At 38.6% G+C, this 72,089-nt stretch overlaps 3 protein-coding genes across 6 annotated transcripts in view; all 3 read left to right on the top strand.

The window, feature by feature from the left end:
• Nucleotides 1-35, top strand: part of LOC148847906 (polygalacturonate 4-alpha-galacturonosyltransferase-like) — an 8,438-nt gene extending 8,403 nt beyond the window's left edge. For all 3 annotated transcript variants that reach the window (XM_088949897.1, XM_088949899.1, XM_088949898.1), the window contains exon 11: nt 1-35. This exon is cut by the window's left edge and continues 834 nt beyond it. The gene's annotated coding sequence lies outside the window, so the exon portion shown is untranslated.
• Nucleotides 36-6,152: 6,117 nt separating this feature from the next.
• Nucleotides 6,153-8,558, top strand: LOC148847905 (leucoanthocyanidin dioxygenase-like). 2 transcript variants are annotated; one of them, XM_088951957.1, is made up of 3 exons: nt 6,153-6,236; nt 7,331-7,767; nt 8,006-8,558. In XM_088951957.1, the coding sequence occupies exons 1-3, from the start codon at nt 6,153-6,155 to the stop codon at nt 8,556-8,558; spliced, it is 1,074 nt and encodes a 357-aa protein (XP_088808083.1). The 2 variants fall into 2 exon arrangements, with proteins under 2 accessions (XP_088808083.1, XP_088808082.1); XM_088951956.1 differs by having other exon boundaries at nt 7,331-7,770; nt 8,009-8,558.
• A 7,655-nt stretch (nt 8,559-16,213) lies between these two features.
• Nucleotides 16,214-70,733, top strand: PGM (phosphoglucomutase). The gene is made up of 22 exons (XM_088948340.1): nt 16,214-16,676; nt 16,800-16,865; nt 16,961-17,005; nt 17,140-17,232; nt 17,334-17,386; nt 39,725-39,776; nt 39,868-39,936; nt 40,091-40,159; nt 47,278-47,400; nt 47,494-47,546; nt 49,849-49,927; nt 50,019-50,083; nt 50,163-50,230; nt 58,324-58,442; nt 58,542-58,616; nt 58,732-58,847; nt 69,274-69,415; nt 69,584-69,665; nt 69,751-69,797; nt 69,913-69,990; nt 70,080-70,185; nt 70,253-70,733. The coding sequence occupies exons 1-22, from the start codon at nt 16,434-16,436 to the stop codon at nt 70,318-70,320; spliced, it is 1,911 nt and encodes a 636-aa protein (XP_088804466.1). The 5' UTR covers nt 16,214-16,433; the 3' UTR covers nt 70,321-70,733.
• The last annotated feature ends 1,356 nt before the right edge of the window (nt 70,734-72,089 follow it).

The raw sequence follows: 72,089 nt of genomic DNA, 5'->3' as shown, positions 1-72,089 counted from the left end.
CTGATTATCTTGAGGCATTGTTGTTCGATCTGCTATATTTTTCTGCTTCAGAAGTAGTGAATGAAACGTTTATAGATATTGAAAAGTACTGCTGGTAATGTGTGTTAAGGGCTCGGATCTGCTACCCACATCTCTACCATGGTACATTACAGCTGTGTATTGGGAATATCTCTCTTATCATCGATGGAGAGATGTTCCCAATACATGGCGGTGGTGCTCTGTGGATAGAGATGTGGGAACACTTCGTGGGTAGCAGATCCGGAGTGGTCAAGTAATGATCGACCAGTTTCCTCACTCTTCCTTCCACTGGTCCAGCGCCCGCCCTGCTTCAAGAAAAGGGTTAAAACTTAAAGTAAAGAGAAGAGATGGCCATGAATTTGACAGTGGAGTAATTTATCATGATTTGGTTCGGTAACACAACTAGCTAGAATTGTGATTTCAGCTTCAACTTACGTGCGAGAGGGGCGTGTTGACTATGGAGCCCATGTGCCATGGGTACTGCCCACATGTTTCCATGATCAACAAGAGATCAGAACTTAGAAGTCATAAAATGGACAAGCAAGAACTATTTCAGTAGCAACCAACAGCAAGGTGGTTACTGGTGTATACACTGTGTGAAGGTGTAAGATGGATGGAAAAGTGCAGGCTCGGATTCGGTGACGAGCTCTGGCAATGGCTTGAGAATGATTTTCTCTCTGGGTGGTTACAGTTGCACAAATGACCACCCATGAGATCCTAGTAACCTTGTCCTTGTTCACCAGTCGATAATTCTTTGTATCTCAATGGTGTGATGGCGTCTCCCATGGGGATGTCAATGGACTACCTTCATTACTTTTTTGGGCGCCAAGGCACTTAGACTTTAGTCCAGACATAACAGGGTTAAATTTGGTGTCCTCACTTGATTTCATCTCTTTGAAATGAAGAGCGCCCTCAAACTGAGTTCATCCTTGGTCTGACGTGCTTCAACATTTGCCTCCACTGTGACTGAGAATGAGCTACGCCACTGTTTTCCATTGTCCTCCGAGCTCAGGACACGTGGTGGTTTCCAGCCCTGACAACTGTTGGTCCTCGTCATCAATCCACATGGCAGTTTGACCAGGGCCCAAGATACGACCCCATCAAATACCCTGAAATATTTCTCTTTCCAGGTTGGAGCTTTTCCGGTCAAAAAGGTTTATCAATTTATGAGATTCCCTACTAGTGAACATTAATTATTAGGCTAGCTAGGCTGTCGTAAATCGTATTCTTCAAGTACTCGATCAATTTTGGGTTATGAATCTTCATTAATTTGAAGCACCCCGAACAATGGTTGATGAAGTGGGTGAAGAAGTAATGGGGGTCGTTGGTGAAGGGTCACCAAAGAGAGATTGAAGAAATTGTTTCTATGGGCTTTGACCTATGAACATTTAGGCTCTGTTTGGCATGTTTTTTATGTGGTTTGTGGGTTATTTACTAGTCTGGTAGATTGTGATTCGGTCTTTTTTCATTTGGTTTGCAGCAGATTTAGTTGTCAAAAATTAATGCACCGAAATGACAAAAAATCCAAATTGGGTGATTTTTGGGAAGCTCCAAATGGAGCTTTTGCGTTTTTTCTTTTTCTCTATTCGTCTTCGTGTAGAAAGGCATATGGAAATACATGCTTTAACCAAACGGGCTTCAGACTGCTCATATCTTAATGCAAAAAGCTCAATATGTCTTTTGACTATTAGAGTTATCAGAAGATCTTCCCAAAAAGACTTGTCAAACGGCCCCATTTTTAAGGTGCAAAAAGACATTAAGGCTCAATTTGGAAGGAGTACAAATGCAAATATGTACAGTACATATATATATATATATATATATATATATATATATAAATACATGGTTTTGCACTCTACATATTTGTATTTGTACTCTTTCCAAATGGAGCCTATAGAACTTAAGCTTCATTTGAACCTTCCAGATTTTTAGCCATTTTGAGCTTCCATGAGATTTTTAGGGTATAGTTTTTTTTGCCTTTCTATCTTTTATTACCAAACATAAAAAGACCACATTTTGGTCTTCCAAGCTTTGAAAAGCTGGAAAGACCACATATAACACCTCTTGTGTTTGGTTGCAATGCAAGTAAATTTGCATTGATGCAAAACTATGGCAGTGCAAATGATTCAAGTGTAAATTCTGACCTATTTTTGTTTTAAATTTTAGCTTATTTTGTTTGATTCCAGTGTAAATAAAGTAAATTAAGACATAAAGTAGAATAAAATAAAATCCAAAACAAAATTAAACGAGAATTTACATTTTTTTCATTTGTACTCTCATGCATTTGTACTAGTGCAAATAAAATTGCACTGCAACCCTTCAACCAAATACAGCCCAAGTCTCTCTTTCTCTCACTCAAGCAAAAGCTTCTACTCTGGTAGTCCTTAAAATTCAAATCTGGGTTTAAGTTTGAAGTTTGAAAAAAATGCATGCTTCATATATATTCTTTGAAGAATGCAGATATGCATGCTTTTCAACCATTTACAAGAGAAACTAAAAGCTTAACTAAGGTGCTGCTTGGCAAGTACTTTTTGAAAGATCTTCTAGAAGATTTGACAACAAAAGTTGTAGTGGGCTTTTATATAAAGATTTTGGCAGCCCACTTGTTTAGTTGGAGGCCTATCTTTTTGCATGAAGACGAAATGAAAAAAGGAAAGAAGTTTCATTTTTATCTTCCCAAAATAAGCTCGAATCGAGCTTCTTGCATATTTTCAAGGTGGAGTCTTTCGGCGACTAGATCTTCCCTTAATCAAACAGGAAAAGACAAAAACACAGGCTGCCAGGCTTCTAAACAGCTGACAACCTGCGTAAAAGGACATGCCAAACAAAGCCTAAATAGAGAGAAAAAAGAATTAGTCACTGAGATTATATAGAAAAATGACAGCAAATTCACCAAACTCCTTTGACAATCCGTTTTCACTAGAAAAAAATCTTCCCCTTTAATTTCATAGACATCTGAGCAGCATGCATGACCATATCTCACACTCGGCCTCTCCATCTTCTCCTTATTCAAGTCTCTGTCGATGATCCCTGCAAGAGGAAGTAGATTGTGCCAATCATGCCTATCGTGCTTATATGATGCTTCCCCTTTCTTGATGCTTATATGCCGACTTTGTCATCATGACACCGTCAAACAATTCCATACATACATTAAATTGAAACCCAGTTATGTTGCATTTGGAATCGGTGTAAATCAAGAACGATGTAAACATTTATATCGGTTTGGTTTTGTCTGTATTTGGAAATAGTGTGTAATAATGATCGATGTAAAATTTCACTTCGGTTCAATTTTTTATGAATTTGAATGGAGTGGAGTTTTATATCATGAATCAAAGTAAAATCTCATCATATGTAAAGTTTTGCATCGATTATCAATGTAAATACTACATTGATAAAATCAATGCAAAACTTTATATTGATTGTATCACGTTTTTCAAAAATATAACGGTCACTTAATAACGATTCAGTGTAAAAATCATTGATGCAAAAGTACACCAATAACATTTTACATTGATTACAAATGCAGGCTTAAGATATTTCCATTTTCATGTTAATTGTCTTCCTCACCATCACCAACGTCCCACACTCCATTAGAAGCTTCAGTCCCTAATTAAACACAAAATCCAATATTTGCCGAATAAGTCACATTAATTTCCAACCTGATCCAACACTAATACAGTGGAATAAGCATCGTCAATATAATGCAATTCCTCATGTGAGACGAAATTAAATAATCCCAGAGAAATAAAAAGAATAAACAACAAGCTATTGCAATTCATCAAGCAACTGTAAACTCAACAACGAAATTCATTGCGGGGAGAAAAAAAATGCCAAACATTTATATGCCCGGCCCAGTCAACCAAATTCAGCTCAATGAGAAACATACAGAGAGAGTGAGTGAGAATTACCTTGTCAAGTCTTGATCTTGCACTGTCTTTTCGGAAGAATCCAAGTGCTAACATGAATACAAGATTTGGGCTAAACTGGGCAACGCTTTGATACCAAATTTGTTAGAACAGTTGAAGTGATACGCTGGAACACAACGGATCAAACTTGGAGATGCATGCAAAATCACAAAAACAAGAAAAATTTGAGAGAAAAACTTGACTCTCTTAGCTAGAGTCTTGAACTCTTTATTCTCTTTGAGTTGATTGCTTGAGTTGTGAGATTATACAAATGAGATGTCTTTGTAGTCAAGGTTTAATTAAAAAATTGCTACCTAAGAAAAACATTAACTCACTATATTTATTAACTCTCATTAGGACTCTAAGAGTCACATTCATACATCTCTTAATTTTTTACTCTCTAACTCCCCCACTTTATTGATTCATCATTAAATCTCATAAATTACAAATTGTATTGTTCTAACTATTCAGACCCTAACTCAGCCGGTCAAAGCTGCCATGTGGATGTCTTTGTGGACAAAGTCTTTGGCCCCACATCATCAAATAAGGATTAATTAATGTCACGTCAGTGGATAAGGGCAAGCGTCGTCTCCTATGGATAGACACCCCTCTAGGGGAAAGTAGAGCCTTTCAAAAACTGCGACAGGCGGCCTCATCCTTATAACCTCACAAGGAGTGTGTCCATGTCCAAGTGATGCAGGACGAAAATCATGATTGAGCTTGATATCGTGCATGCTGTACGTTGATAAGAAAAGACCTAGAATCCATTAGGTTGAAACTCTAGTAGTGCACCAGAAAATAAAAGAAACTCTCTGAAGAAATTGAATTTGAAATTTATTGCTTGTAAACAAAGGTTTGGGGTCCCTTTTATATGCATTGAATTACAAACTTATTCAAACTAGGAAACTAATTCTTAAGGAAATAAATAAGAAAGTTGAGTGTTTCTGTAGGACTGTGCATTTTCATCATTTCATTATTTTTTGACAGTTGCTTCCTATCTAATTGCTCTATGTATTTATTTGCAAGGTGCTCCACATCATTGAGTACATCATTGACATTCGGCTATTTAAAGACATCTCCCCCTAAGGTTTACTATCTTTTACCTCTCATTCTCTTGCTCTCTTAACTTTCATACCTCATCCTTGGTTCGGACTAATTCGTCTTCAACAATTCAGCTTGACCAACTTTATTACCTTATTATTGACTTGAACATCAGAATGCCTTCCTAAGAGATCTTATCCTCGAATCTCTGACTTTCTTCTCCTTACAGATTCACTTGGTACAAGACTTTGTCCTTTTATCTCTTAACAGAATTATCTTTGGCTGTCTATTTGGTTCACCTAGAACAACACCACTAACAATCTGGACTCCTCAAGAGATGGGGTGGGATTATATTTATTGATTTATATGGCTTACTAGTGGTGAATCTACATCAGCAATCATATGTTTGTATTATAATTAACGAGAGCAAATTAATTTAAAATGATAATAAGGCTCAGTTTGGAAGGAGTGCAAATACAAATTTGTAAAGTATAAAACTTTATATTTTATATTATTTTATATATATTTATATTGTACAAATTTATATTGTACTCCTTTCAAACTGAGCCTAAATTACAGGTAATAAGTAATTAAATTCATATATATATATATATATATATATATATATATATAAAATGGTAATGGTATGGGTCTATGGTCTCTTTCAAACAACTTTTGTCCTTATTCTAATTGTTTATATATATATAGCTTAAAGACATAGGCGGACAACACATGAGATCAATACGTCTATTTCACAGACAGGAAGACACCAGGATGCCAAACACCATCCCAAGTGCGGCATTGCAGAGAGAAGCGTGTGGGAAACGAGAGCCGAGGATGGGTTAGCTGCAACGTGCATCAGACACTGCTTTGACACTTGGAAATTAATTAGCTTGATCAACTGAAACCGTCGATCGGTTACTGCATCCCCATTGATTTCTCAATAGGAAAAGCAAGCTCCAAGGGTGCAAGCTCGTGCTAATTTGCTACTATCCCTCAGTCAGACCCGACAGTCCATCTCTCTCTCTCTCTCCGCTCTCTGGTAGCTGGCTAGTACAACGTTTACCTTCTATAAAAGGCAACAAGTACGTACCAAGGGAGGTGGCAGTAGCAGGGGAACTCTTCTGTTTGATTAGGAGAGTATATAAGCTGAGAGAAGAATAGAAAAGAAATTTTTGTTTAATTGTAATGGCTTCTGCAGTTGTTGCTTCTATGCGGAGAGTTGAGAGCTTGGCCAACAGCGGAATCCAAACTATCCCAAAGAGTACATACGTCCTCATGAAGAGCTCAGCAGTATTGGGGATGTGTTTAAAGAGGAGAATAAGAGCGATGGGGATCCTCAGGTTCCGGTTATTGATTTAAAGGGAATTGAATCAGAGGACCCAGTGGTTAGAGGAGAGTGTAGGGAGGAGTTGAAGAAAGCTGCCATGGAGTGGGGGGTGGTGCACCTTGTGAACCATGGCATCCCTCACGATCTCATCACTACGGTCAAGGCCGCTGGTAAGGCCTTCTTCGATCACCCCATCGACCAAAAGGAGATGTATGTACGTCCTCATGAAGAGCTCAGCAGTATTGGGGATGTGTTTAAAGAGGAGAATAAGAACGATGGGGATCCTCAGGTTCCGGTTATTGATTTAAAGGGAATTGAATCAGAGGACCCAGTGGTTAGAGGAGAGTGTAGGGAGGAGTTGAAGAAAGCTGCCATGGAGTGGGGTGTGGTGCACCTTGTGAACCATGGCATCCCTCACGATCTCATCACTACGGTCAAGGCCGCTGGTAAGGCCTTCTTCGATCACCCCATCGACCAAAAGGAGATGTATGTACGTCCTCATGAAGAGCTCAGCAGTATTGGGGATGTGTTTAAAGAGGAGAATAAGAGCGATGGGGATCCTCAGGTTCCGGTTATTGATTTAAAGGGAATTGAATCAGAGGACCCAGTGGTTAGAGGAGAGTGTAGGGAGGAGTTGAAGAAAGCTGCCATGGAGTGGGGTGTGGTGCACCTTGTGAACCATGGCATCCCTCACGATCTCATCACTACGGTCAAGGCCGCTGGTAAGGCCTTCTTCGATCACCCCATCGACCAAAAGGAGATGTATGTACGTCCTCATGAAGAGCTCAGCAGTATTGGGGATGTGTTTAAAGAGGAGAATAAGAACGATGGGGATCCTCAGGTTCCGGTTATTGATTTAAAGGGAATTGAATCAGAGGACCCAGTGGTTAGAGGAGAGTGTAGGGAGGAGTTGAAGAAAGCTGCCATGGAGTGGGGTGTGGTGCACCTTGTGAACCATGGCATCCCTCACGATCTCATCACTACGGTCAAGGCCGCTGGTAAGGCCTTCTTCGATCACCCCATCGACCAAAAGGAGATGTATGTACGTCCTCATGAAGAGCTCAGCAGTATTGGGGATGTGTTTAAAGAGGAGAATAAGAGCGATGGGGATCCTCAGGTTCCGGTTATTGATTTAAAGGGAATTGAATCAGAGGACCCAGTGGTTAGAGGAGAGTGTAGGGAGGAGTTGAAGAAAGCTGCCATGGAGTGGGGTGTGGTGCACCTTGTGAACCATGGCATCCCTCACGATCTCATCACTACGGTCAAGGCCGCTGGTAAGGCCTTCTTCGATCACCCCATCGACCAAAAGGAGATGTATGCTAACGATCAAGCCTTTGGTAAGATTTCCGGGTATGGCAGCAAGCTGGCCAACAATGCTAGTGGCCAGCTCCAGTGGGAGGATTACTTCTTCCACCTCATATATCCTGAAGACAACCGCGATTTGTCCATCTGGCCCAAGACCCTTGCCGATTACATGTAAGTTTCCTCCTTCGAATTTGATATTCAATATAATCAAGTCTAATTTAAATAATTCAAATATCATAATCAGTTGAATTTAGATACATACCCCAATCATACAATTGAATTGAATTCGAATATGATCGGATTTGATTTGATTTGATAAATATCTGAATTCAAATTAAATTGAATATTCGAATTTGAACTCAAACATTGATATATTCAATATCTATGGTTTGGATATTGTCTAATTCAATTCAATGACGAGCGAGTATGCCAGACAACTTAGAACCCTAGCGACCAAGGTGTTCGCAGCACTGTCGCTCTGGTTGGGACTGGAAGAAGAAGTTGGTGGGTTGGAAGAGCTATTGCTGCAAATGAAGATCAACTACTACCCCAAGTGTCCCCAGCCAGAACTGGCGCTGGGTGTTGAATCTCACACAGACGTTAGTACTCTCACATTCATTACCCACAACATGGTGCCTGGGCTTCAAGTCTTCCATGGAGGTAAGTGGGTGACGGTCAAGTGCATCGACAACTCCATCATCATGCACGTAGGAGACACCATTGAGATACCGAGCAATGGTAAATACAAGAGTGTGCTTCATCGGGGACTGGTGAATAAGGATAAGGTTAGGATCTCGTGGGCGGTCTTTTGCGAACCACCCAAAGAGAAAATCATCCTCAAGCCACTGCCGGAGCTCGACACCAACGCCGAGCCTGCAATCTTCCCACCTCGCACCTTCGCACAGCATATACAGTACAGGCTCTTTGGGAAGACCCAAGAGAACCTTGTCTGCAAATGAATCTATTGCTGTTGGTTGTTATCGAAGCAGTGTGGGTTTTCCATTTTGTGATTTTTTGGGTTTTTTTTTTCTCTTTTTTCTTTTCTGTTTTTGATAGAATTTTGGGGTGTTCTCGCATATGAATTGCTTTTTTCTTTAATTTCCTTTTATTTTCTTTTTTTCTAAGTGTAAAACATTTACCAATGTTTTTTTTTGATTTTCCATGTAATTATTTTAACTATAAAAATTCATTATTAAAAGGGACAATTTTGTCCCATTCAACTGTTGCCAATTTTTCCATGGAAAGTTATTTACCAACCAAGGAGATGGGTATCAGTTAGTTAATTGGGTAAGTGATACCTAAGAAAATAAACTTTTCTTATTCCCCACATAAATATATAAAAAAAACATGTGTTTCTTGGTCAATGAGATTCAATCAACTTTCCCCTCTTTCAAAATTCATAAAAAGAATGCCCTCTAGGTGTAAATCTTCTCTCTCCTCTTTCGAACCTTATGTCAACCATGATAGGAGGAAATTAATATATATAAGAGGGGAGCTTGATAGGATTGATAATCTGTTATAAAACTTGACCCAATGAGTATATATGGGATTTGAAGACTATATTCATAGGATTCTATGTAACTATATGATGGTACCGACTAGCTTCCATTGGTAAGGTATCTAGCATATTTGTAGCACAATAGGAGATAGTAATCAAGTTTGTATTATGTCAATGTAGGGGAATTTGGATATATGGATGATATAAATATGACATTTTTTATTAATCATGTCAAATTTTCAAATACTAACATAATTATTTATTACATGGCTAATATAATACCACTTGTATAACATGTTCTTTTCGATTGGCATGACACGATATGATATGATCTTGATAAATTATATAATTTTATATTAAATGACATGTATAATTTGAATTAATAAGATATCAGCATAATTAACCTATTTAAATTAATAAATAGATTTAAATAATAAAATAAGCATCCAATCATCCATTACCTAAATAAACCTATAAAATTTCAATGTCATCCTTACCTACCATAATAGTATTTCATCAAAATATAATCCAAACGATTCTATATTAAATCACTCACATAATTTTTTGGGTCATAAATTGGTCATTTCGAGTTAAGCAAGTCAATTTAACATTGACATGTTATTAATCATGTTAAATATATTGATACAATTTTGACACGATGAATGCTTAAAATAAATCCAAAGCCACTAATTTTGTGTCGTGTTTGATTTGTGCTCACGTGTTATATTGAATATTACCTTAACTTTAAATGGAGACTTGGATCAAATCCTGCTATCGCTAGGGTTTTTTTTTGGAAGGTTGCTATCACTAGAATTAGAGGTTGAGCCCCATGAACCCAAAAATAAAAGGTATGCCAACAGGTTAAGTTTTGTATGAACAACTTAAAACCCAATCATGGTGACTCGAAACTGACTCAGTTAAAGTAGGTTTATCAATTTAATTCAATCCACTAGCATCCCTGCCCTATCCTATGTAATCCTATTTACATAGATTATTGGTCTGTATCTGCATGTTGAGTTCTAATTATTAATAATATTATTGTATACATCGGCCTACATCTCATGTGAACATGGGTTAACCCAAGCCCATGCATGCCCTATACACTAGCCATCCCCCACATCAATGTGACTTCTTGGAACTCTCTACTAATCTTAACCTATCTCTTCTCTCCATCTTTCTCCTCTTATCCCTTTCTAGTGTATCTTATCTTTTTCATGATCAAACACTCATTTGCATTTGTATATATTCTATAACCAACTAAAGTTAATACATGCTTGCATATCTCATTTTCCTTCAAATTTATCATGGTAATAAAACACATTTTGCACTAGGTTTGATCATGGTGTTTGATACTACTCGCTAGAACAACTCATCAGTTGATGCAGCAATAGCAACCATGACATCAACAACCCTTATTATCTCCATCGTTCGGATAATCCTGGAGCCATTATTGTCTCCAACCTTTTGACAAGTGGAAATACCCCACATGGTCTCGAGCCATGGCTCCGTTAAGAATAAACTTGGCTTCATAGACGAGATGATTTCCAAGCTTGATCTCTTTGATACAAACTTGCCAAGTGGCAAGGTGCCAATAAAATGGTCTTATCTTGAATCTTGAACTCCATTCGCAAGGATCTTGCTCCTAGAGTCTTATTTGTGGAAGTCATCTGGATTGATCTCAAAACAATTTTTCTATCAGTAATGGTCCACACGTATGTTAGTTGCAGTGTGCCATTTTCTACATTCTGGCAGAACTATTTATCATTGTTTCTTATTATAATACCCTAAAGAGTTATTAGGATGAATTGCCTGCATACGCACCATTGCCTGCATGCACTAGTTCAATCATTAATTTATGAAATCTTTTCTTAGTATGCAGTTTCTCATGGGGTTGAATGATGACTATTCAAACGCTTGTTCCGCAAATCTTACTCTTGAATTGGATCCTTTGCCTACAGTTAGAAAGGCTTAATTCATTCACTTGTTTTGCAAGACGAGACACATCTACTCATCCATTACAATCTTCTGTTTTTATGAAAATTCTGGTCTCTTGTCTAAACCTGCTCAAAGTACAGATTTGGAGTCTCACAACTCAGCCAACACTCAACCACCAAAATCTAGGGTTTAATTTGGAAAGAGTACAAATACAATACAAATATGTATAATATAAATACATACAAACTATAGGATGCATTTGGATGCAATGCAAATCAAGAACCAATATAAATTTTATATTATTTCGGTTTTGTAGGCATTTAAAAGGAGGGTGTAATTATGATCAACGTAAAATTTTACTCTGATTTAGTTTTGCGTGCATTTGGATGGAGTGGAGTTTTACATCAATAAACGATGTAAAATCTAATCAAGCATAAAGTTTTACATCGATAATCAATGTAAGAATTACATCGATTTTATCGATGTAAAACTTTACACTCTTCCACCCATTGCATTTTTCAAAAAGCAATGGTCACTTTGACAGTTTAGTGTAAAACATTATCAGTGTATTTTTACACTGGTGGTGTTTTACATTGATTCCAATTGCAGCATAAGTTTTTTGCACTCTACAAATTTGTATTTGTACTCATTCGAAACTGAGCTAGCCTAAAGAAAAGTGCTCATATACTTGGTGCAATATCATTGGCCATAATAAGGATTCTTGTTACAAACTGCGCAGGTACGTACCACATTTCAAACTTGGCTACTGATCTAAGGTAGCATGGGAACCCTCCAGACTCAAGCAATTCTCCTAGCGCTCCTCTACAACTATTTATTGAGTAATACAATCAGCTTATTAAGCTAGAAGAATTGCTTGAGTCTAGGCTGCATTTGGAAACGATGCAAATAAGTGTAAATGCAAATATTTAGAGTGCAAAATGGTTCATATAAATTGTAAAATTGGGTTAGTTTTGCACTGACAAAATTACCTTCTTACCAAACAGAATTTTAGCTATAATGGATGCAAACTTGAATTCCGATAAAGCATATATTTTTTTTTAATCAAAAGACCACTTGAATGCAAATTTACTTCTTTTTTATTTATGTACTTTTACATCTTATTATCAATGTAAATATGCATTGGTCTGTCATTTGTCAATGCATAAATGTAATGTTTCCAAACACAATCAAGAGTGAAATAGAGTGCAAATTTACCCTAAACCGGGATTTACACTCCGTTTGCATCGTTTCCAAATGCAGCCTCAATGAGGTGAAACCTAGAGACCTATTGCCAACCTAGTAGGTATGGCTTTTTGCATGTTTGCTTTCTTAGCCATGGAAATGTTGTTTCCTAGTAGCTAGGTCATTGATACCAACTCTATGGAACATATTTTTTCTAACATCAACCTTCCAACCATGACCCAACCTGCTAACTCGGTCCTCTCATCCACTCATCACCCTTCCCAATGGTAGCAGCACTACCATTTGAGTTCATCCATTTCCTTTACTATAGAACCTACATCATTCTTTGTTGCCATTAAATACCCAAACTGGCATTAGGACATGGTTGCTAAAATGCAAGCTTTAGAGGCAAACAATACTTGGTCTCTCACGTTGCCTCTTGGGAAGCATGCTATTGGCTGTTAGTGGATTTATGAAATAAGGTACAGAAGTGATGGTTCCATAGAATAGTAGAAAGCCCGTTTGATTGCAGAGCGATTCACACAAGCCAAAGGTATTATTGATCATTACCTTGGGATGTTCTCCCCTATGGCTAAAATGAGTATTGTTTACCCAGTTTTGTTAAACAAGGGGATGAGAAGTATGTTTTCAAATTGAAGAAATCATTTTTATGGCCCAAAGCAAGCTTTACAAATTTGGTTTTCCAAATTTTCTAATGTTCTACAATAGGTTCTCTCACTTTCATGCTAATTACTCTTTCTTTATGAAAACATTAGGGGCCTCTTTCATTATCATCTTAGTCCTGGCTGGTAATAGCTCTTCTCACATCAACCAGCTTAAGTGTTTCTTGTACTTCCAATTTGCAATTTCAATTGAAATACTCTTGGGTCCAAGGAAAATATTCTTGTTGGGTATTGAATAAAATACACACTTGAACAATCAAGTGGATTGAGATCAAGGCCCATTCATGATTGTTCCTTTCATGTACTAGAAATCTCACTTGCCATCTTCAATATTTGACTATAACCATGCCTGATCTCATTTACTTAGTCAACCGTCTCATCAGCCAATTTCTTAATACACCCTGTGAAGCTCATTGACAAGCCACACTATGAGTACTGCGTTATGTTAAGTCTACTGTTGCTCATGGTATACTCTATGTTGCTAGTTCACTCTCCATCAATGCCTACACGAACAGGGATATGGTTATTCATCCACTACTAAACATCCAATACCTGGCTATTGCATACTTCTTGGCCATGGTTCCATTTTTCTTAGAAATCCAAAAAACAATCTATGGTTTCCTAATGATCAATTGAAAGTGATAATACTCTACGGCTCATATGGTCTTTGAAGTGCAATGGCTGACTTATTTACTTTAAGACTTGGGAGTGCCACCTTCACTGACACACTTGCATTGTGACAATAAAGCCAACCAGGCATATCAAAATAGATTACCATTTCATTGGAGAGAAGATTCAAAGCGGCCTCATCAAGCCCATGCATATCTCTTTTGATGCACAATCACAAATTGCAGATGTTTTCACAAAGTCCATAGGAGAGACACCTTTCACAACTAAATCAGAAAATTGGTCCATACAATATTATATTTCCCAACTTGAGGGAGAGTATTAGTGTATACAAGGTTTAAAATATAAATACAGTCTACGTATCGGGCTTTAACTTCACATGATTTTATTTTATTTTTATTTTTTTAAAACAGGTTCAGTCGATATAAGGCCTGGCTACCCTGTGCAAAAGGTCTTACCTTGAAATTCCATGTATTTCCCATGTTGGTGGGTCACCGGTATATGATATATATCAGTTGATATGGATCGATACATTGCGAAATTTTGATCCTTGAATATACATAGGCCCATGTTTCACATAAACATGGTTTGGCCGAAATCTGTGCATGCCCCATGCACTAGTCGTCCACCACACCGACGCGACTTGTTGGAACTCTCTACTAATCCTAACCTGTCTCTAACTCTAACCTTACTATCTCTTCTCTGTTATCCCTTTCTTGTATATCCTTATATTTTAATTTTCTCTTGTACATGATCGACACTCTCGTATATATTCTGGAACCAATTGAAGTTAACATGATTGAATATTCTCATTTCCTTCAAATTTATCAAATCGGGTTAGTGATGGTATTCATTTTGAGATTTAATATCAATAAGCTTAAGAGTTAATTAAGACTGGTTTTACTTGTTCCAACCCGATTGAGGCCTGAACAGGTCTAATACTTAAACCCTATGGGGGATTTGAATTGGGTTTACTTTTGTGTATTTTCTCAACGGCTTGGGTTTGATTCTACTCTAACCAAGCTCATATCCAATCCATTGACTACCCTACTCGCAAAGGATGAGCTCAAAGTTGTAAATGACGGTTTGAATGGAGTTATTCTTATTGGCCCAGAAACCGTAGGACAGATTGAGTCTCGACTAGCTTTACTCAGCTTGCAGCCCAATCTTTTGAGCCATGAATTATTCTTGGTCTAATGTCCCTGAGAATTAGGGTTGTACAATATTTTAAAAATCAATTTGGAACTGAACCACTTTGGTCATCAATTTTCGGTTAGCAATTTGACCGTTTGGTCTGATTGGATGGTCCAGCGTAATTTAAAATAATAAAAAATAAAAAATAATTAAAATAAAAATGGCCAAAAAACCATTATCTGAGTTAAACAGGTTGATGGTTTGGCCGCCCAAGTCAGCAGATTGCTGACCAAGTTAATGGTTTTTGGCAAAAGAATGGTTTAGGGGTGAAATGAAACTGGTTGTCTGGACATAGTTTTCGGGCTGAATGGTCCAACCGACCATCCGGGTCAATGACAATTCGAAAACTGGGAATGTAGATGGACTACCTAATTCAATTCTAAATTTGATTATTTTGAATTTGGATGTTAAAACTTGTTGATTGATAATCAGATATATGCATCATATCTTTTAAGTCAGAGTCAATAGAAAATTATTATATATAATTGATAAATTTAATATTAATTTTATATTTCTATATACTTATTATACATGTATAAATTAAAACAAATTAGTTTTATTAATTTTTATTTTATTTTTTGATCATTTAAGACGATGGATGCAAATCTCTCTCTATTACAGAAATGGATGTATTCTCCTTATGCTAAATGGAATCTATTTGTGCGAATAGATTAACGGTCTCATGTGCAAGCAGTTCGTGCATGCAGATGGAAGCTAAATAGAGCAACCCAATCGTGCGAGAATCTGGGTTTTGAGTCTCCCTCTTCGACAAAACTCCTTGAACTTTCGAGTTTCCTTGTCGTTGCAAAGGGAGAATGAAGGAGGCTTTTCCGTTTTGTTGTCTACTTTCCAGCGAATATCCGAATTGGATGTGAATATAATTGGCTCCAATTCAAAATCGGCTTCAATACTCATAAGACTATATTTACACCATTTGCACATCCTTTTATAGCCGTGCATTAGGAATATCATGTTCTCATTGCAAGGTTGCAACGGCTCCTCACACAGGGCGTCTTACAATAATCTCATAGACACATTCCACCATGCATTGAGAATATCTTCTGTACTCATATGTTATTATTCACGGGAGATATTGTCAATGCATAGTGAGATTTGCTTCTGTGAGGTCGGTGTGAGGTGCCTATGTAAGGAGAAGATCTCAATTCGTGTGAGCGTTAGTGAGCAACTAAGCATGGTAGGATGTGCATGTGAAGCGTCCTGTATGAGGAGCAGATCCGATCTCCCCTACAACACGTCATGACGGGATCTACTCCTCAAACGCATGATAGGATGTGCGTGTAATGTGAGGCGCGAGCAGTTCTTGTCTCCAACACGTCCAATATGAATGTGGGGCAGAGATGTGAACTCTATTTTATTTTCGCGTAAAGCAGACATACACTTGTAAAGTTTGTCGGGTGACGAACGGTGTGTTAGTTATCTCACTCACTCCTCAACGTCACCTCAAATAAGACGTCATACGGCCAATTTGCTTAATAAATAAACAAATGAATGAATTAAAGAAGCACAGACAAGCACGCTCTGTCTAGAGAGCAGATAAGAAGTATTCTCCCGACAGGTGTCAGCCTTCAGATTTTGGCAACAGAGTCGGCCCAAGATCACGGATCTCTTCAAAATGGTGGTTTGTTGTTGATTAATAAATCTTGTCAGCTCTCCTAAATTGTCGAAGTTGGCGTTGCAGAGAAGTTGGGGCATCCATGGCGTCTGCTCTGAGTCTGAGCTCCTCGTTCAAACCAGCATTGTTGACGACGACCGGAAATGCCACTCTTGCTAATACCACAAGATCTTCCTCTTTCTTCCCTTACCTTGTTGGTTCACCTTCTCTCCCAAGCCTCGTCACTCTCAAAGTTCCTCGAATGCCATCATCTGCACCAGTTGTCAGAGCATCTTCATCTTCTTCTCCTTCTTCTACTGCAGTGGCCGAGCCTGAAGGCATCAAGGTCTTATTCCTTTTCTTTTTTGCTTTCCGACTCATTCAGCTACTCACCTTTTCTTGTTCAGTTGCTTACTCTTCTTCTGTTCCGAACTGGGTCGTGTCTGATATTTTGGTTTTCTGCATTTAGATAACTTCAGTGCCGACAAAACCGATTGAAGGACAAAAGACCGGGACGAGCGGTTTGAGGAAGAAGGTCGTTTTTTGGCTGTTTCTTCTGCCATATTGCTTTATATAAGTTTTATTTTCTTTGCTCTATCATGAAATGAATGCTCTCCTGTTTATTTACAGGTTAAAGTTTTTATGCAAGAGAATTACCTCGCGAATTGGATCCAGGTTTTACTTCCACACATATATATTTCATATATATTTTTTTCATTCTTATCCTTTATCTCTGTTTGCATGATTAGGTTTTTAATAACTTTTGGATTTCTTTTCTTTCTTTTTCCTTTTCTGGTTTGGGAGATTAGGCATTGTTTAATTCTTTGCCGCCGGAGGATTTCAAGAATGGCGTGCTGGTATTAGGAGGTGATGGTCGCTTCTTCAATCGAGAAGCTTCTCAGGTATGTAATTTAATTCCTCTTTCCTCAACTTATCATGTTCCATTTGTTTTTTTTTTTTTTTATATATTTATGTTCCTTCGATGTTGGGATTTGAAATGCAGATAATTATCAAAATTGCTGCAGGGAATGGTGTTGGGAAAATTCTAGTTGGCAGGTGAGTAGCTCATTTGGATACTGATTTGGATACTGATGTTCTTTGAAGCAACTACTATTGCTATTCTTTTTCCTTAAGTTGTCATTGTGGAATATATTTTGCTTCTTTAATCATTCAGGACTGCAAATGAAGTATCAAGATCTCTGTTGCTTTTGCTTTGCAACCCGGTAGTATTCCCAATCAGTTGTGTCTTGGTTGATGCATTGTTGCAACTATGAGAATACATGGAAATCCATCAAACAAGAAGTTACCTTCCAGTATAAATCATAAATTGGGTAGGGAAAAAGGATCATCTTAATGCTGTTCCTTAATCACCCTAAGAAAGGGGATTCTGTAGAGGAAGGGTTGTGGGTTGAGCTGGGGAAATATAAGGTATGGCAGGATAATTCAATACAAAATGTGATTTAAGCTTAATTCAGGAAAATTGACCACTAAGGGCTGGATTTACTCAACATTCATAGAGGAATCTGTCAAACTTCTTGGTAGGAATTGCTCAACTGCTGTAATGGAATTCTCGTCTCTAAACACTTGACCAATTTCTACCAAGAAGTTCAACAAATTGCATTAAAGAATGTTCACTATAATCTGGATGCATTTCATTTAATTGATCTTGGTTGTCTAAAGCGACACTTAGGTTTAATAAAAGATTGTAATACCCTACAACTTGAAAACTAACTCTCTTACAAGCATAAATTCCTAAGAAAACTAAATAAATATTATCTTCCACTTGAGCAATAAATTAATTACTAAATACACCCAAAAATCAATTCAAAACATCTAGATCAAATCAATGTCAAATTGATGTGCATAAGATGACACATTGATGTCCCAAATGCTGACATGCAGGTAGGTGTAATCACTATACTTGTGCATATAATGGCATATTGATACCCCAAATCAGCCCTGTTGGAGAAGCCTTGGGTCTGGTCCCCCCCCCTACAACTATCTCAATTCTTCCTACTCTCTTACATGAGATATTTTTGGTAGGCTACTTGGCTGAATACCCTGAATCTGAGATGGCTGAATCTGGGTTCTATCCGCTGCAGAGAGATTTTCTGTGGAAGGGTTGGGAAGAGGAAAAAAAGATCCATTTAGTAAGTTGGGGTCAAATTTGCTCCCCTGTGGATCAAGGGGGTTTGCGGGTTTGGAGACTTAAGTTTTTTAGCATGGCTTTGCTTGGCAAGTGGCTTTGGAGGTTTGGGGTTGACAGAGATAGTTGGTGGAGAGGCCTAATTGCTGCTAAGTATGGTGTGGATAGACGAAATTGGATAACCACTTTTTCTCCTTCCTCCCTGGGCTGTTCACTTTGGAAAAAAATTATGGAGCTGCTTCCCAATTTTAGCAGATGTCTCAAGCCAATTTTGGGAAATGGTGGCAGACTGGTTTTCTGGAATGACCCCTGGTGTACTGACCGTCCTCTTGCTGAGGTTTTTCCTCAGCTACTCCAGCCGGCAGTTGATCAGGATGCATTGGTGGCCGACTGTTATGAGCTCATGGGGAGTGTGGTCTGGAATCCTACCTTTTGGAGAAGCTTTAAGGACTGACAGCTTGAAAACTTTGCTAATTTACTCCTGCTGTTGGGTCAGGAGGTGAACACCATGAACACCAGCTTGGAGGATGGTAGGACCTGGATCTGGTCTACAGATGGCCTCTTTAATGTTAAATATTTTGCTCACAAGTTGACGGTTTGCAGTTTTGGTTCAGTTCCTACTTTCAGGATTTGGAACCCTCTCCCCCTCGAAAGTTAATGATCTAGTGTGGGTAGCAATAGCATCTCTAAATAGGTGTCTCACTAAGGCAAATCTGATCAGAATGGGTGTCCAGATTCTTGATTAGAGCTGCAGTTTGTGTGGTCAGGAAATTGAAGATACTGATAACCTCTTTCTCCACTGCAGTTTTGTTTCCCACTTATGGTGGCACTATCTAAATGCTATGGGGATTGCCTGGGTCATTCCCAGCTCTGTTCTGTATCTGCTGTGGGGCTGGAACTTGCAAGGTCTTCGGAGTTAGCTTCCTGTGTCTGGGATTCTATTCCAACGGCTGTTACCAGCACTATGTGGGCTGAAAGAAACAGAAGAGTGTTCCATCAGAAATCTTTGGATGTGGAGGAGCTGATCTCTTTGTCCTTTGGAAAGTAAGTGTCCTGGATCTCAGCTGCTAAGGGGTTCAATCAGCATAGCCTTGTGTGGCTGCTTAGTCCTAGGAGTCTTTGGGAAGTGTAGTTTTGTTGTACAATAGCTCTTTTGACCGGCCAGGGTCTTTGTCCTTGGAGGCTGTTTGTAATCCTGTATGATTAATAAAAATTCTTACCTTCTTTTTTCAAAATAAGAAAAGAGTGCCCTTCCCTAGCTGGTCCTCAATAACTTAAACACCCCAATTCTGAAGGAACCAGGATTATGGCAGAACCATCAAAGTTGAACTTGATAATGCCATCAAAGAAGAGGAGTCCAAGCTTGCTATACTTTTCCTTGAAATGATGCAAAACTAGCTATTCTATGCTGTACTCTTAGAATTCAATCATTGAAATCCAGTGGTTAAGCCTTACTGTGACCAAATCAATCAAAGTAGTAGCTGCTGCTCCTTGTATAAAAGTCTGGGTTTCACTTCCCCTTCATTAATTTTCAAATCCTTGCAATTTTTCTTATTTCTGTTTGTTTCCTTTCTCTTTGATGGATGATTGAATTCTGTTACCTTTCATTCAAAAGTAGTGATGCTGAGCTGCCTTTTCTTGATGTATAATTATTCTTTCTAAATGATGGACATAAGTTCCATTTGTGGAAGTTTATATAATCCTTAACTGGATTTGCCTTCCATAACCCATTTACCACTTCTAGGTTTGAACTTACTTGGAGGTGGTTCCATGTGGGCAGCTCTTTTTTTTTATTTTTCCTTAATTTTTCTTTTGAGAAAAGGGAATGCATTAGATAAGCAAAAATTAAACAATTTTCTCTTAATAGTAACAGGTTTTTGTAGGTAAGGTTCCGAGTTGAGTTGCCCAATTTAAACAATTTGGACTTGTTCGTGAGTGATGAATTCTACTTAAGGGAATTATCAAAAAAAAAAAAAAAAAGAATTCTACTTAAGGGGTTAAGCCCTCTAAACCTTTTGTGGCTAAAAAGATTTTGATCTTTGCAGTATCTTTAACAAATAAGTTGAGAATTTGAAATAACTTAGAAATAGTGGTTGTAGATTTTGAAAATATTTTTGGGATGAGCCATAAATTGAATGTTTTTGTCATCCCTTTTCTTGGAGCTCTCTCTGCTCATGTTTGTATCCTATGCTTGAAGAACGGTGAGGATGCCAATCACTTTTTCATTTCATTCTCTTACATATCGATTATATGGAACCATTTCCTCCCTTTATTTGGAGCTTCTTGCCAACAACTAATGATATGATGGATCTCTTCATCTAATTTCTTTCCTCTAAATACCAATATAGGGAAGGCAATGTGGAGATTCATGAGGGTTCCTGCTCTTGTTGAAAATTTTATATTTTATGGCAAATTTCAAATCCATTTTCATGTAATTTTTACTTTGTTTTAATAATGGATTGACTTATTATTCTTATTATAAGGCGTTGGTTTATTAGTTACATTTTGATTTCACCAAAGGTATTGTAAGGGCATTAGGTGTTTAAGTGAGGCTCTTACATGAGACATCTAATGACTTGGTTTCTTATAGACTTGAAACATTTCAACTAGGGGTAAGCCTGAGAAGCTCACTTATGGATGATGTAGTAAGTGGTAACATCTCAACCATTGGAATGGAGACTCCAAGCTTGCATTTGAAATTTGATTTTAAAGGTATTACCATTATTAAATTGATAATTATTTTTGAAAATCTTTGACAAAATGGTTTTGCTGGAATCCCAAGGAATGTTGGAAACCTCGGTTGACAACTTGACATTGATCTGTAGAAGGATAAATTGTAATTAACTTTGCATGAAAAGATGGCTATTTAGGGGGCATTCTACAATATGAATGTTTTTGTTTTCATTTATTTTTTGGAATTGCCACATTAGCAAAAAAAAAAAAAAAAAAAAAAAACAAAAACATGGTTCTTGAACTCTGTTTTTGTTTCCAAAGGAAAAGCAAGTTGGTTTTGTTTCAAAAAACAGTACATGTTTTTGGAACCAATAAAATATTGTTTTCAAAACAAAAACAAAATTTTTAGTATATAAATTATATGATTTAAGGAATACAATGTTGAATGATCAGATGAAAACATGTTTTTGAAACCAGATTCAAGAATGTGTTTTTGGTTTCAGTTTTGAAAACAGAAAACACACACACAACCGAGAACTTGTTTTTTTTGTGTTTTTGTTTTAAGAAACAATCTGTTTTCAAACAAGATGGTTTTGATTTATTTTTGGAACTGGCAACAAGAAAAACAATTCACGTTGTAGAATGCCCCTTAATGTTTTAAAGGATAGGGATATAATTGCAAATGTGTTGTTAGGCTTCTTTGCAATCACAGGGGAAAATTATAATCTTAACCATTGGTTAGAGAGAAAGCATTATGATTCCAATCCAACTTGGTGGTGCTCTTTCTGCTAAACCCCCTAAAAACAGTGTTACATGGACTCTCCTAAGAGGATGAACTGTCGTTGGGCATATTCCAGATTTTGACACTTCATGGATTCTTAATGGACACTTCAACATAAAATTTTCCTTTATCTACTTGGTTATATGATATAAATGAATAGCTAATATACAACATGAATGCCATTTTTTATTCTAGAAGTCATTATAAACAAAAACAATCTTCTAGACCTTTTTTTTTACAGGTAAATAATGTCAGAATTTGAAAAAATATGGACTATTTTACTATTTTGTACCTTTTTATAGAAATATCATTGAGTCCTTAGGGTTTGATTGTATCTGTCCATGCAACACTGCCCATAAGTAAGCCCTAAGAAACCTTAAAGGTATCTCAGACCCCCATTGTGCTTTTCATGTAGTATTGGGCTGTTTAGAACATGAACAGGAATGAAATTGCTTTCTCCTTCGAGGGTTACTGGGCTTAACAGCTTGAGACAAGTGGAGCAGTATGGTCATCATGAAGAATAGGCCTAAATGATTTGACTAGATAAGCTATTTATTCTATCTATATGATTGAATTAGTTTAGTGATTTGCACACTAGAGAACATCCTGTGATTGTGCAATTTAACTTGTGCTCATGCATATTGAAGACTTCACTTCTTGATTCAAGAATTGCATGATTTCTATTACATGTATGGGATAAATTAATTTCTTAATTGGTAAATCATCATATATCAGAGAATTTATGGTACTTTGGGGTGTTATATGTGATAATATGATTTCTAGTAGTGATTATCATTGCACTTCTTTAAGCTCTGTGGAGTGTATGAAATGAGAGCTTTGCTAGAATTTTCAACAATAAGGAGAATGATGTTAACAATTTAATTTAATTGACCTTATAGCTATCAGTATTAGTCACTTGGTTTCTACTTAGAATATTTTCAAGGGATTTTCCATGAATACTATTTTACAAGAATAGCAAATGGTAGTAGATAATTCCCAGAAAAGTAGGTTTCTGAATTAAGAATGGATTGCATGAAGAAGTAGGTTCATAAAATATAATTTTGATGGCTGCATTTTTGGCAAACCAGGGCAATTGAAGGTGGAAAATGTGCTTATAAATCTTGATAAATTGATGTGATATTCTTCTTAGCTTCTGTTATGCAGGAGAGAAGAATGGAAGAAGAGAGAAAAGAGAGAGAGAAGAAGAGAGAAGAGAGAACTGAGAGCAAAAGATGCAACTGGCGGCACAGCTTTTTTAATATATATACTAGGGCGACAACAACTAAAATAAAAGAGAGTAAAAGTACAATAGTACCCCTGTGGTACTATACATAGGAAAAATAACAGCTGCTAACACTCCCCCTCAAGTTGGGACATAGATGTCAATCATGCCCAACTTGTCACATAAATCATGATGCCGTGAGTGGTGTAGTCCTTTTGTAAAGATGTCTGCAAGTTGATCCTCAGAGCTGACATATGAAGTATACACTTCCCCTGTGATAACCTTCTCTCTGATAAAATGCTTGTCGACTTCGATGTGTTTAGTTCTATCATGTAGCACAGGGTTAGCAGTAATGTTTATGGTTGCTTTGTTATCACATAATAGGATCATAGGTCTGTCCACTGGAAAACCCAACTCACTCAATAGATTCTTTATCCACATAATTTCAGCCACTCCATGAGCTATTGCTCGATATTCAGCTTCAGCACTGGATCTAGCTACCATACTTTGCTTTTTTCTTCTCTAGGTAACTAGATTTCCTCCTATGAAGGCATAATAGCCACTAGTTGGCTTTTTGTCATTAGGGATCCTGCCCAATCTGCATTAGTATACACTTCAACTTTCAAATGTCCGTGCCTTTGAAACAACAAGCCAACACCTGAAAACCTTTTAAGGTATCGAAGGATTCTTTCTGTTGCTTCAAGATGAGTGGTCATAGGGGCATGCATGAACCGGCTAAGGACACCAACTACATAAGCAATGTCTGGGCAGGTCATAGAAAGATATAACAATCTCTCTATAAGTCTCTGAAACTGTTTCACATCCTTGATAGGTTCACCTTGGCTGTCACCTAATTTATGGTTAGGATCAATAGGGGAATTTGGATTATCTGACTGGGCAGGTCATAGAAAGATATAACAATACTCTTTGGCATTATCTGACTGAAAAATTTGGATTTCAGTTTAGATGTAAATCGGTCCTCAAATATTAGGTGTAAATTTGAAGATTAGAAGAAAAAGGAAGAAGAGAAGTAAGAGCAACAACACAAGAGAAGAAGATGGCGAAAAGAGAAGGAAGAAGAAGAAGAAGAAGAATCGAATTATCTTCCCTTTCTCCTCTAATCCTTTTTTATTAAGAATTAAAGTTAGAGTAATGATAAGTATGCCCTTAAGTGGGCGGCCAGCTAGGCAGTAACATAAAGAGATTAAACAAAAAGAAATAACAAGCCCATTAAGAGGCCCATTGGCCAACAATAAAAGAAAAGATATTACAAGAGAAGATACTAGGACCCATTCGGCCCAGTCTCTTTACACTCCCCCTCAAGCTGAGCATAGATGTCAATCATGCCCAGCTTGCTTATATAGTGTGTCATTTTCCCTCTTGGAACTCCCTTGGTCAAGAGATCAGCCAATTGCTCGTCTGATGTGATGAATGGCAAACAAACTTCTCCTGAGGAAATTGTTTCCCTTATAAAATGTCTATCAACCTCAATGTGCTTAGTTCTGTTATGTTGAATAGGATTATGTGCAATGTTGATAGCAGCATGGTTGTCACAGTAGAGCATCATTGGCTTCTTGTAGTGAACCCCCAATTCTTCTAGAAGGGATCGTAGCCACAGTAATTCTAACACACCATGTGCCATTGCCCTGTATTCTGCTTTAGCTGAGGATCTAGCAACTACAGACTGTTTCTTACTCCTCCATGACACAATGTTCCCAGCGACCAGAGCACAATAACCTGAGGTGGATCTCCTATCATCAATACATCCTGCCCAATCAACATCAGTGAAAGCTTCCAGCTTCATGTGTCTATGTTTAGCAAACAGAATACCTTTCCCTGGAGTACCTTTCAAGTAACACAGAACCCTTTCTGCAGCAGCTAAATGAGTATCACTGGGAGAATGCATAAATTGACTAATAACACTTACTGCATAGGAAATATCTGGCCGAGTCATGCAAAGATATAACAACTTCCCAAGCAGTCTCTGAAACACCCCCTTATCAGATAAAAACTCACCATCTGTAGCAGAAAGCTTATGATTATGATCAATAGGAGTGGAGATTGGTTTAGCTCCAAGTTTACCAGAGTTGAGAAAATATCGAAGATCTCCCAAATCCTTGATCTCAAATTCAGAGTTGAGAAACCTTTTTAGTTTACTGACCTCTTGAGTGTCATTACCCGTGACCACAATATCATCAACATAAACTATCAAGGTCACCAGAGAATCATTTCTCTTCAAGAACATGGTATGATCAGATTGAGTTTGTGTGTAGCCAAAGGAGACAAGAGCAGCCCTAAACCTCTCAAACCAAGCCCGAGGAGACTGTTTGAGACCATAAATAGATTTCTGGAGCTTACACACCTTGCCTTGCATTTCCTTCCCATACATCCCTGGAGGCAAAGACATATAGACCTCTTCATGCAGGTCTCCATTCAAGAAGGCATTTTTAACATCAAACTGGTGTAGGGGCCAGTCAAAAGTAGCGGCTAGAGATAACAAAACCCTGACTGAGGTCATCTTAGCAATAGGAGCAAATGTCTCAAGATAGTCAATGCCATACATTTGAGTGTAGCCCTTAGCAATAAGCCTAGCCTTAAACCTCTCAATAGAGCCATTAGAGTGATATTTAATGGTAAACACCCATTTACAACTCACTGGTTCCTCCCTTCAGGCAAGTCAACAATATCCCAGGTATGGTTCTTATGCAAAGCATCCAGTTCAGCCATCATAGCATCTCTCCATTCAGGTTGAGATAAGGCTTCCGGTACGGACCTGGGTATCACATGGGAAGAAACAGATGCAAGAAAAGAGTAGTAGGAAGGAGAGAGAAGGCTATAAGACAGGTGTTTGGAGATACAATGGGCTGTACACTTCCGCTTGCCCTTGCGGAGAGCAATAGGAAGGTCAAGGTCTGGGAAAGCTGTAGATGGGTCAAAAGAAGGCTGACCTGTTACCTCAGTAATGATGGGAGGAGCAAGAGGCTCTTCTGTAGGAGTGGAAACAACCTGCCCATGTCTGAATCTCTGCCTTTGGTACCACCTTTGGAGAATAGGAGGATGAGGAATTATAGGAGAATGAGGTGGAGGAGGAGGAGGAATAGGAATATTGGAGGTAGGTCTAGTGGGAGAAGTAGACACCTCATGATAGGACTCAAGAGGAATGGGAAGGGGAATAGCTGGAGACAGCAAAGGGCTCTTCAGATTTCTCCCCCTTAGGAGAAATGCTAAAGAACGGAGTCAACTTAGCAAAGGTGACATCCCGAGATACAAAGCGGGTGCCACGAACTGGATCAAAGCAGCAATATCCCTTTTGTGTGGAAGCATATCCCAGAAAAACACATTTATGAGCCTTAGGTTCAAACTTGTACCTTTGATGACTGTGAATATGCACATAGCAAGTGCACCCAAAAACACGGAGAGGAAGAAAAAAAATATTCTCATCCGGGAAGAGAAGGCTAAAGGGGGTTTTGAAGTCAAGGACCCAGGAGGGCATACGGTTGATAAAAAAGTAGCAATAAGAACAACATCTCCCCAAAATTTTATAGGAACATGGGATGCAAGCAAGAGGGATCTGGCAACTTCAACCACATGTCTGTTATCAGAACAGAATATTTTGATACGAATGTTAAACTGGGTGAGGATGAGTTCATGAAATTTTTGCACAATAGCTGGTACTTCATCCCTGGATTTCATGAGATAAATCTAAGTGTAACGAGAGTAGTCATCAATAAAAATGATAAAGTATCTGTAACCCCCTATAGTTGGAAAATGATATGGCCCCCACACGTCAGAGTGAACAATATGAAAAGGAGAAAGAGATCTTTTATTGCTTACTGAATAAGAATGTCTACAATGCTTTGCCAGTTCACACGACTCACAATGAAGACTCGATAAAAACACTCCCTTAAACATATCTGGAAACAAATGACTCAAAGCAGAAAATGACAAATGACCAAACTGAAAGTGACATAACAAGACTTTATTAACAGACCCCGACAAAACTGACTCTAAGGAAACTCCATGAGGTGGACCCAAAGCTCGATTTGGTGTGTCCAACAAGTATATTCCGTTTGCCTCATGGCCACTCCCAATCATCCTCTGAGATTGCAAGTCCTGAAAAACACAATGAGTGGGAAAAAAGGTTATGCTGCAATTCATGGATTTAGTTAAACTGCTAACAGATAAAAGGTTTGTGTTAAGTTTAGGGGCATGAAGGACGGAAGATAAAGAAAGGGTGTCAGAGGTCTTTATATCTCCTTTACCAGAGATGGGAGCAAGAGACCCACCAGCAAGGGATATTTTCTCTTTGCCAGAGAGAAGGTGGTATGAGCAGAAGAGATTAGATAGGCTGGTCATATGGTCTGATGCACCGGAATCAATAATCCAAGGGATTTTATGATTACCTAAAACTGAAGCATGATTTGTAGAAGCACGAATACCTGAGTGAGCAAATGCTGATGAAGATGATGTGTTGTTGCTGGAAGAGTGAGATGAAGAAACAATAGCTTCCAAGTGATTTAGTAGCCTCCCATACTTTTCAAAATCCGCCTTCATTGCTGCCAACTGCTCAATGGTTGATTTCTCTTCGCTCTCCTTATTTCCTCCTTCAGGTACTGTAGCAACATTAGCTGCCTTAGGCTTTTCTACCTGACTGCCCTTCTTAGAGTTGTTGTTATTCTTAAATCTATCAAGAAGAAGCTCAGGATGAAGCTTCCAACAAGTGTCCTTTGTATGCCTCGGTTTCTTGCAATATTCACATATCTGCTCCTTTTTCTCAGTAGGACCTTTTGGCTTTATTCTAGCATGTACAAAGTGTTCTATAGGTGGACCCTGCAACTGAACCTGCCGCCTACTCTCCTCATTGCTTATCATAGCATATGCTTGGGAAAGAGTAACCTCATCTCTGGCCAGGATATTTTGCCTAATGATGTCAAACTCAAGGTTGGGTTCAGTGAGAAATTCAAACACCCTATTTCTCTCCACCAACTTCTTAAACATTTCAGCATCATTCTTATTCTCCCATACACCTGTCTCCATAACATCAATTTCTTGCCATAGGGATTTCAGTATAGAGTGGTAGATTGCTACACTCTTCTCCCCCTGTCTTAGGTTTTTCAGAACACTTTTCAACTTATAGACTCTAGCTACATTCAACTTCTGTGAATAGGTCTCAGTAACACTGTCCCATATCTCCTTAGCCGAAGACATCCAGAGATAACGCTGACTTATATGAGGTTGCATAGAATTGACCAACCATCCTATGACAGTATAGTTCTCTTGCATCCATTTCTCAAATTCAGGGTCTGTCTCTTCGAGTTTCACTTTACTACCTGTGAGATACCCGAGTTTTCCTCTACTACAGACATAAATTCTTATAGACTATGCCCAAGCAAGATAATTTGTCCCATCTAGCTTGATTGTGGTTACACCAGTCAAAACGGAATCTACCAAGCCAAGGCATGAAACCGGCACTTGCTTGAACTCACTTCCATATGGCTCCATTAATCAAACGAAAATCAAAGAACCAGAAATTTTGTCTATATAAACTTACTTGAAGTCAAACCAGAACCCAGATGCTTGAAAACTAGGGTTTTACTCCGTCCAACTATTGGGGAGGAAGAGAGAAGATGTAGCCGCTCCTACCAGAATTTCCCAATCTCTTCCAAACCTGAACCGCCCTCCCTTAGGAGTCACAAGACACCTCCCAAGCATAGAGCGCCACACCCAAAGCTTCACCTTTACCTGTACCTTCGAAAATCTCTAATCGGCTAGGGTTTTGGGTAGCAACAGAACAACACCGCTTCTTGGCAATATCCAGCCAGATTTAAACTCTCCAAACCCTCTACCAACTAGGCCAGAGATCCTCTGAACTATAGAGAATCTATCTCTCTATACACTCTCTTAATCTAAGGGTGTATGGGAAAGGAAGAAGAAAGAAAAAAAAAGAAGAAATAGACCTGCTCTGATACCAAGATGTAAATCAACCCTCAAATATTAGGTGTAAATTTGAAGATTAGAAGAAAAAGGAAGAAGAGAAGTAAGAGTAGCAAAACAAGAGAAGAAGATGGCAGAAAGAGAAGGAAGAAGAAGAAGAATCGAATTATCTTCCCTTTCTCCTCTAATCCTTTTTTATTAAGAATTAAAGTTAGAGTAATGACAAGTATGCCCTTAAGTGGGCGGCCAGGTGGGTAGTAGCATAAAGAGATTAAACAAAAAGAAATAACAGGCCCATTAGCCAACAATAAAAGAAAAGATATTACAAGAGAAGATACTAGGACCCATTCGGCCCAGTCTCTTTACAGAAATTGGGTGAAGACCATTTGCTGAAAATCCTGGATAATTTTTGGTACTTCATCCCTAGACCACATGGGATATACCCATGTATATCTAGAATAATCATCGATAATGGTAATATATCACTTGTAGCCACTCTCAAATGGTAAAGTAACAGGTTCCCACACATCAGAATGAACAATGTGAAAAGGAAATTCAGATTTATTATTTTTTTGAAAGAAAATGAGTTCTACACTGCTTACTCAATTGACAAGTTTGACAAGAGAAATATGAAATGGACACTGACTTAAACAATTCTAGAAACACCACTTTCAAAGACTTAAAAGATAAATGACCAGGACGACAATGCCATAAATAAACTTGACTCTTATAGGACTGACTCTTAGACTCTATGACTTGAAGACTAGCCTTATTCTCCAGCATGTAAAGTCCATCAACCATACATCCTTTGCCAATCGTCCTCCTCGAGGCCAGATCCTGGATCACACAGTAAGAAGGGAAAAAGGTCACTGAGCAGTTTAAGGAATTAGTAATACTACTAACAGAGGACAAATTAATGGGAAATTTTGGAACATGTAAAATATCAGAGAGGGTAAGGCCGAGAGGGAGAGAAATGGTTCATTGACCAGCTATGGTAGTGTATGATCCATCAACTAGTTTCACATTGTCTCTTCCAGAAAGAAGGTGATAGGTTTGAAAGTAAGAGGGCATACCAATCATGTGTTTTGATGCTCCAGAATCAATGATCCAGCGAGTGTCGGGGTTATGAGAAGCAACATGGAAAGCTGTGGTAGAGTTACCTGATATAGACGCAAATGAAGTTGAGGGAGGAGCTTCCATCTGACGAATTGCTCTACCATAGAGCTCTAAATGGTTATGGAAGGAATTTATAATATCCTCCCTTGGGTTAGATCTAGATGAGTAGCCATGTTTTCCATAGTGTGTTTTCTTGTACCTTGCTGTACGAACTTTTTATTCATATCTGAACCTTCTTATTTAGGTCTTGAGCCCATTTCGGCTTCCCATGAAGATCCCAGCATGTGTCTCGGGTGTGTCGGGGTTTCTGGCAACGAGTACACCACAATTTGTCCTTTTCATCCATCTTTTTTTGAAGATTCCCCTTCTTAGAAGTATTTCCCCCACCGGTAGTAACACTCCCTTTCGCTGCCAACACAACTGCATCTCCTCCAGAACTGTTCATCAAATTCCTTCTGCTTTTTTCTGATTGTACAAGAGCATAAACTTCCTGAATTGATGGAAGATCCTTGCTACCTAGGATCTGGACTCTGATAGATTCATATGTAGGGTTCAAACCATGTAACAAAGCAAACACTCTCTATTGGGAGACAAGTTTTTTATACAGTTTTGCATCTTCATCACACTTCCAGTCCACACTCTGATAATGATCTAACTCCTTCCAGACAGAGGTCAAGTATGAGTAGTACATAGATAGACACCTCTCCCCCTGTTTACAAGTAGACGATTTTGCCTGTAGCTGGTAGATTTTTGCATAGTGTCATAGTTCCGAATATGTTGATTTTGCTTGTTCCCAGATCTCATTTGTTGTTTCAGCCCACATGAAATTCCTTCTTATTTGAGGTTGCATAGAAACTAAAAGCCAAGACATGACCATGCTATTTTCCTGGTTCCATCTGTCATATTCAGCACTCCCAGAATGTGGTTCTTTGATTTTCCCATTAATATAACCTATCTTTTCCTTTGCAGTGATGTACAAGTTGATCCCTCTTGACCACTCTAAATAATTTAAACCATCAAGAGGAATAACAGCCATGGGAAAGGATAGGTCCACACCCCCACTCATTCTATTCAGCATTGAGGAAACACTGGATGTAGCAGAATCTTCACCACTCATGATTTCAGATTCAAAAACAACTCTTAAATGGGGTACACAGACTTAAAGAAATTCAACACTTAGGGGGAACGAATTTTTTTTTCTTCAGAAACACACTTCCTTTTGTAAAAACACAGGTGTTGTCACAACACTAACAGGTCATCCCTTGACTTACAAGCTCAACAGGACTGCTGTTATAGCAAGTACTGGTCACTTTCTGACCTTCTTCACCATAAAAGCTGTTGTTGTAGCACACAAGAGGTACTGGTCACTTTTTGACCCTCAATTCACCATAAAAGCTGCTGTTGCAGCACACAAAAGGTCCTCACGACCTACAATTTCACAAGGATCAGTCAACCCTACAAAAAAGGAAAGAAAGAGGTGCTAATCACCTCACATCCAATCGGCAGACCTAGTACAGGTTATGCCCTGGCACACGATCAGAAAAAAAAGGTAAGAGAGAGAGAGAAAAGTTACTTCAGTGTGTGAGATCTTCAATTAGTCGAACAGTAGATGAGGGTGGCAGATCTGGAAATCTGGTGCGAAGAAAAAAAAAACTGTTCACTCGACTTCTCCTTTCAGATCTGATAGTCCCGCTCTGATACCATGTTATGCAGGAGAAAAGAGTGGAAAAGAGAGAGAAGAAGAGAGAAGAGAGAACTGAGAGCAAAAGATGCAACTGGCGGTGCATCTTTTTTAATATATATACTAGGGCGACAACAACTAAAATAAAAAAGAGTAAAAGTACAATAGTACCCTTGCTTTACTGTGAACACCCACTTGCATCCCATTGGTTCCTTTCCTTTAGGAAGATCCACTAACTCCCAGGTGCCATTTTTTGTGCAAGGCATTAATTTATTCCTTCATTGCATCTACCCATTCAGGTTTGCATAAAGCTTTTGCCACATTCTTAGGAACAAAAACATTACCAATGGAGGAAAGGAACACACAATATGAAGGTGAGATATGATCATAGGACACAAAGTGAGAGATAGGATGATTAGTAGTACAAAATCTAACACCCTTTTTCTTAGTAATAGGAACATCAAGATCATCAATAACAGGGGGATCAATATCAAGAGGATCAAACATATCAATGGAAACAAGTGTACTTGACTGATGATGAAGATCTGCCTCTAGAGAGTCTGATGATGTTGGTTGCATAGTTTCAGGTTCCACGACTCTTGAACTCTGCTGGCTCTTGTGGCAGCAAAGGAAGACACGAAATGGAGGATGATCAGGAAGAGGAGGTAATTGAGCCTAGGTGTGTTTCTCCTCAACCCTACTCTTCCCTTGAGGAGAAATCGAGAAAAAATGTTGACTCTTTAAGAAGGATAAATCCATAGAGACATAGTACTTGCGTGAAGTAGGACCATAGCATCTGTAGCCCTTTTGAGATAAAGGGTAACCGAGAAAAACACAGGGAATGGCATGAAGATCGAGCTTACTGCGAGTAGGGGACAAGTCATGAACAAAGAAATGACACCCAAAGACACGCATTGGAATAGGGGACAGAAGAGCTGTAGGAAACAATAATTGATATGGGACTTTATACTCTAGTAACCAAGATGGTATACAGTTGATGATATATGCAACACACATAACAACATCCATCCAAAAGTGTTTCAAAACATGCATATGGAGTAATAAACCATGATCCACTTCGAGAAGATGACAAATTTTCCTTTTAGTGGCACCGTTTTACTGGGGTGTCCTAGTACAAGAGCTCCAATGAAGAGATCCACACGAAGCAAAGAACTTTGTGAGATCATTATGGAAGCACTACTTTGTGTTTGACTGAAAAATATGAATCTCAGTCTGGAATTGAGTAAAAATCATGCATTGAAAATCTTTCACATTCTTTGGCACTTCATCTCTAGATCGCATAGGATAAACCCAAGTATATCTAGAGTAGTCTTCAATCAATGTAATGGAATACTTATGTCCAGTCTCAGAAAGTAGAGTAATAGAGCCCTAAACATCATAATGGACAATATGAAATGGAAATTCAGATCTTTTTATTTCTTAAAGGAAATGAACCTTCTACAATGTTTGCTCAATTGACATGTCTGACACTATAACTCACTAACTAACAAAGACTTAAATAACTCTAGAAACATAAGTTTTAATGACTCAAAAGAAAGATGACCAAGACGACTATGCCATAAGTAGGCGTGACTTTCACTAGATGAACTTAAGGACTCTATAGCCACAAAACCGGCTTTATTCTCCAACACATAGAGACCAACTACCATGCTTCCTCTACCAATTGTCTTCCCCGAGGCCAAATCTTGAAACACACACCAAGAAGGAAAGAAGGTGTTTGAACTATTCAAGGAGTGAGTAATACTGGTAATGGAAAGTAATTTGATAGGTAATTTAGGAACATACAACACATTAGAGAGGATAAGACCGAAGGAAGGGAGATGGTTCCTTGACCGGCTATGGTGGACAACGACTCATCAGCCAGTGTCACCTTATCTCTCCTAGAGAGGAGGTTATATGCCTGAAATATAGTTGACTTACCAGTCATGTGATTTGAGGCTCCAGAGTCAATTATCCAGGGGAATCAGATGTATGAGATGACACATGGAAAGCAGTGGCAGTTTTACCTGATGTAAATGCAAAAGAGGTAAGAGTAGGGGTAGAATCCATTTGGTGAAGTGTCTTACCATATAACTCCAAATGGTCACGAAAAAAGTTGATAATCTCTTCCTTGGGGTCAGAACCAGAGTGCCGCCCCTGAGGTACCATGGGACTAGTCTCTTGAGATGCCACATTTGTTGAGTTATACTTCTTTTGATTATATTGGACTGGATTTTACTTTGATCGGAGGCTGATTTCTTACTCAATTCCTGGGCCCATTTAGGTTTCCCTGGAGGTCCTAACATGTGTCTCTAGTGTGCTTGGACTTCTAATAGTGAGTGCACCAAAGCTTGTCTTTTTCATTCACTCTCTTCTGTGAATCACCCCTCTTATAAGAGCCTCCAACATTTGAATTTGTACCTCCTTGTATTGCTAATGCAACCGGCTCCCCCTCTGCACAATTCATCACACTTCTACTCTATTCAAATTGAACTAAGGCATAAACTTTTTGAACTGAAGGTAAGTCCTTACTCCCAAGAGTTCTACCCTAATAGACTCATATGTAGGATTCAGCCCCAAAAGAAAAGCAAATACTTGTTGTTGGGAGACAAGTGACTTCTAGGCCTTTGCATCTTCATCACACTTCCAATTCACATTTTGATAATGATCCAGTTTGTTCTAGATTGATGTCAAATCTGAGTAGTACACTGAGAGACTTCTCTCCTCCTGCTTGCAAGTGGAGGATTCTGCTTGCAGTTGGTATATCTTTGCATAGTGCCTCTACTCCGAATAGGTAGATTCTGCTTGTTCCCATATTTCATAAGCTGTTTTGGCCCACATAAATGTCATCCTTACTTGTGGCAGCACAGAAACCAAGAGCAATGACATCACCATACTATTTTCTTGGTTCTACCTGTCATGTTCAGCACTTCTTGGTTCCTTCACTTTACCATTAATATACCCTATTTTCCCCAAAGAAGTAATGCAGAGTTTAATTCCTCTAAACCATTCAAGGTAGTTTAGTCCATCAAAGGGAATTACAACCATGAGGAAACTCATATCCATCCCCCCACTCATTTCGTTTTGACCTCCTGAAACCCCAAAAGTTGTTGAATTCTCAGAGGACATGGTTAAATTCACTATTTAGTTTCAACACATAACATAGGATCCCTCCTGACACCAAAAAAAAGTCCCACAAACACACCAGAGAAGTAATCCACATGCACACACTTTGGTTTGGACACAATCTAACTTGGAGTTACTACTGTTAGCAGGACTCTTAGGTTGAAAAAATAACCCAGAAATAGAAAGAGAAGAAGTGAGAAGAAGAGAGGAGAAAAGAGAAGAAGAATGGGAGAGGAATGGGGGCAGAATGTTCTATTACTGCCGCCCTAAGTAGTATTATTTATATGTGTTTAACATAACATTAGGTAAAAGGACAAAAATGCCATGCTACCTATAACAGTACAAGAAAGCAAGCATAAAGAAAAAATAAGCAACAGAAAACTGAACTTATGGGACCACAAGTAAATATATAGGTCTGGTCCACTGTATCACTACACTCCCCCTCAAGTTGGGAATAGATGTCGATCATGCCCAACTTGCACATATCTGATTCCAATTTGACTTTGGTGACTGCTTTGGTGAAGAGATTAGCAAGCTGCATATCAGAGGCAACATAGGGCAAGCAAACATCTTGAGAAGCAACTTTCTCTTGGATGAAGTGATGGTCAACCTCAATATGTTTAGTTTTGTCATGCTGGATGGGGTTGTGAGCAATATTTATAGTAATTTGATTATTTCAATACAACCTCAATGGTTTCTTGTACTCAATCCCTAGTTCCTCAAGAAGGGATCTCAGCCATAACACTTCAGCCACACCATGAGCCATGGACCTGTATTCTGCATCAGCACTTGAATGAGCAACAACATTTTGCTTCTTGCTATGCCATGACACTAAGTTACCTCCAACAAAAACACAGTACCCCGAAGTTGATCTTCTATCATCAACACATCCGGCCCAATAAGCATCAGTATACACCTCGATTTTCATATGACCATTGTTTTTAAAGAGTATACCACGACCTGGACATCACTTCAAATAAGCTAGGATTCTTTCCACAACCAATAGATGAGTGGTTCTAGGGGAATGCACGTATTGGCTGACAACACTAACAACATAGGAGATGTTAGGACGAGTAAGACATAGATAAAGGAGCTTTCCAACTAATAGTTGGTACATGGCTTTGTCTTCAAGAGGCTCACCCCCTTTGGCACTTATCTTATGATTCAATTCAATAGGTGTGTCTACTGGTTTAACTCCTAGTTTCCCAGTGTCTTCAAGGAGAGCAAGGACATGTTTCCTTTGTGAAATGAAGATACCATGTCTAGAGCGGGCCACTTCAATTCCCAAGAAATATCACGAGTCACCAAGGTCTTTCACTTCAAATTCCTTATTAAGCAATTGTTTGAGAGAATCAATCTCATCAGCATCAGAACCGGTCACAACAGTGTCGTCAACATACACTGCAAGAAGGGTGAGAGAAGCACCATTTCTCTTAATGAAGAGAGTGTGATTGGAGTGGGCCTGTACATAACCAAAACTTTCAAGAGCCAATCTAAATCTGTCAAACCAAGCTCTTGGAGATTGTTTTAAACCATATAGGGCCTTTTGCAATTTGCAAACTTTCTTCCCTATAACTTCATCCCAGGAGGTAACTCCATATACACCTCCTCCTGCAAATTGCCATTAAGGAAAGCATTCTTAACATCCAGTTGGAATAGGGGCCATGAAAAATTTGCTGCAAGGGATAGCAGAACTCTAATGGTATTCATCTTGGCAACAAGTGCAAAGGTTTCTAGGTAGTCAATGTCATAAGTCTGAGTATACCCCTTTGCAACCAGCCGAGATTTATACCTTTCAACTGAGCCATTTGCATTATGCTTCACAGTGAACACCCATCTGCACCCAATTGGTTTCTTCCCTTCTGGCTTGTCAATTAGCTCCAGGTCTTATTTTTAATGAGAGCACCCATCTCTTCCTCCATTGTAGTCTTCCACTTAGGTACCACAAGAGCTTCTTGGATAGACCTAGGAATAAATATAGCAGGGATAGATGCCAAGTAGGACCTATAGGATGGTGAAAGACGATCATAGGTGATAAACTGAGATATGCAATGGGCAGTAGATGAAGTGCACCAACGCTTCCCCTTGCGAACTGCAATGGGAAGATCAAGATCATCTGGAGGGGGTAAGGGATCGGAAGGTGAGAGTGATGTATCAACAGGCAAGGAGGGAGAAGTACCTGAATCTGGAATTGCAGAGGAGAGAGGAACTGGCCTGGATTAATTATGAGCACCAATATCAACCTGCCTCCACCTCCTATGGTAAACTCTCAACTCCTTACACCTCTGACAAGTACCCTCATTACATAAGTCTCCTTAAAAGAATAGGAATAGCAGAGGAACTTCAAGACAAGGACTATCCCTCTCACTATTCTCCCCCTTAGAAGAAACACTTGGGTAATAAGGGACATCCTCAAAAAAGGTAGCATCCATGGACACAAACTGAGAACCAGAACGAGGACCATAGTAGCAACATCCCTTTTGATTCTATTCATAACCAAGGAATATAGATTTTGCAGCCTTAGGATCAAACTTAGAATGATGAGGTCCCAAAATTTGAACAAAACAAGTGCACCCAAAAACTTTAAGAGGGATGGTATACAAATCTTTCTTAGGATGAAATAATGAAAAAAGGAGCTTTCATATCCAGAACACGAGAAGGGACTCGGTTGATGAGATACACAACTGTATTAATAGCATCCCCCCAAAAATGAATGGGAACATTAGAATTCAGCATAATGCTTCTTGCAACTTCCAGGATATGCCTATTTTTTCTCTCAACCACCCCATTTTGCTAAGGTGTATGAGGACAAGTACTCTAATGAACAACCCCATACTCAAGAAAATATGAATTCAGGTGTTTAGTAAAATACTCTTTGGCATTATCAAATCTGAAATTTTTTATTCTAACTTCAAATTGAGTGAGGACTATTTGATGAAAAGCACAATTAAGGTGGGAATCTCATCACGAGAACGCATAAGATAAATCCATGAGAAACAGAAGTAATCATCAACAAATAGTAAGAAATACTTCTCCCCCCCATAGCAGGAATGTGATATGGCCCCCACACATCAGTATGCACAATTTCAAAAGGAGTATTGCTTCTTTTATTTCTCCATAAATAGGAGGATTTACAATGTTTTGCAAACTCACAACTCTCACACTTCAAAAAAGATGCTATTTTTTCATGTAGTGTCCTGGGCAAGCTTTGAACTCTACCAATCTCCAAGAATCAGACCACGAAGAGAACTAAATCTCCAGCCCTATTAAAATCTCATGTAGTCGGCTGGGAAGAGCTCACATGAGATTCACGAGCAGAACTAAACCTGCTCTGATACCAACTTGAAGTTACTGCTGTTAGCAGAACTTTTAGGTTGAAAAAATAACCCAGAAATCGGAAGAGAAGAAGAGAGAAGAAAAGAGAAGAAGAATTGGAGAGGAATGGGGGCAGAATGTTCTATTACTGCCGCCCCAAGCAGTATTATTTATATGTGTTTAACATAACATTAGGTAAAGGACAAAAATTCCCTGCTACCTATAACAGTACAAGAAAGCAAGCATAAAGCAAAAATAAGCAACAAAAAACTGAACTTATGGGACCACAAGTAAATATATCAGGTCTGGTCCACTGTATCACTACAGTCTGAACAGAGACCAGCACCAATTCTCCAAAAAAAAAGGTACATTTAGATTGATTTCAGACCTGTACAGAATTAACAGTTCCAGCCTACCAAACTTCCAGATTATCTAAGCACATTAACCACCAGGAGAGATCCTCAGAACATTGTAATTACACCAAAACTGTGAAATAACAGGTCATCCGTGACCTATAGATATCCCCTTCTCAGGTACAGGATCACAGGATCCACAGAAAAGAGGTTTGAACCTCACAATTTTCCTGACAGCATTCAGCAGACTTGCTTCATAGAGTTTTCTCTTGGCACACAATCAAGATAAGAGAGAAAAAAAGTAAAAACTTGTACCAGCCATAGGTCAGCTTTTCCGATCTCAGCCTGGATAAGACAGCAAGATGAAGAGGAAAAACCTTGTTTGATCTGCTCTCAAACCCAGTAGAACTGCTCTGATACCATCTTAACAGAGAAAGAACAGTAGGAAACAAGAAGAAGAAGGAAGAGAGAGAGAAGAGAGAAGGGAGAGAGAAGAGGAAAGAGTTGTTTGGTGAACAGAACTAAGTCTGGCAGCGCCAGATTATAATATTATATATAGGGTGACCATAATTAAAAGGGAAAAGACCCTTGTGCTCCTGTTGCAGCTAAAGTACATAAACAGTGATAAAAAAGCTATTTTAAACAGAACAAACTGACCCTAAGCAGAATAAAAACATAAATGTCAAGTAAACTATTCCAACAGGTTCCAACTGTACAAATTGTACTAAAGTCTAGTGGGTGGACTGAACAATTAACACCCCCTTTTTCGCACAAAGTGGCTACTCTCAGACTCAATCCTGTGTTCTCATACTTGCCAGCCTGATATGCTCTATGCTCTAGTAATGCTATTTCATTACTATTTGTGTTTTACAAATCTGATGGAAGAATATGAAAGGAAAATCCTTTTAGAACTTCATATTCTTTTAAAATATCATTTTTGTTTTTTCTATTACTTGTTCTGACTGTAGAATCACCTTGATTTATTGTGTTTTAGACTGGAATGAGTTTTGTGATGGAAATCTAAAGACAAAATTGTCCTTGTTACAGGGAGGGTATAGTGTCCACACCAGCCGTTTCAGCTGTCATTCGGAAACGAAGGGCAAGACATACATTTCTTTGTATATACTTTTTGTACCCTGTAATCTTATATCAAAACGATTCATTTCCTCTTTGTCCATATCATCTGACAGGCCAATGGTGGTTTTATAATGAGTGCTAGCCATAATCCAGGGGGACCAGAATATGACTGGGGTATCAAGGTGAACTTCTTGTGAATCTTCATATTGTAACATGCAAAAAGTTGCAATGGTGACTTTCTTCAGTGCATTGAACTCAAAAGTCAATTTGAACTCAGAGAGTCATATTTGGTGTTTTTCTGACTTGGTTGTTTTCCTTATTTTGTCTTTTGTTCAGTTCAACTATAACAGTGGGCAGCCTGCACCAGAGTCCATTACTGACAAGATATATGGAAACACTCTTTCTGTATGTATCTGTTCCTTTGCCACACTCTTTTTAGTGTTTTATCAATAGGATGATCACTGGCCTGATCTAGAAGGCCTGCAAATTTCCAGGCCTTGTCTTGGATTTTCTGTCCAAGCAAAAGGCTACACTAACCTCCTTATATCAGGTACTAGGCTTGGCCATGATCAAGACCTACCTCATAATGACTTTTATTTCATTACTTATAAAACAGAATCTATGTAATAAACATTCTGTGCTTGGTTTAAGATTGTAATCGTATGAGACTACTGACAGCCCAAGCTGTAGTGTATAATCAACAGGAAATTAAGAGGATGAGAAGAGGAAGAGAAAAGAAGAGATGAAGATTTCGAAGGAAGGATTTCAGAAAAGAAGAGGATGCTTAATCTGCTGCCCCCCTCTTTCTATTTATATTAATTCTGAAGTAAGGATATAAGACTGCTTACATGGAAAAATTAAAATCCTAATAAAAGACAACAATTAAAATCATAATAAAAGACTAAAAGACTACAAGGCTAAAAGACTAAAGTCCATAAAAGACTAAAGTCCTAATAAAAGACTAACAACTAATTGTGGACTGACACTTAAATAACTAGTAGTTGTATACGATTACAATAGAAAGAGGTGGGGACCACATCAGTGGTTTCTACACTCCCCCTCAAGTTGGGAATAGATGTTTATCATTCCCAACTTGCATAGGTCTGCTTCTAACTTCTTCTTTGAAACTGCCTTGGTGAGAAGATCAGTAAGCTGCATGTTGGAGCTGATATATGGAAGACAGACTTCTTGAGATGCAACCCTTTCCCTAATAGAATGTCAATCGACTTCAATGTGCTTAGTTTTGTCATGTTGTACCCGGGTTATGAGCTATATTAATAGCAGCCTGATTATCACAATACAACATTAGAGGTTTCTCATAGGTAATACCCAATTCATCAAAAATGATTTCAACCATAGTATTTCAGCCACACCATTTTCCATGGACCGATATTCAGCTTCAGCACTGGAATGAGAAACAACATTTTGTTTCTTACTCCTCCAAAAAACAAGGTTACCTCCTACAAAGGCACAATATCCAAAGGTAGACCTTCTATCATCAACACAACCGGCCCAATCTGCATCTGTGTAAACTTCTATCTCCATGTGATTATTATCCTTAAATAGTGCACCTCTGCCTGGACACTTCTTTAAATATGCCAATATCCTCTCAACAGCAAGTAGGTGGGTAGTTCTGGGAGAGTGCATATACTGACTAACAACACTGACTGCATAGCTGATGTCTGGTCGTGTAAGACAAAGATATAGTAGTTTACCAACTAATCTTTGGAACATAGCTTTATCTTCAAGAGGCTCTCCACCTTCTGCACTAATCTTGTGATTCTGTTCAATAGATGTATCAGCTGGCTTAACACCCAACCTTCATGTTTTTTCTAACAAATCAAGGACATACTTCCTTTGAGAAACAAAGATTCCATGCTTGGACCGAGCTACCTCAATACCCAGGAAATATCGTAGCTCTCCCAGGTCCTTTACCTCAAATTCTTGATGGAGAAGTTTCTTAAGAGACTCAATTTCGTTGTTATCACTCTCTGTTACTACAATGTCGTCCACATATACAGCAAGTAGAGTCAAGGAAGTACCCACTTTCTTAATAAACAAAGTGTGATCTGATTGAGCCTGCACATAACCAAACTTTTCAAGGGCTTGTCTGAATCTATCAAACCAAGCTCTGGGGGACTGTTTTAGTCCATATAAAGCTTTATTCAACCGATAGACCTTCTTACCTGTCTTTGTACTATAAAAGCTAGGAAGTAGCTGCATGTACACTTCTTCTTGCAAGTTTCCATTGAGGAAGACATTTTTAACATCCATTTAGTTGAAAAACAATCCTAGAAGTAGGGACTGTGTTTGAAACAAAGAAAACTAACAACAGAGGATTAGAGAAGAAGAGAGAGCTGCGACAAGAAGAGTTAGAGGATGAGCTATTCGAACTTAACCTCCCTCTAACTCTCTAATACACTTTTATTAAGTTAATCTTTTAGTAATTACAAGAGAGGTCCTTAGTTGGACAAGAAATTACAAAAGAGGAACATAAAAGAGTATGGGCCTAGAATAAGGCCCATTACAGAGAAGAACATAAAGATAATATACAGTAACAGCCTATGGGCCATTCGGCCCATCTTCTCTACACATTTGGAACAAGGGCCAAGAGTAACTGGCTGCAAGAGATAATAACACTCTGATGGTGGTCATTTTTTTCTACTGGTGTAAAAGTCTCCAAGTAATCTATACCATAAGTCTGAGTAAATCCCTTTGCAATTAATCGGGCCATATACCTTTCAATGGAACCATCAGCGTTATGTTTCACAATAAACAACCATCTACATCCAACTGGTTTCTTCCCTTTGGGTTGATCAACTATCTCCCAAGTATTGTTTCTCAGAAGGGAATCCATTTCTACCTTCATTACATCTTTCCATTCAGGAATGGTCAGGGCTCCCTGTACTGTTTTGGGAATGGAAATATCAGCAATTGATGCAAGAAAGGACTTATAAGAGGGAGACAAGTGATTATAGGACAAGAATTGTGAGATACAGTGGGTTGTGGATGAGGTGCAATGGCGTTTGCCTTTACGGACTGCAATGGGAAGGTCAAGGTCATTCAATGGAAGTGAGGGCTCAGAAGATGGAGAAGGCTCAACAGCAGAAGGCTCATCTGTAATGGGAGCTGGAAGAGATGTAGTACTTGGATCTGGATCTTCAAAAGGAATTGGGGCTGGCCTGGAACAGGTAAAGGGACTTCTGATGTGTTAACTCCAACTGTACTACTCTCCCCTTGAGAAGAAACCCTAGAGTAATAAGGTACATCCTCAAAAAAAGTAACATCTATGGATACAAATCTCTTTCTTGAAGCAGGTTCATAGCAGCATTATCCCTTTTGAGTTTGAGTTTTGCATAGCGAGGGCCAAGAGTTTGCACGAAGCAGGTACAACCAAAGGTTTTAAGGGGGACAGAAAACAACTCTTTATCAGGATATAAAAGAGTGAATGGGGGTTTCAGGTCAAGAACCCGTGAAGGAATTCGGTTGATGAGATACACAGTTGTGAGAATGGCATCTCCTAAAAAATGTATAGGCACATTGGAGTTGAATATGATACTTCTAGCTACCTCCAATATGTGCCTATTCTTTCTCTCAGCCACCCCATTCTGCTGAGGGGTATGAGGGTAGGTACTCTGATGGATGATCCCATGGTCAAGAAAGTAAGAGGCTAGTGATGTATTAAAATACTCTCTCGCATTATCGGATCTAAAAGTTTTGATTTTTACCCCAAACTGGGTTAAAATCATTTGATGAAAGGTCTAGGTTAGGGTAGGGACCTCATCTTGAGAACGCATCAAGTAGACCCAAGAAAATCGGGTGTAGTCATCAACAAACAGCAAGAAGTATCTGTATCCCCCCATAGCAGTGATGTGATATGGTCCCCAAACATCGGTATGCAAAATGTCAAAAAGAAACACTACTTCTCTTATTACTTAATGAATAGGTTGTTCTACAATGCTTTGCAAGCTCACAACTTTCACACTTTAAACTGGACATCTGGATAGATTCAAATAAACTAGGAAACAAGCTTTTCAAAGACCTAAAGGATAAATGACCCAATCGGTTATGCCAAAGCATGACTTGACCAATAGATTGAGAAACAAAAGACCCTCTAACTTCACTACCATCCCATTGTGAACTTCCTCCAAGCATATAGGTTCCATTTGTCCCACGGCTAGTCCCAATCACCTTCCTTGTCTCAAAGTCCTGTAAAACACATCGATCAGGAAAAAAGGTTACTAAGCAATTCTGGTTTTTAGTAATGCTGCTAACTAAAAGTAAGTTGGTGCTAAGTTTAGGAACATGCAGAACAAAAGACAAGGAAATGGCACTAGACAACATGATGTCTCCCTTGCTAGAAATGGGAACAAGTGATCCATCAGCAATAGACACCTTGTCTTTACCAGAGGACAAGTGATAGGTAATAAATAGTGAAGGCAAACCAGTCATATGATCAAATGCACCTGAGTTTATTACCCAACAATGTTTAGTGTTACCTGGAGCTAAAGCATGATAAGTTGAGGCCTGTGTACCTAAATGAGCAAATGCTGAGGTAGGAGGAGTTGATGTTGTGACTGGCTGAGATGATGATGCTGAATTGCCAACCTCCTTTTCCAACTGAGTCAAGGCAGCTCAAACAACAGCTAGAGTGTCTGGTGGTGCTGCTCTTGTGCCTGATGAGGTTGCACAATCAGTAGTAACAACTGTATTAGCATTCCCCTTTTTGTTCCTGAGTTTTGTAGGAACTAGATGAGAATGTAGCTTCCAACAGGTTTCTTTGGTATGCTTAGGTTTCTTGCAATGTTCACACATTAGGTCCTTCTTGTCTTCCTTCTTCATACCTCTCTCCTTATCCCCCCCAAACTTGGGTTTAGTTGCTGCCAAGGCTGATTCAAGTGGCGAATACTGTAACATAACTTTCCTTCTACTTTCTTCACTATGCACTAGAGAGTAAGCTTGTGATAGAGTCACACTGTCTCTTGTTAGAAGCTGTTGTCTCAGAATGTCATACTCAGAATTCAGACCTGTTAGAAACTCAAATACCCTATTAGTTTCAACCTGCTTTTTGTAGGTCTTTGCATCATTATGGCTTTCCCACTCAATTGTTTCTAAGTGATCAATCTCATGCCACAAGGATTTCAAGGTGGAAAAATAAACCGAGACTGGTTTCTCTCATTGTTTAAGGTTATTCACCTTACATTTTAGCTCATAGGTCCTAGCAACATTGAGGGGTTGGGAGTAGGTTTCTTTCATGATATCCCAAATTTCTTTAGCTGTTTTTGCCCATAAATAATTTCGGCTGATATGTGGTTGCATGGAGTTACACAGCCATTTCATAACCAAATAGTTCTTCTGAACCCATTTGGTATATATTTGGTCCTCCTTGGCTGGTTCCTTGACATCTCCCAGTAAATAACTTAGCTTTCCTCTACCCCCAATAGCCATCATGGCTGATTGGGCCCACTCTAGGTAGTTTGACCCATCAAATTTTACAGTGGTAATCTGAAAACTGTTCTCAGGTTAGCTACCTGCACCACCAGCCCCTAAATAGTGTTCCCCTTGGCTCTTAAACTCCATTCTTTGTCAAGAAAAGATTAACAAATGCCTTTTGTATCATTGAGACTAGGCAATTACACCCAGAATTTGCTATCAGCTGAACATACTTTATCCTTCTAGGTCGGCAATCCACTTCAAAAAGATAACCTTCCAAGTACAACTTGGAGTGCAGGGCTGAGAGTGCAAGGCTGAAGCTAACTGCAGCCCTAGAATTGGCGACGGTCAATAAACTAGAATCTTGAACCTAGAACCAATCAAAGGTCAAGAGCCAAGAACACAACCAGTTCAGCTGCACCTCTTAAAGTAACCAAAAAAACTATTCTTTTAATGTATCAAGAACAGTTCAGGAGGAAAACACTTTCATTCGAACCTTCGAAATAACTAGAAAAGGTAATCTTTTTAATAGAAAATATTGACTTACTTCAGCAAAACTCTGGCCGCAACCTTCAAAGATAAGTCTGAACCCTAATCTTGAGGGTTTTTCCTTCTGACTCTTCCTGATTGCTGAGCATCCTCTAATGCTTCACCAACAATCTCCAAGACTCAGCCGATGATCCCTTTTGCTGGAAATTTTCCAACCCTAGGAACTTCTTATGCAGCCGGCCATGTCAGACTATCATAAGATTTCCTAGGTTGGCTCTGATACCATGTAGTCGTATGAGACTACTGACAGCCCAAGCTGTAGTGTATAATCAACAGGAAATTAAGAGGATGAGAGGAGGAAGAGAAAAGAAGAGAAGAAGATTTCGAATGAAGGATTTTAGAAAAGAAGAGGATGCTTAATCTGCCGCCCCCCTCTTTCTATTTATATTAATTCTGAAGTAAGGATAAGACTGCTTACATGGAAAAATTAAAATCCTAATAAAAGACAACAATTAAAGTCATAATAAAAGACTAAAAGACTAACAACTAATTGTGGACTGACACTTAAATAACTAGTAGTTGTATACGAGTACAATAGAAAGAGGTGGGGACCACATCAGTGGTTTCTACAAAGACAAAAACAGAAAGTTGAGGGAAAGTTGGAATTTCACAAAATGTGTTAAGAACTTTCACTCAACTTTCTGTTTCTCTATTCTTTTCTATCAAACCAAACATAGCCTTTATACATTTTGGCCATCCCAAAAAGAAGGTAAAGCCACTTTTGAGCTCCCAAAAAGTAAAATCCTAAACCCTAAACTCTCAAACACAAACCCTAAACCCTAAATCCCTAAAATCTCAAACCCTAAAACCTAAACCCCAAACCATAAACTCTAAATCATAAAAAACCCTATAAACACAAAATCCTAAACCCTAAACCTAAATTATGAAAGAGCAATCAGATGTAGTTTATTTGGATCTAATATGCAAAAGAAAGAAGAAGGAAATGATTTTCAGCTACTATGAACAGTGATCCAATAAAAAAAAACACATAAGTAGCAATAAAATGTTGTTGTCAGTAATAGAAAAATGATAATATAGATCCATATAATATTGTACAAAATATTCTGTAGGCTCCCAAAAAATATGGAACCAGTATTCAAGTTACAAGCCATCTGAAAACCTATTGATATCTCTATGCTTGCAATGATATCAGCAGGGCATCCTTCATCTATTGGTGACTCCTATTGATCTTGCAAAAGCTCTGATACTAAGGAAAAGATTAAAAGTCATGTTTAATTGTGCAGCAATGAGATTAGATAGAGAAAGAGTGAATCACTAGGGTCGGATGCCTCTTTCATAATTATATCCAAGCATAGAGAGTGCAAAATGACTATGATGACCTCCTCTTGTGTAAAGAAATGAAAAAGCCCCAAGTACCTGTATTCTTTATTATCTACAATCTGTGTCAAATTGGTATACTGGATTTAAAGTTTCAAGTAAATGACATTCCATTCCACTTTTAATGAACACCACTACGTTAGATTTTTCCTTTATGATATAATGTCTGCTTTGAAATTTTAACGATCCAATTTCATGTGCAGATTTCTGAAATTAAAATGGCAGAAATTCCAGATGTTGATCTAACCCGTCTAGGGGTTACAGCTTATGGCAACTTCAGTGTAGAAGTAATTGACCCAGTTTCTGATTATCTAGATCTAATGGAGGTATTTCATTAGAACTAGAGATCCCTTTCATCTCTAAAGTAATATTTCCTGTTTCTTTTCACTTAAGAGTTGTATGGAATTATACATATGCAGAATGTGTTTGATTTCCAGCTTATTAGAAATCTTCTCTGTCGGTCAGATTTCAGGTAACACTGTGCATCTTAGAATCTTTTGGGATATCCATTTGGCATTCTTATATAGTTCAGAAAGTTTCTCAGCTATGATTTTGCTTTCCTTCCTTTTATTTATTCTAATGATCTTGACATTCTAGAATTGTCTTACAGGGATAGGTGTTTCTTTTTGAGTGCCTGTCTTACTTCCTGCATTCTTAGATTTTCTTCTGACGTTCAAGTAATCAGTTGTGATATCAGTTCGTGCTTAGATGTAAAACAAAGAGGAAAATAGAATAGAAGAGAATAAGGGAAGACTCGGGTGATAATGTTGGATAGGTTATTAGATCAGTCTCACTTATTTTTATATTTTTTTTGATAAGTAAAAGAAATTTTATTAATCAAGAAGTATAAACAATGCAAGAATCCCTTAGAGAGGCGACCTCTCCCATCATAATAAATAAAAACTAAAGATTACAACTGAGCCCAATACAATTGATCCCTATTCACCCCTTGTTTAGCTAAAGTATCACACGCAACATTACCTGATCTCCTCACCCATTGTATCCTCATTCCTCAAATTCATATTTCTAGTGAGACATTTAAATATCTTCATTTCATCCTTGTGCTCTTGTTCCTTCAGCCAACCCACCACCAACTTTGGATCTCCCTTAATCCGTGTCATGTTAGACATCTTGTGCTCTTGTTCCTAAGAGGCTGGGGCCTTTATGGAGTTGCAGAGCCAATGGGTCCAAATAAGCCCAAGTAGGATTTAGGGGCAGCACCGCCAACCTGAATTTTTGGCCCATATATGTACAAGGGGTTGGTTTTATGATTTTAGTTGCAGTTCATTCTATTTTAGGGTTAAAGGTCAAAGATTAATTGTATTTTTATTGGTTTTTTAGTGAAAGCTTTTCTATTTGGGTCCTATCACCAAGGTTTTAAGTTTTCTTAAGTCTTTGTTTTTTGTTTCTTTAAAAATAAAAAGTTAATAAACCATTACTAGTGGTGTATAAGCACCATTAAAAGGTAATTTAGAAGTCAATATACCATTATAGTGGTCTGAAACACATAATGTATAAAAAGTAACATAAAAGGTAACTTATAAAAGGTGTGCCTTGGATGAGATGCAAGGCACACTAGGTGTAAGCCTTTCAAAAGGTGCATTATCTGGGTTCAGGTAGGGCGCATTCCTTAAGAGGCCTGAGGAATTCCTTCAAAGACACTAGCTGAATAAATTCTTAGGTGTCATTTTGTAATAGGGCCTCCATCTTAAGGTTCAGCACCTCCAAATTGAATTTTGGGGCATAGTAGAGCATGTCATGATGTATCTGTTGATATTGCCTATAATCAATTTAAGGGATTTGGTTATACTTACATATAATATATAGGAAACTAGTGGTTTAACTTTTTATTTGTGCAGTGGGACTATTGAGATATAAAAGCAGATGCATGCATTTTTTCCATAGACTGCAATATGAGTTCTCATGAAATGCAGTTCAGAAGTGATTTGGCTCCTAAGTCACCTGGTCTGCAAATGAGATGAGAAACTTGCACGTACCTAGGTCATTGTTGGCACTAAGGCTGAAGTGCTAAACCTTTTACCAGCATGATTCTCCCTTAGGTACGAAGTTTAGATCCATCAACTTTAGACCATCCCACTTAATAGTGTCCTTTTTTTGGGGGTATTGAATTATACGCATGTGTCCCCCATAGGGGCTGTAATTCATTTTTTCTTTGGCATAGCACAGCACTTCAGCAACACTCTAATAAATCTCCTCCAAAGTCGGTGGTGGCCGGTAGCGGGACTCAAATCCGCATATCTACTAGGACAACCCAGTTTACGTACCAACTGAGCCACCACTCAGTTGTCTCTTAGTAGTATTCTATAAACATATGAAATTTACTCCCACTAATTTCATATTACCCACCAAGTCTAGTTCAGGACTATCTCCTTTACGACTCTTGTGCCTTGTCCAGGATAATGCAAGTACTGTTGTCCACTTCTCACTACAACTGGGTGTTGCTGCAGTTCCTTGCTTCCAGGGATGCCCTAGATAATAGTTAATTAATTCTAAATTACCTAGTTGGTGATGCAACTGATGGATGCTCCAGCATGAATGAGAAATACTTCTCAGTTCTTGATCCTTGGTTGGGATAAGCAATTCCGGAAATGCTTCACATTAGCCTGCCATAAACAAATATAAGTTTATTGTTATGCAAATTGCTTAATATCATTTCCATGTTTAAGAATCTTCTTTGGAAGATTTTTGAGATTATTTCTAAAGGAAGATGAATTATGGCTCTGAGTTATCTATTTATTTGGGTCATGTTTCAGGTTCATATTTGATGCCATGCATGCAGTTACTGGTGCCTATGCAAAGCCTATCTTTGTGGATATGTTGGGAGCCAATCCAGTATGCCTGCACCTCCTCAAGAATCTTTGCAATAAGTAAACTCAATCCAGTAATGAAGTTACTGATCATTGATGTTACATGCAAAATATAGGATTCAATTGCTAATGGAGTGCCACTGGAAGATTTTGGGCATGGTCATCCAGATCCTAATCTTACGTAAGAAACACGACCAATTTATGGAGTTGATTTTTCATTATTTCAGCTTCATCATTGTCTGTATAGTATATTGAAACAGGTATGCCAAGGATTTGGTTGATGTCATGTATTCTGAGAATGGGCCTGATTTTGGAGCAGCTAGTGATGGTATGTAAGGCAATTTGAAAGGCGAAATTTGTCTCTGATGATCTTTATTATTTGCTGATTTGTTGCATTAATGCTAACATTTTGTGATTTGGACATTGTTTAGTTTGGAATGTGTTCTATATTTCCTTTCACTTTTTTTGTGTGGTTACTTTTTGAAACCATTGATAGATTTTATACTATATGACAACTAATTCTTTTGTTATAGAATTTGGTTGGGAGATAATAATGTTGGAAATAGTGTTGAATTAAATGGATTATTGAGATCTTGATATTTGTTTGAGGAGAGATTGAATGATCAGAAAAAAGGGGAGAAATCTACCAACCCTACAGCATTTTAGATGTGATGACACCATGCCAAAGAGCTCTAAAAATAAATAATATAATTCAGATTGTAAGGCAGGGGGAAGTGTTACTTTTTTTTATCAATAACTGCAAATTTCATTAATGATAGAATATAAATTACAAAGGAGGAGAGGTAAAATCTCTTAACTCTCCCTAAAGATTAAAAAGTCATTACAATTGAGCCCAAAACAACTGATTTCTTCCCACCCCTTGTTTTGGCAAAGCATCAGAAAACCCATTAGCAGTTCTTTTAACCCAATGTACTCTCACATCCATGCCTCGTATCAGCCATTTAAACTTCTTTCTTTCACTGTTGTATTTTTACAACCTGACTTCTTTTGTAGCCAACCCATCAATGGCTTTGAATTTCCTTCTATAACCAACTTACTAATGTGCATATCCTTAGCTCTTTGCATCCCCTCCATCATGGCCAAAACCTCAGACCTCAAAGAATCCCCTACACCTATTTTGGATTTTTAACAATGGAAAGAAAATATTTAAGTGGTTGATTCAAAATATGGATGTGAAATTCAGTTGGGTTAAAAGAAGTGTGAATGGGTTTGCTGATGTATTAGTAAATCAAGGGGTGAGAAGGAATCATTTGTTTTGGGCTCAATTGCAATAGCAAAATTCTACTGTGGAGAGTTAAGAAAGTTTAGCTCTCCTGTTCTTGTAATTGTTTTATCATAATTCTAGTGAAATTCTGTTACTGATCAGAAAAGGAAAAAAAAAAAACTAATTGTAGTGGAACTTTAAGTCAAAACACTGTAATGTTGACCACTGTTGACAATCCTTAGTTTCCAGAAATCCAAAAGCAGCTTGTTGAACGTCATCCACTTATATTATCTGCCCAATGCATTTAAGATCCCTTTTACACTCCTTGAACTTCAACATATCCAACGTTCAACTTGTTAGAATGTTAGAGTGATGTTCGGCTGATAAGAGTTCTTATTAGCCCATTCTTATGTTTAACTTATCTTGTAACTGGGCTTGTGTTAATGGGCCTGGGCCTAATCCTGTTTAATGATTTAAGTCATCTGGGTGTCCCATCACTAATCAGGGGCATCCCAGTAATTTCTTGTACCTTGTACCATATTCATCTATAAATAAAGGACTGGTCGACTGGATAGAACAGTTCGACATTCTCTTCAGTTCTGTGGTTCTCTTCTCCTCCTTGCTACTTCGAGTATAGCTCTTCAGATTACATGGTATCAGAGCATTAGCTCCTTCCTGGTTTCAGCAGGCGCACTCTTTTCTCTTGCTGTCCTTTCATCTTCTCTGTTCCTTTTCTGGGTTTCTGCAGTGAAGACCTAGGAGTGTAAGAGAGTAAAGCAAGTTCGAACCTAGGGTTTCTCTTGGTTGTAGGACTCAAGGGAAGTAAGACCCAGAAGTAGATGTCCTACTAGATTACACCAGCAAGTAGTAGCTATTGGGCTACTAAGAGAGGTCTGTATAGGACAGACCTGGTTGAGGGCTGATTCAGCAGTCCTAGCACTAGCCGAGAGGGGGAGAACTTCCTCTACAGTTGCAGCTTCGTGCTCCAGCAAGACTTATGCAGAACAAGTGGTAAAGACTTAGCTCCTTCAACTTCATTTGCAGTCTTGGTGCATCAGAACAAGTGGTAAAGACTTAGCTCCTTCAACTTCAGTTGCAGTTTCGGTGCATCAGCTTCTACAGTTGCAGTCTTAGTGCATCAGCAAGACTCTTACAGAACTGCGGCAACTTCAGTTACAGATTTTCTTCAGGTCGGTTATCAGCCCTACTCTTGGACTGAACTGGTTCAGTTACAGACCTTTACCTTTTACCGGAACTGCGGAAACTTTTGCACCACACAGTTGCAGCCTTAAACTTTTACCAACACTGTGAACTGGTTCAGTTACAGACCTCTACTTGCTACTGTACCCGTACTGTGAACATAGTGACCAATTTGGCCAGTCCTTAACAGAATCACCTATAGTACTGTGAACAACTCTTGGACTGAAGACAGGATGTCCTCACTATCCGGTGAAGTTTCCTCTAGAGATAATAGACCTGTTACAAGGTCCTCAAACCTGGAAAACCCTAATCTACACAGCTTGCAGATTACAAGTGTGCTGCTAGATGAGTATAACTTCAAAGAGTGGTCTGTCTCAGCAATGCTATTCATTACCTCTCGTGACTTCACAGGCTATTTGGATGGAGACAAGAAACAACCAGAAATTGGCAGTCCTGAATACACCGTGTGGCGCAAGGAAAATGCCACAATCATGTCTTGGTTGCTGGCCTCTATGACTCCTAGGGTGGCCAGAACTGTTCATCACTTCCCCACAGCTGCTAAAATTTGGGAGAAAATATCTAAGACATATGGCCAGAAAAAGAACAATGCTAGAATCTACAGGCTGAACCAAGACATTGCAGCCCAAAGGCAAGGAGACATGTCCGTGGCAACCTACTTTGCAACATTGGAAGGCTTCTGGGAAGAGCTTGACCACCATTTGATCTTGGATTGGGAAAATGCTAATGATAAGGGGAGGCATGATAAGCAGATTGAGGAGGGCAGAGTCTTCAAGTTTCTGGCGGGTCTTGGCCCTGTATATGAAGGTATAAGGTCACAGATTCTAGGGAGAGATGAATTACCTGAGCTTCACCATGTCTACTACCTGGTGAGGAATGAAGAAGTAAGGAGAAAGGAGATGCAAGTTGACTTTCAGACACAGTCAACAGAACTACCTGGAGAACATTCAGCCTTAGTCTCCACTAAGGGGAATAGATTTTCAGACAAGAAGTCCCTCAAGTGTACACATTGTGGTGGTGAGAAACACACAAAGGAGAAATGTTGGGTCCTGTACCCTCATCTGAAGCCAGCTGCTCTGAGAAAGGACAAAAGGCAACATAAGGGCCACACAGCAAGTGGGAATCTTGCCACCAACAACAGTAGTGACAACTCACAGAGTATTCAGACAGTGTCATCTTCCACCGCAAGGCAGGCTGCCGACTCCTCTGGACCAAGTACTTTGGGCTTCACAGCTAGTGAGGTAGAGGTTCTCAACCGGGCATTAGCCCGTCTGAAGAACAATTCTTTAGTTTCCACCTCTCTTGCCAAGTCAGGTACAACCTCTGCATTTAGTGCATCTAGTTCCATTAATTCTACCTCTTGGGTGATTGATTCAGGAGCCACTGACCATATGACACATATGTCCTCCTTATTCTCCACATATCATCCGTTGTCTGGCCAGGATAAGATGAGAGTAGCTGATGGGTCCCTCTCCACCATCTCTGGAAAGGGGGTGGTTGACCTAAGCAAGGATCTCTCTCTTAAATCAGTCCTACATGTTCCTAGTCTTACCTCAAATCTGTTGTCTGTTTCAAAGCTTACAAAAAACTTGAACTGTAGTATAACTTTCTTTCCTTCTCATTGTGTCTTCCAGGACAGATTGACGAGGAGAACGATTGGGAGTGGTCATGAGTATGGGGGCCTCTACTATTTTGATGAAGATGTCAGCTCAGCCTTGCAAGCTTCTACTACTAGTCCGGAAAGTGTGGAGTCAATAGCTAGGCTGCACTTGTGGCATGCTAGGCTAGGTCATTTGTCTTTTTCTTCCTTAACAGTGTTGTTTCCCGAATTATGTAAGGGCATTCTGAGTCAGAGTTTAATTTGTGATGTGTGTCAAATGTCAAAACAATGTAGATCAATGTATCCAATTTCTAGTAATGAAATTCAAGCCCCTTTTGATTTGGTTCATTCTGATGTTTGGGGTCTTTCACCCATTGTTTCCATTGATGGCTTCCGTTACCTTATCAGTTTTATTAACCATTATTCTCGGTGCACTTGGATTTATCTGTTGAAAGGACGTGAAGAAGTTCCCCGGATAACTATGATGTTTTGCAAGATGGTTGAAACACAATTTGATAAAAAGATCAAGCAATTCCGTTCAAACAATGCAGCTGAATACTTTGAAAGATCCCTGAACTCATTCATGGAAGATGCATGCATGTTACATCAATCATCATGTGCTTACACCCCTCAGCAAAATGGGGTCGCTAAGCGCAAGAACATGCATCTATTGGAGACAGCTCGAGCCCTTCTTTTCCAGCACAATGTGCCCAAGCAATATTGGTCTCAAGCTGTTCTTACTGCATCTTACATGATAAATCGGATGCCATCTAAGGTACTGGGTATGAAGACCCCTTTCTCTGTTTTGTGCCCCACTCTTCTAGAATTTCCTCTTCCCCCGCGGGTTTTTGGTTGTACATGCTTCATACATGTGAAAGATCCAAAGAAGATCAAGCTGGATCCTAAGGCTACAAAGGGAATATTTTTGGGGTACACTCCTACGCAGAAGGGGTATAAGTGTTATGATCCTGTCTCCAAGAAAAAATGTCACTAGGGATGTAGTCTTTTTTAAGTCTCAACCCTATTTCCAGTCTTCTCAGAATCCTCTTCAGGGGGAGAGTAGTGGGTTGGAAGAGGATTCTCATTCTCCCTTCTTTTTTGTTCCCATTTCATCACCTTCCACTACTACTAGATGTAACATTCCGGGTCAACCTAGTGAGACTTCCACTGTGCCAGTTGCTTCTCCAGATTCGGCTGATGCTCCTGAAGGTTCCAGTAAACAAGAAAAAGAGATACTTACATACAGTAGAAGGAAGAAGGCCCCTCAACCTCATGACTGCAACCAGTTGAACTCAGATCAATCTGTCTCTGCAATCCAAGGTAATTCTGATTCACTCAATTCAGATTTGGATCTTCCTATTGCTCTCCGTAAGCCTGTTCGTTCTTGTACCACTCGGCATCCCATAGCCGATTATGTTTCTTACTCACACTTATCCCCTGCCTATCATTCCTTTGTGTCTGCCCTTTCCTCTGTATGTGTCCCTTCCAGGTATTCAGAGGCGGCATCTGATCCGAGGTGGAAAGAAGCCATGAATGAGGAGATGAAAGCCCTAATGAATGCAAGGACATGGGAATTGGTGGACCTGCCAGAAGGGAAAGGCATTGTTGGGTGCAAGTGGGTATTCATAGTAAAGCACAGGGAAGATGGGTCAATTGAGAGGTACAAGGCCAGACTTGTGGCAAAGGGATTTGCACAAAAGGAAGGAATTGACTACAAGGAAACCTTTGCCCCAGTAGCAAAGCTCAACACAATCAGGGTTCTACTGTCACTAGCAGCAAAATTCTCTTGGGAACTTCATCAGCTGGATGTGAAGAATGCCTTCCTAAATGGTGATCTTCATGAAGAGGTATTCATGGAACCCCCACCTGGATATGATGTTGGAAAGAAGGTATGTAAACTAAGGAAAGCATTATATGGTTTGAAGCAATCTCCTCGGGCATGGTTTGAGAGACTTTGTTTGGCCATGAAGAAAGTAGGGTACACTCAGAGCAGTGCAGATCATACATTGTTTACAAGGAGACAGGAATGACAAACTTACAGCACTCATTGTGTATGTGGATGATATGGTGATTACTGGAAATGATGTGAAAGAGATGAAGAGGCTGAAGGAGTTCTTAGCTTCAGAATTTGAGATCAAAGACCTGGGAAATCTTAGATACTTTCTTGGAATTGAAGTTGCTAGATCAAGAGAAGGAATCTACATATGTCAAAGAAAGTATGTGCTAGATCTCCTAGAAGAAACATGCATGATGGGGTGCAGGCCAGCAGACACTCCAATAGAACCAAGCCATGGATTACAAGAATCAATGGGTGAGGAATACTGTGATAAGGAAAGGTACCAAAAGTTGGTAGGAAAACTGATATACTTATCCCTTACTCGGCCAGATATTGCCTATGCAGTGCATGTTGTCAGTTAATTCATGCACTCACCAAAGGCCCCTCATATGAGTGCAGTGGAAAGAATCCTCAGATACTTGAATACTTGCCCAGGGAAAGGAATTCTATTCAGAAAAAACAGCAGACTTGAAACAGAAAATCAACCTCAGGTTACTGTACATTCTTGGGAGGAAACCTAGTCACATGGTGTAGTAAGAAGCAGATACCGGGCTATGGCACACGGGGTTGTTGAACTCTTATGGCTCAGGACTCTCCTTAATGAGCTTGGTATCAAGACTGAGGGTCCTCTCAAGCTGTATTGTGATAATAAAGCTGCTATCAACATTGCCAACAATCCTGTGCAGCATGATAGGACAAAACATATTGAAATTGATCGACACTTTGTCAGAGAGAGAATTATTTCAGGAGAACTTTGTGTGCCTTATACTCAATCAGAGATGCAGATTGCAGATGTATTAACTAAAGGGCTGGCATCAACAAAGTTCAGGGACATACTTGGCAAGTTAAACATGATTGATATTCATGCTTAGCTTGAGGGGGAGTGTTAGAATGTTAGAGTGATGTTCGGCTGATAAGAGTTCTTATTAGCACATTCTTATGTTTAACTTATCTTGTAACTGGGCTTGTGTTAATGGGCCTGGGCCTAAACCTGTTTAATGATTTAAGTCATTTGGGTGTCCCATCACTAATCAGGGGCATCCCAGTAATTTCTTGTACCTTGTACCATATTCATCTATAAATAAAGGACTGGTCGACTGGATAGAACAGTTCGACATTCTCTTCAGTTCTGTGGTTCTCTTCTCCTCCTTGCTACTTCGAGTATAGCTCTTCAGATTACACAGCTCAATCCAATTATTGTATTGAGGGAAATTAGGTCTATAACTAATGCAATAAATTGGAATATCAAACTTGATAGTCCCTTCTTGAAGCCATATCCAACGTTCAATTCATTGTCTTAAATCCACCTCCATCACCAACTAAGAGTGTTGTGTTTGACTTTTATTAGTTTGGACTTTTATTGGAGTAATGTAGACCATCCAAGAATCTTCAATGACATGCCCCTTCTCATTACACTCTATTTGTTGTGTGTTTTCTGGCTTAAATCCTTGAACCCTTTATGTCATAGCAATCCTAAGACCTTTTCAAGTGTGTTTTTAAAAATTAAGCTGTTTAAACTTCTGATATCTCATACCACTCAAGGGAAACTCGAAAACAAGGTGGGGTATGGGGCTGATGTGGACTAGAGTGAACATGTTCCCAAATCCTAATTAAGAGGGTCCCTTGTCCAAGGAACAGCTTCGTGTGGCAGAAATTGGTGGGACCATGTGGACAATCTTCCTTAATTGAATTTGGTTCTTGGTAATTGTTGTATTTATAACTATCTAAAGAAAGTGCATCATGAAGTAAGCATGGGGACCTCAATCTGTAGAGAGCCCCTTACAATTTATGAACTGAGTTGTATTATTGCTAACAACCTGCAGTTCACAAATGGGATTGTATTAGGATATTGGTTGTTAGTGTTTAATGGATAAACTAGAGAATAGAAGGGCCTAGATTTAAGAATCATGTTAATATCATTGGAGAGATAGGCTCTCTGAATTCTGAATAATATAGGAACATGGGCAAAATAAATGGAATAGAACTAAGGCAACAAATACTTCCATGCATTGTACTACATTTAAGTAATGGTGTCTGGTGAAAATGGCTTCAAATTAATTTCAAAACTCATGCAACCTCAAGTTCTTCTACTTTAGCTAATTAGGCTGACTTCATTTTGTTCTTTAGATCCTTCAAACTAATTCTTAGATAATAGATAGGAAAGTTACTATTCATGTCTCCTACCCATTGTTGTTTTGTATTTTTGCGATCAAACAACTTCTGTTCCCCCCAAAAGTTTCTATGTAGAATTGGAAGGTGGAAGTTTAGACTGGAATATACCATTACCATTTTTAATGATGGCAAATTCTTATTGTTATTTAGGGGATGGTGATAGGAACATGATTCTTGGTAGAAGTTTTTTTGTTACTCCCTCGGACTCTGTTGCAATTATTGCAGCCAATGCACAGGCAGCAATCCCTTATTTTCGGAATGGCCCAAAGGTAGGAGGTCACGTGTATTTCTTTTTAAGGTTCATTTTCTTTTTCAATCTTAAACCATAAAAGGACTTTATTCTTCATGGTTTTCTTTGTTTCTTTTAGGGTTTAGCTCGTTCTATGCCTACCAGTGGTGCTCTTGATCGTGTTGCTGAAAAGTTGAATCTTCCATTCTTTGAGGTGCAGTTAATGTTGGACTTATTCAGAATGTATTTCCTTGTTGTATTCCATGACTTCTAATCATTGTGCTAGGACTTGACAAGCTGCATCCCTAAATGAACATCTTTGTGTTCAGGTTCCAACTGGTTGGAAATTCTTTGGGAATCTAATGGATGCTGGAAAGTTGTCAATTTGCGGGGAAGAAAGTTTTGGCACCGGATCCGATCACATCCGTGAAAAGGATGGAATATGGTACTGTTGTAATCTGTTTTATTAGTGACATAGTAGAATTATGGTCCTTTTAACTTATTTTATGTTCTCTCTAATAAAATAGTGAGTGGAGTGCTGCCACACTTACTTTAGCCTCGTTCTTTCTTTCTCTTTCTCTGATCTCTTTCTTCTTTCATGGACTGCATAACTACTTCATGGTATCAGAGTAGATCTGATCGGATCAAGGATTCACTTCTTTTTTCATCTCTTTTCTTCACTTTTGGACTCTACTGTTTGGGGGACTGTTTGAAGGTACAATGCTGATCTGATTGAGGGATCTACTCTTCTTTTTTGTTCTTTTTTCTTCCTTGGTTGTAATACGAAGGGAATTCTTTCAGATCTGAACATAAAGTGGGCGACATAGAAGGGCCTGTTATGGAAATTTTTTGAATCTTCTACTCAGCCGAAGGTGTAAACCTAGATCTATTGATATCTAAATGTTGTGGGGGTATCCCTTATGTGTTTGATCATGCAGTTGTCACAAGGAACCATTATTTTATCAAGTCAATCTGTGTGTACATGCCTGTAAAGAAGTCTTTGTTTCTCTCTCTTCCAAGTAGATTGGGTGCACTGAAAGTGTTGATGGCAGACTGGAAGTGTTGTTTGATGATTCTCCTATTGTGTCAAGGTGGAGATTCTGTGTGAAAGTGTTCCTCAAGACTGATTAAGAGGAATAGACCTGGACAAACCTAGGTGGGTGCTAATAGAGTTCGAAAGGTCTGAAGCTTTTTTTGTTTGGCCTGGCCGTGTGGTGGTCTGATCTGCTTGTGTGTTGGTTGGTGTTTCATTGGATGTTAGCTTCTGCCATCATCTGGGTGGCCTCCTTTTCTACTGTGGACCTGTATTAGCAGGAAGTGTAGCAGAACAGATTTATACATCACCTGGATAGCCTCCTTTTCTGTTGTGCGTAGATTTATACATCATTAGAGAAGATTTGAAGAAAGTGTTTAATGAATTTTATATGATGGGGAAGTGGGAAAGGAATGAATGCGACATTTGTTTAATTGGTTCCTAAATGTCAGGTGATGCCTTTACAAATGAGTTTCGACCGATAAGTCTTACTACAACTTTACACAAAATAGTGGCTAAGGTGTTGTTGGAAAGATTTAAGTGCTTCACTTTGTGGTCTCAAGGGAACACTGGACAATTATCAAAGATAGACTGATAGATTTTAGATCAAACCCTTATAGCCAATGAGGCAGTGAGGATTTTAGGAAGTCAGGAAGGAAAGGTTTTGTGCTTAAATTGGATCTTGAGAAGGCTTACGATCATGTGGATTGGGGTTATCTTCAATGGGTGATGGAGAAAATGGGGTTTGAGAAAAAACATGAATAAAATGGATCATGGAGTGTTTGATGGCCACCCATTTCTTAATCCTCATCGATGGCTCCTCAAAAGATTTCTTTAAAGATTTTAGAGGTTTTCGACAAGAAGACCTGTTAAAGTGGTCTCTCACTTGCAATTTGCAAATAACACATTGGTTTTGGGTGAATTTAAGGGAGTACAGAATGTTAGAGCCTTTAGACAGATTTTGGATTAATTTAGTTAAATATAGTATGGTAGGGATCTAAATGGATAGGAATGAAGGAGTGTGCAGATATACTAGAGTGTGAAATCCGAGAATGGCCAATTAAGTATTTAGGATTTTTTTTGGGGGGAAATCCTAGGGAGGTGACATTTTGGGAGAGGATCATTGAGAGGTTTGTTAAAAGATTAGACTCGTGGAAAAAGAATTATATTTCAAAAGGGGGCGGGTCTCCCTGATTAAATCCACTCTCTCCAATCTTACAATTTCTTTTTTGTCAACACTCTGTAGAGAAGATGGGCCGAATGGCCCATAGACTATTTAGCTCTTTTATCTTTTATGTTCTTTGTTGTAATGGGCCTTAATCTGGGCCTACTCTTTCTTATGTTATGTTTTTTAATTTTTTGCCCAACTAAGGGCCTTTCTGTAAATTATCAAAGTTGAACTTAATAAAATTAGATTAAGGGTGTAAGAGAAGAGATTATGTTCGAAACTCTCTTACTCTGAACCCTAGTTGCCGCCACCTTCTTCTTCATCTTCTCTCTTCTAGAATTCTGATTTCTGCTATTTTCTCTTACTTTTGTGCATATTTCTAAACAGTCCTTTCGTCTCAAAAGGCTGTTTTTCTTCTTGATATCAGAGCAGGCTCGTTTTTCTTTCTTTTTCACCTTTTTTTCCCATACACAGTGTGTATGGAGAACTGAATCGCATGAACAGTTAAAGACTCTTTTTCAGCCCAGTTATTAGTGGTTTCTGGAGAGAAGGGGACAGACTTTATTGCCCCATTGACAGATTCAGGGGTGCTGCCCGAAACCCTAATTTTCTGGAGAAATCAGATTGCGGGACCCACAGGGAGTTTGACCTGGGCACTCAGTGATTGAAGGCTTCCTTCTTCTTCCTCTTGAAGATTGAATCAAGTGGATTGGTGTTCTGTGGAGTCTACAAGGAGCAGCTGATATTTTTTTGTTTCTCCCGGCGTCCGGTTGTGACACAGATTTCTGGTACGGCTGCATAGAGGTTGGCTCACAACACAGGTTTTATCCAGCCTTCATTTGGTGTTTTTTGAAGTTACTTGAAACCTTTTTAGCGGTGTTTAAGATGATGAACCCATAAGACATTGAAAGCAAACATGTTGCTGAATCCGGACAGATTCCGGGAGCCTTTGTAGACTCTCTACTGACTGTGACCACAGTCAAGGTAGATGGAACTAATTATTTGGTTTGGTCACAATCCGTAAAGATTCATATTTGCAACAGAGGCAAGTGGGGTTTTATCTCTGGGAGTAAAAAGGCTCCTTCTGAAGATGATCCATCATATGAAAAATGGGTGCAAGAAAACTATACTGTTATTGGGTGGCTTGTAAACTCAATGCAGCCACAAATTAGTCAGCACTATTTGTGGATGAATTCAGCAAAGGAAATTTGGGATAGTGTTGCTGAAACCTATTCCCAAAAATTAAATGTAGCCAGAGCTTATAAGTTGAGAAGTGATGTGAAGAATTTAAAACAAGGGGAGAAACCATTAGCTGTATACTTCTCAACACTGAAGTCTTTGTGGCAAGAAATAGATCTGATAGAAGCTATACAATGGGACACCACTAATGATGCTGAGACCTATAGAAAATTGGTTGAGAGAATCAGGGTATTTGAATTCTTGACAGGATTAAATCCGGAATATGATATTACAAAACAAAATATTTTATCCAAGGATAGTGTCTCTCTGGCCTAAATGATCACTTTGCCAATATGGGAGTGAAACCAAAAGGGACTGCAGGAACTTCTAGTAGTTCAGGGAAGAAAGATATTGTCTGTGAGTACTGTAAGAGACCAAAACATGCTAAAGATAAGTGCTAGAAATTGCATCCTGAGCTACTACCACTTCGGTTTCAGAAGAAGCCTGATAATAAAAGGGCAGGGAGTGCTAATGTTGCTGCTGGTTCAGATGGTGACAGGTACCAAACTGAAGAGATGTCGGCTAGTGTGTAGTTAGCAACTATGAAGGCTGAATATGAGAAGTTTGAGAGAATGATCAATCATCTAGAGGGTGTAACCTCTAGATCCAACCCTTCAGAGAACTCAACCTCTTCTGCATTTGCTCATTCAGGTATACGGGCTTCTGCCAATCATGCAACCATTTCAGGTAATCGTAGGATCCCTTGGATTATTAATTCTGGTGCTTCTGATCATATGACCAGCCTTTCCACTTTGTTTGTTTCATATGATTTACTTCCTGGACGTGACAAAATCACCCTAGCCGATGGCTCTCTTGCCCCTATCTCCGGCAACGGAACCATCAAGACTACAGACTCCTTGGTTCTTCCTTCTTCTCTTCATGTACCTAGACTAAATACAAATTTGTTATCTGTAAGTAGTCTTACTAAGTCATCAAACTGGTGTGTAACCTTCTTCCCTTCCTACTATGTTTTTCAGGATCTGGAGTCTCAGAAGGTGATTGGGAGTGGCCGTGAGGCGAATGGAATATACCCGCTAGATACTCCTAGATAGTGCCATGAACAACCTGGAAAAGCTGCTTTTGGGTCTAAATCTACAGAGTCTATTAGTCGAGTCATGTTATGTCATTTTCGTTTGGGTCATCTTTCTTTTTCTGCATTGAGTCATTTATTCCTTGAACTGTTTAAGGGAATTAGTTTGTCCAGTCTTCATTGTGAGTCTTGTGAACTGTCAAAACATTATAGAAACAGTTATCCTTTGAGTAATAAAAGATCTTCTTCTCATTTTAATATTGTGCACTCTGATGTGTGGGGGCCTTACCATTTACCCTCTATGGGTGGATACAAATATTTTATCTTGTTCATTGATGACTTTTCCCGGTTCACTTGGATATTTTTGATGAAGTCCCGTAATGAAGTTCCCTGACTTGTGAGGCAGTTCCATGAATTTGTCCTAACCCAGATTGATACCAGGATTAAAATTTTCAGATCCGACAATGAAAAAGAACATTTTGAGAAAAACTTAGCTTGCTATCTCACTGATTTAGGGGTTATTCATCAAAGCTCCTGTGTTAGGACCCCAAAACAGAATGAAGTTGCTGAAAGGAAAAATAGACATATCGTTGAAGTTGCAAGAAGTATCTTATTTGCCTCATATGTCCCTACAAAGTTTTTGGGTGATGTTGTTCTCACTGCCACCTACCTTATAAACCGTATGCCATCCAGGGTTTTGGGGTTTAAGTCTCCCTTTAGTCTCCTTCATCCGGACAAGGACCTTTTTCCTATTCCTCTTCGTATCTTTGGCTGCACCTATTATGTACATATTCCAAGTGTCCAAAGGCATAAATTTGAACCAAAAGCCCACAAGTGTATCTTCCATGGTTATTCCCCCACACGGAAGGGTTACTGTTATTTTGATCCAAAGACTGGCACTCGGTATTTCTCAATGGATGTCACATTTGATGATCTTTCCCCCTTTTTTAGTTCCTCTCTGGAGAGACATTGTCCAAAGGGGGAGGATTTGTCACAGGTGTTTGCTCTTCCTCTTCCTGTCCCAGTTGAGTCTTTTGATGAGTCTATTCCTCCTTCAAATGAATCAAGGGAGGATCAGTCACTTTACTCTCATTCCAGTGTTCCTATTCCTCCCCCTTTACCTCCTCGCCCATTGTTTAATCCCATGATGTATCAAAGGCAAAGAACCAGAAATGAGCAGGTTGTTTCCCCTACAACACATGAGCCTCATGCACTTCCAATCACAGATGAGACAACAGGTACTGCTACAGCTCCTTTAGAACCATCCTTCCCAGATCTTGATGTCTCCATTGCTATTAGGAAAGGAAAAAGGAAGTGTACTGCACATTGCATTTCCAAACACCTTTCTTATAGTTTGATGTCTCCTTCATATTTTGCCTACCTTTCTTCTGTTGCCTCTAACCCAATTCCCAGGTTTGTGTCAGAAGCATTTAATATTCCAGAATGGAGGGATGCTATGAGAACAGAAATTGATGCCCTACACAAGAATGACACTTGGGAAGTGGTTGATTTACCTAAAGGGAAGGATCTAGTAGGCTGCAAGTGGGTCTTTACTATAAAATAACATGCTGATGGCACCATTGAAATGTACAAGGCTAGGCTGGTTGCAAAAGGCTATACATAGGCATATGGGATTGATTATCTGGAGACATTTGCTCCTGTTGCCAAGATGACTACTGTGAGAGTTTTACTATCTTTGGCTACACACTCAGACTGGCCACTTTATCAACTAGATGTAAAGAATGCTTTTCTGAATGGAGAATTACATGAGGAGGTTTATATGTCCCTTCCTCCAAGGATGTATGAAAAGGATATGAAAGGAAAGGTCTGCAAGCTGAAGAGGTTTCTTTATGGACTCAAACAGTCCCCTAGAGCTTGGTTTGAAAGGTTTAGGGCTGCCCTTGTTAGCTTTGGCTATGTACAGACACAGTCTGATCATACACTCTTTGTGAAGAGGAGAGGTGTCTTGGCAGTTTACCTGATTGTATATGTTGATGATATTGTTGTGACTGGTAATGATGTCTCTGGAATTAATGATCTCAAATCTTTCCTTCATACAGAGCTTGAGATCAAAGATCTTGGGGAATTGAGATACTTTGTTGGCATAGAAGTTGCCAGATCCAAGGATGGGATTCTTATCTCTCAGAGGAAGTATGTTATTGATTTGCTCTTTGAAACATGGAAGATGGGGGCTAGACCAGTTGCTACTCCTATTGATATGAGCCATAAAACTTTCTGTTTCAGATGGAATATTGTTAGAGGACAAGGGAGTCTTCCAGAGATTACTTGGGAAACTTCTTTATCTATGCATGACTCGACCAAACATTGCATATGCTGTCAGCTGCATCGGCCAGTTCATGCATGCCCCCAGGGATACTCATATGGCAGCAGTAGAGTGGATTCTATGTTATTTGAAGGGCTCCCCTGGAAAGGGAATTCTTTTTGCCAAGCATGGCCATATGAAACTTGAAGCCTACACAGATGTTGACTGGGCTGGAAACATTGATGACAGAAGATCTACCTCTGGGTATTGTAGCTTGGTGGTTGGTAACATTGTCTCTTGGAGGAGCAAGAAACAATTTGTTGTTGCTCGATCCTCAGCCGAAGCTGAATATCGAGCCATGGCACATGGGGTTTCTAAAATATTGTGGCTAAAATCATTAATGGAAGAACTGGGTATTGAACATGATAAGTCAATGATGTTATACTGTGATAATCAGGCAGCTATCAACATTGCTCACAACCTAGTGCAACATGACATAACCAAGCATATTGAAGTTGACAGACACTTCATTCGAGAAAGAGTGCTTCTGGTGAAGTGTGTCTACCTTTCATCACCTCTGAAAGACAGTAGATTTCCTCACCAAAGGCATTCCCAAGGCTAAATTTCAGCATGATACTGGCAAGCTTGGCATGATTGACATCTATGCTCAGCTTGAGGGGGAGTGTAGAGAAGATGGGCCGAATGGCCCATAGACTATTTAGCTCTTTTATCTTTTATGTTCTTTGCTGTAATGGGCCTTAATTTGGGCCTACTCTTTCTTATGTTATGTTTTTTTATTTTCTGCCCAACTAAGGGCCTCTCTGTAAATTATAAAAGTTTAACTTAATAAAATTAGATTAAGGGTGTAAGAGAAGAGATTATGTTCGAAACTCTCTTACTCTGAACCCTAGTTGCCGCCACCTTCTTCTTCATCTTTTCTCTTCTAGAATTCTGATTTCTGCTATTTTCTCTTACCTTTTTGCATCTTTCTAAACAGTCCTTTCGTCTCAAAAGGCTGTTTTTCTTCTCGCTCAAAGCCTCAGTGAGAGTTTTGCAAAAACTTGAGAAGATAATCAGGGATTTCCTGTGGGATCTTAGGAGCAATAATAATAAATGTCTCCTAGTTTGGGAGGAGGTATGCAAATCAAAAGAGGCAGATGAACTCGCAAAGGGAGGATACAAGAAAGGAATAATATTTTGTTGGGTAAACGACTTTAGAGGTTTCCAAAAGAAAGGGAGGCTTTGTGGGATTTGGTAATTAATAGTATTTATGAGTTGTACCCAAATGGTTGGGACTTGGGAGGATACTTGGTGGGGAAAGGGTGAAGTTTTGGGAGGATGCTTGGTAATTAATAGTATTTACGAGTTGCAACATATTAGATATGATGCTATTTCAGGACAAAGGGTGAAGTTTTGGGAGGATACTTGGTAGGGAAAATTTTCATTCTGCCAAGTGCCAATCCTTCCCTAGAGTCTACAATTTATTCAATTTCAAAAGTAAACCAATTGTTGAAATGATAACCTTAGAGGGGAATGGGTTGGTTTGGATTTAGGTTGGGAAAACCTTTGAAAGATAATGAAACATAAGAGCTGATCCCTTTGATTAATCTACTTAAATATTTCAATTTATCACCTTCGGGTAATGATGAGAGGGTGTAGGCTCCTACTGTTGAGGACACCTCCCCTTGTGCTTCGTTTTTTTGTTTTTAAATCTTTATTGCCACTATCCAAGGAACACTTTTTTTCCAGCTAAAGAGTTATATATGGCCAAATTCCCCTAAAGATTTTTGTTGGGAAGCTGCCAATAAAATCATAAACACCACCTTTGGTAGTCTTCAAAGAAAAAGGAAAAGCTGGTTTCTTTCACCTCATGTGTGTGTCCTATGCATGAGAAGGGGCGAAATACCAACCATCTATCATTGTATGCCTTTAGGATGTGGCAATACGTTTTCTCTTTGGCTGGGAGAGTTTAGGAGGCACCAACTGAAGTTGTAGACTTGTTTAAGACAGATTTGATGAGATGCTCTACCTAGAAGCAAAAGACCTTGTGTGGCAATGTGTGCAGGGGGCAATTACTGTTAAAAAAAGCGTGTGTGTTGGGGGGGGGGGCAGTTCTATGGTGGCTTTGGAGTGAAAGAAATGCTAGGATGTTTGAGAAGAGGTACAAGCTAGTGTAGGAAGTAATTGAACTCACCATGATAAGGACTGAGCATTGGGATTTGGTAAGTGAAGAGTTTAAAGGTGTCACTCTAAATGCTATGCTAAGGAGTGGCAAACTGTTGATGGCTTTCATACTAGAAAACAGAAAGAGTAGAGTGGACTCCTCCAGAAGCAGGGTTGGTTATGCTCAACTTTGGTTAGTGCTGCCTTGGAAATCCAGGACTGTCTAGTGTGGGGGGTGTTGTAAGGGATCATAGTAGCAACATAATTCTTAGTTTGTCAGACCCAGTTGGGCAGTGCAATTCTCTAAGGGCTGAAATGTTGACCCTAATCCAAGGCATAAAACTGATGCTGCCACAGGGGTTGAGGAATGTGGTAGTAGAAGGAGACTGTCAAACTGTTATCTTTTGGATAAGAACACAGACCCCATGGGAGTTTAGATTGATTGTGGGACTAGCTCATTCTCCAGGGGACACCTTGAATGCATCATTCAAGGTGAAGATAATTCTTTGTTGTCATAATGCTTATATCTAGCAGTGAAGATAATCAGGAAAAAGTACACTAAACCAAAAAAGAAATGATTAGATTTTATTCCCAGAGCCAAAAAGAACCTAAGGGAAATTCTCTTCCCAAAGGTAATTCTTTGACCCCCTGATGCAGTTTTCTTCCCAAGAGAAAAACACTTTTGAGATTATCTATCTCATTAAGGGATCACCACACCAAAAACAAACCCTAAAATTCAAAAGTAATCATGACTAGGGAACAACCAATGGTGAACTCAAAGAATGTTCCCCCAAAAATATACAATACCACATATTTATAAAAGGACCTAATTTCTTTTCTTAAAAGAAACCCAAAAGTAGTATTGGTTTACAATTACGAAGATGCCAAAAAATTTGCTTGAGATTTGGGATTCAGACAATAAAACCCAACGGGTTCTGTGATCAATGTTTTGGTTTATTACTTTTCCTTTCAGTTGCTTTGTATTATTCTCTTTCTCAATATTTATTTAATCCTTGTTATTGATTGAAAAAAAAAAACGTAGAAAAGGATAACCAGGAAATGATGGATTAGAAGATTCACACCATCTAAACTCATTAGAGTCATAATGCCTTAGCTGACTTTAATCTTCATAACACACCTAAACATAAAACCCTTCCTAACTTGAGCTCATCTCTAAAGCCTTTTTTTTTTTTTAAAAAAAGGTAAAGCCATATTATAGACAATAAACTGATTCTTTCCCTAATATGAGCCCTGAGAGATTCTTACTATCACACATGTTCGGAAGACATAAAGCATGCTAAAGTTGTAATTTTAATGAACGTTTATGAAAAAGTACTTCCAAAACTTATAGAATCATCACTAAATTATTTAGAAATTGTAAGTGACCATTAAAATTATTAACCCAAAAAACATATATTCCAGTTGTAGACCTGTACTGATATTGGTATTTGACCATGATTTGCTCAATACATTTCTAGAATGCATGGATCTTTTGGAGCAATAGCTAATTAAGTTTTATGAAGTACAAAATCAAGGTGTTTGGTTATGTTTTGGCATGTAAAATTAAATCAAGAGGTACAGTTATGAACTCAATAGTCAATACTAGGTTTAATTCTAGCTCAGGTTGAGATTCCTTTAATTGGCATGGTGAATTGATTTTAGTCTGTTTGCCATCTGGGATCATCTTTCTGTAAAGTCAGAGGTTTCAAACAGGGGTCTCACATTAACACGGTATTCAAAATTAACATTAGCCTGATGCTTGATTTTTTTTTTTTTTTGATATCTTCTGAAGAGCTACACAACAAGGTGTAGTCCATCCCCCATCCCAGGTGCAGTCAGGATTCAATCCCAAGTCTCAGCTACGACCAGCAGGAAACCTTACCAACCAGCTGGTTGGCACCTTGCATGCTCGAAATATTGTCATCATTCAATGTTTTGCATCTACGGGTTGTGCTTTAACTTTTCTCATTTGCAGGGCTGTGTTAGCTTGGCTTTCAATCCTTGCACACCGAAACAAAGACAAGAAAGTTGGAGAGAAGCTAGTTTATGTTTCTGATGTTGTTAAGGAGCATTGGGCAACTTATGGAAGGAACTTCTTTTCTAGATACGACTATGAGGTGAAGATCACTATCAAGTTTTTCTGACATACACTAAAAAATTCTCATTATGATTCCTAGAAAATTTGCCCAAGAATAAGTTTACTGTTGTTGTCTTGCTTCTACCCATTTTCTGGAAAGAAAAGCAAAACTTTGATAACTATGAATCTGGTCCTAATTTTTTCTTAGGAATGTGAATCTGAAGGAGCCAATAAGATGATAGGGTATCTTAGAGATTTGGTATCTAAGAGCAAGGCAGGTGAAAAATATGGTAAGCTTGCTCCCAAAATTCATGAAGATCCTTCTGGGATTTCTTAATTATTTTTAAAATGTTAATAGAGTTTACCTTGTTATAGGGAATTATGTCCTTCGATTTGCAGATGACTTCAATTATACAGATCCTGTAAGTCTAACTAGCATTTCATAGTCCTTGCTTTTGGTCATTTATACTTATCTATAAGGAGAGGAATTGTCTACAATTAAGGTTTAGTATTGGCATTCACATTTTCCTTTTTCAGGTGGATGGGAGTATAGCAACCAAGCAAGGTATTCGGTTTGTATTTACAGATGGATCAAGAATCATATTTCGTTTATCAGTACGTACCAGTTTTCCCTTTGATTTTCATTTGATTGTTCCACCCAAGTTCTTTCTGGGGCAAAAAGTTAATAAGTTTTTCCTTTACAGGGAACTGGTTCTGCAGGTGCAACTATTCGAATTTATGTTGAACAGTTTGAGCCAGACGTGTCAAAGCATGATATGGATGCACAAATGGCACTAAAACCATTGATAGGTGGGTTCTTTGTCTTCTCCATGATCTGATGTGTAATCTTGCATTGATGTTTTGGTTCTGTTTTCAGATCTGGCATTATCAATTTCAAAGTTGAAGGAGTTCACTGGAAGGGAGAAGCCTACAGTCATCACATAATGCATTGCCTGCCACTGGCATTCACATAATTGGTGGTATTAATGTTCATGTTGGTATATTCTCTTATTCAATTTTGATTACCAGCGTGGGTAATCTTGCTCTGCCCACAAAAAAGCCATTTGGTGGATAAAGAGGTGGAAGAAAAAGGGGGAAAATAAAACCAAAGAACTGAAATGATTGTCTGTTGTAAATAAGGTTTTTGTTTCTTCTTGGTCTGAATCTGGAGAAAATCTGCTGATAAGAACCAATTGAACATTTGAACCATCTTTTCCTTAATCTGTTCCAAGCTTTATTGGTGGGCAAGTATTGTAACGCAAGTGGAAACTTCAAAAAGATGTGTAAGTTGTTGCCCGATGGTGGCTCCCCTCCATGATTACATATTTCATAAGGAACTCTGGGAATTTTAGTGCCAACCGTTTCATTAAGATAGTCTATAACTGCAGTATATGGTATTTGTGCACTGTGGCTACACTACATATTATAAGAAATTTTACTTAATAAGATGCATTATCAATTTTCCTTTGGATCCATCATCTTGAGTCCATACGTGCTACACCTTTGACGCAATGGCTCCAACTCCCAAGATAAGAAGGGATTGCTAAGATAGTTTGGGATTTAATGGAACTTCATATTTTGCCAAAAATTAATTTGATGATACAAAGAACAAAACGAGATATGTTTAAGCAGTTTCTTGTTCTTTAGGGTAAGTTATTTGTACCTCCCATGGGATTTCAGAGACACAAAAGTAAGACAGAACAAGTATTTTACCGAAGACTATTAGCTTTGCATTATATACATTGAAACCGACAGAAGTACACTTTTCTTATAAATGCAAAATTCAGATTTATCCTCTCAATTTTTTATAAGGTGTTAAAAATGGTAGATGAATTTAAAAAATATTTCAAATGTCATCCAAGCACTTAAATTTTTTCAATTACTAAAACTGATACTAGTAGAGAGAATAATTTTACTCAATCTAAAAGGTGTAAGTTAATAGATAAACCCAAGGGGAGGATTTAAGTAAAGGGTGGTGTTTATACTGATGATTAAACCCTAGCGGCCTAGCCTCTCCTATCCTCTCATTCTATTTCTCCCATTTTCTAGTGAAAATATCTTTTGACTTTTATATTCTTTGTCCACACAAGTCGTGTGCTAACCATAGATTGCCGGTCTACCTGCATCATTTAGACCTGGAACCGGTACTGCAAAACAAGTTCAGAATTGAGAAACTGATTGGAATTGTTTGAACTGTAGTTACCTGGTTTGGTGGTTCATCACATGGTCTGACTACAGGTTTTGTAAAACAGGCTATTGAAATGAATCTGGTTTTCTAGAGGTGGATTGATTTATGATTTAATTTATTATTATTATTATAACACAGGCAATACACAGATCGGTTATGGATTGGAGTCAGCAAAATCTAAATCTGATTTAATTATTGAAAACTTGCATCTGAATACAATCAGGAATTTGATCAGATTTGAAGACCATGGATTCAAATTTGAACCCTAGTGGATTCAGATCAGATTCAGATTTAATTTGACTCCACTTAATTTTTTAAATACAAAAAAAGAAATTAATTACTTTTCAACTTTTATATATAATTAATTAATGTAAATACAACATGTTGAATTTATAATATAAATTCATATAACATAATATATAAAAATATATTTTTATAAATTTAAATAAAATTATATAATTTTTTATATTAAAATCAACAAATATCATAGTATAATTGGATTCGGATTATAATCAAATTCAATTTG

Source organism: Nelumbo lutea, chromosome 6, assembly GCF_056320005.1.
Source record: "Nelumbo lutea isolate HS-2025 chromosome 6, American lotus-T2T, whole genome shotgun sequence".
Lineage (NCBI taxonomy): Eukaryota > Viridiplantae > Streptophyta > Magnoliopsida > Proteales > Nelumbonaceae > Nelumbo > Nelumbo lutea.
The sequence above is the reverse complement of the archived record's forward strand: the minus strand, read 5'-3'. Positions and strand labels throughout refer to the sequence as shown.

Excerpts from the sequence above, each read along its gene's own strand:
- LOC148847905 (XM_088951957.1), top strand. The coding sequence starts at position 6,153 with ATGGCTTCTGCAGTTGTTGCTTCTATGCGGAGAGTTGAGAGCTTGGCC. Across the intron at positions 6,237-7,330 it reads CTATCCCAAAGAGTACATAC|ATGTATGTACGTCCTCATGA; the intron begins GTCCTCATGAAG and ends GACCAAAAGGAG. Across the intron at positions 7,768-8,005 it reads CCCAAGACCCTTGCCGATTA|CAATTCAATGACGAGCGAGT; the intron begins CATGTAAGTTTC and ends TATTGTCTAATT.
- PGM (XM_088948340.1), top strand. The coding sequence starts at position 16,434 with ATGGCGTCTGCTCTGAGTCTGAGCTCCTCGTTCAAACCAGCATTGTTG. Across the intron at positions 40,160-47,277 it reads TATATGGAAACACTCTTTCT|ATTTCTGAAATTAAAATGGC; the intron begins GTATGTATCTGT and ends TTTCATGTGCAG. Across the intron at positions 69,798-69,912 it reads ACTTCAATTATACAGATCCT|GTGGATGGGAGTATAGCAAC; the intron begins GTAAGTCTAACT and ends TTCCTTTTTCAG.